The sequence below is a fragment of the Onychostoma macrolepis genome, chromosome 08 (genome assembly GCF_012432095.1).
Source record: "Onychostoma macrolepis isolate SWU-2019 chromosome 08, ASM1243209v1, whole genome shotgun sequence".
Lineage (NCBI taxonomy): Eukaryota > Metazoa > Chordata > Actinopteri > Cypriniformes > Cyprinidae > Onychostoma > Onychostoma macrolepis.
In genome coordinates, this window is record NC_081162.1 from 19,945,769 (window position 1) to 20,017,179 (window position 71,411).

Sequence of the window (71,411 nt, forward strand, 5' to 3'; positions counted from 1 at the left end):
AAACACCTCTGCTTGACGAACGCCTGCCTTTGAACTCCACAGCAGCCCAGAGTCACCTTGGAGTGACGTATCTGAAGTCTAAAGGGCCAAAGTAGAATAATTTTACATATTTCAAACCATACTTTGAAGGTGCTATGTGGGCATAAAGTGTATGATGCAATAAAAAAACTGAAAAATTTAACTTTTCCTGCCATTTATAGACCCAAAATGTCAAGAAATCTCATGAAATCACTTGGCAAGAGCAGTTGTTTTTTGCTGTGTTCATGTATTGAAACAAGAAGTGGTGATACTTTGCAATAAAGTTCAATCAGTTAAAATTAGTTAATGCATTTATAAACTCTAAAAAATGCTGGGTTAAATACAACCCAGCGCTGGGTAAAATATGGACGAACCCAGCGGTTGGGTTACTGCCCAGAAGGTTGGGTTAAACATTTAACCCAACTGTTGGTTGAAAACTGTTGGGTTGTATTTAACCCCGCATTTTTTAGAGTGTAGGTTTATGTTAGTCCATAACTATACTATTGTTAATTGTTAATCCATGTTTGTTCATGATACAGAAAGTAATGTTAATTTATAAAACTTGGGTAACACTTTAGAATACTGTTCCATCATTAATGAATAACTACACAAAAACACATGAGTAATGCAATATTATCACTCCAGTAACTACTAGTAACTAATAAGCAACTCTGATTAATGAATTAGTAAGTAATAGTGCTTAGTTAAATGTGGTAGTTCACTATTAGCTAATCAGTAACTATTTTTTTTTCATACCTCACCAAGAACTACTGTATACAGGTTGATAATTAATATGAATAATACATAATGTATTATTAATTCTAAAGTAAATGTCATGGTAACCCACTAGTAATGACTCAAGTATAACCAAATTCTTCAGCAGGAATTACTAATTATTTGGATCAGTATTCTAAAGTGAGGATCATGATAACTCCCTAGTAATGACTGAAATGATTGTAAGCTTTTGAGGTTTTTGTAAAGTATTGAATAGTAATTATTCAGGTGTTACTACATCCTTAGTCACTACATAATTAGTCATTTTTTGGATCAGTATTCTAAAGTGAAGATCGTGAAAACTCCCTAGTAATTACTGAAGTCATTGTAAACTTTTGAGGTTTTTGTAAGGTCCTGGTTAGTAATTCATTTAGCTAGATTTGGTAACACTTAAATCATTACTAGTGGGTTACCGTGATCTTCACTTTAGAATACTGATCCAAATAATTAGTAGTTTCTTCAGAAGGATGTAGTAACACTTGAGTCATTACTATCCAAAACCTTACATATATCTCAAAAGCTCACAATGACATCAGTCAATATGAGGAAGTTATGACGATTTTCACTTTAGAATACTGATCCAAGTAATTAGTAGTTCCTTTAGAAGGATTTGGTAATACTTGAGTCATTACTAGTGGGTTATGATCTTCATTTTAGAATTAATTATTCATTATGCATAATTCACATTAATTATGAACCTGTATATAGTAGTTCTTAGGAGTTCTCAGGATATATGAAAAAAAAATTGTAGTTATTGGTTAGCTAAAAGTGAACTACCAGTTTCAACTTAGCGCTATTACTTAATAAATCGTTAATCAGAGTTTCTTGTTAGTTAATAGTAGTTACTACAATGTTAATAGTGCATTAGTCACTTGTTCCTGTATAGTTATTCATTAACGATGGAACAGTATTCTAAAGTGGGTAACACTTTAGAATAGGGAACACTTATTAACTATTAACTATGACTTTTCCCTCAATAAACTCCTAATTTGCTGCTTATTAATAGTTAGTAAGGTAGTTGTTAAGTTTAGGTATTGGGTAGGATTAGGGATGTAGAATAAGGTCATGCAGAATAAGGCATTAATATGTGCTTAATTACTACTAATAAATGGCTAATATTCTATTAATATGCATGCTAATTAGCAACTAGTTAAGAGACCCCAAAATAAAGTGTTACCCTAAAGTGTTACCAAAACTTGAAATGTAAAAAAAAAAAAAAAAGTTGCTCATTGATAGTTCGTGATACCTAAAGCATTAACTAATATTAACCAACTGAACCAATAGTAAAGCGTTTCCCAGGAATTTTGGACAGGACGTACCAATAGATTGTGCCATTTCATAGTCAATAGGCATTATATGTTACAGCAATGAACTACAATTTGCTACTTATAGGAGGAGTGACATTCTCATTTTAAAGAGTGTCACGAATCTGGTCTGCACTTCCGTTCATTCACCACCAGAGGTCACTCGCTCACCACATTGACTTTCACACCACACATCACAATGGACTACGTTTCCCATCAGCCATCTCACCAATCACACGCACACAGCTGTAAACAATCACACTCTCTACTTAAGCCATGGACTTTCTCTCCATCGTGGCCGAGTATTGTATGCATTATCGCTGCCCTACAGAGCCTGTTTTCCCTAGTCTTGCCTTGCCTTGCCTTGCCTTTGTCGGATTGTGTTTTCCCCTGCCTGGACTATTGCTCACGTTTTTGGATTACCTCTCCTGTCTAGCCCCTTTGGATACTGTTAACCGATCGTCGACCCACGCTTGTCTCTGTTTACTCTTTGTCTCGCCCATGTTATACCTGTTTGCCACTGTTTGACCCTGCCTGTTGTGACCACGTCTCTTATCAATAAAAGTCTGCAGATGGATCCGCACGTCTCACGTCTCGTCAGCCCCGTAACAGAGAGCATTTGATTGGACAACAAACTGTGCAGTGCAGGACAAGTCATCAATATTTCTGGTCCATTTTCCTGGACAAGAAAAACTGTACATTTTAAATGCGTATACTACCTTTCCTAAAGTATACTGTAACAAAAGTTTCTATTTAAAAGAAATGTTGGTCTTTTGAATATTCTACAATACAACTGTTTTCCACACTGCTAATAATAAGAAATGTTTCTTGGGCACCAAATCAGCATATTAGCATGATCTCTGTAAGATCATGAGACACTGAAGACTGGAGTAATAATTGCTGAAAACTCATCAAAAGTAGTTATATTTTAAAATATATTAAACTTGCAAATATTTTTTTTTTAATTATAATTATATTTCACAATATCACTGTTTTTACTGCAATTTTATCAGGTAAACGTAGCTTTTGTAGAATTCTTTCTGTTAAAGGTGCCATAGAATGGAAAACTGAATTTACCTTGGCATAGTTGAATAATAACAGTCGGGATCACTAATATTTACGCCCCCAACATTTGCATATACCCGCCCATGTTCTAGGCCAGCCGCCAGCCGAACAATCAGTTCTGCAGGTATTGTGAAGAAACAAGCTAGGACAACAGCGAAATTGGCAGATCATGGAAATAAATGTTATGTTCCAGGCTGTGCAGGGGATGTGAAGTGCAGGGATGGGTTTGTGTGTATTCAGAAAGGCACGGAAAGCAAATAAGGCTTTCTAATAAAATAACGCCAGCCACTAAAGGGACATGGTTAGCTCCCTGCTAGCAGTAGCCTGTTACATTGCACTGCAGTACATAAGATTTCACTTACCACATAAACAGAGTAAGGAGAGATGACTAAGGATGATGGCAAATGATTTACAGATCCTGAGCACCACTGACAAGCATCTGATCTTGTAAAATGTGTGGTAAGTACTGCTGCTCCATAGTATAAACAGAGTATGTGCGATTGCGAATCTCGAAAGCGAAAGTGAAAGTAAAAAGCAATCGTGCATTTGAAAGAAGTTTCAGTGCCTCGCATATTAATATCGGCTTCCTGATGCCCGCATTTTATATACAGTATAATTACCCGACGATATAACTGCGAGAGAAAGTATTGAAATATATATATTTTCCTCCCTGTGTTTCCTGCCTGCTGTGAACTACTGAAATGAGCTGCACTGTGAAACAACCAATCAGAGCAGACCTCAACATTATTATTCATGACCCTTCCAAATAAGACAATAACAGACCATTTCATTCTAGGGAAAAATCCTAGGGTTGTAAATGCACATGTAAAACTGTTTCTGGAGAATTTTTGCCCTTACCTAAGCCACATACCTTCTATAGATATCAGAAAATAATTTCAAATATTGTATCAATGCATTCTATGGCACCTTTAAAGGTTAATTTAGTCAACTTTTAGGAGTGTGCTAACATATAAATGTCTTCAATGCTAATAAATATGGAATAAAAGCCACAGGGAGTAATGTGTGAAATTTACCTTGAACTGGCCCACTCACGATTTGTGGGACGTGGAACATGTCCGATTACAGTAAGCACACACGCAGATAGCAGTCAATTAAATGAGTGAGATTCCCTTCCGCTTGCTCTCCTGGAGACATAATTGCTATCTAACAGCCTAGACCTTGGCACTCAGCTCTACCAGAGAGGGTTTAATGGTGTTATTCAAGAAGAGAGCTGACATTCCTTCACACCTGGATTTTAAATTATCAAGAAGATGGCCATGCCGCTCAAAGACAAGGAAAAATGACTGCATTTTTGTTTGCTCAAGTACACATACCTCAAGACATATTTAACATCGTGAAATATATAGAATGTATCTTTTAAGAGTAAGTCTGAGAGTTTTAAATGCTGAGAATGCGATGTTGTAAAGTGCATAGCAAGCCTAATAGCCGTGAAGATTCACAGTGAATGCCCAGCTAACAGGAACCATTCTCAGAAACGTTCTGTCAAGGTTCTCTCAAAGTTATAAATGAACATTATTCTGGTAATATTAACAGAACATTTGTTCAAAGTTATCTGGTCATTATGTTGTCAAAATGTATTCTTTATACATCTGTATACATTTTTTTTTCTTAAATGTTTTCGTTGGATGTTCATCTAACATTTTTAAATGCTACTACTTGTTTCAGTATTTTTAGAGAACATTCTCATAATGTTTGCAAAATTGAATGTAATGTTCCCTTAACATTTGCATAAGAAAAAAAAACATTTAAAAAATTAGATGTGTTAGAATTAACTAAACATTAGCTAAACATTCTCAAAACACATTTATGTTAGCTGGGTTAACTGTGAAGGATGTGTTCCAGTTTTGGCTGAGCTGGGCATACTTGGAGCATGAATTTAAAAAATATTAATATGAATATCAAGTCATCTCATTTTTTTGCCACAGGGAGAGATTATTCCCCTTAGTCTGGCATTAAATGCATCAAAATCTCAACCGAATTCATCCCCTGTGGCATTCTACAGGATTCTAGAACACTCTAGAACAGGGTTCCTCAAATCTTGCCCTGGAGGGCCAATGCGCTGCAGTTTAGCTCCAACCCTGATAAAACATACCAACCTGTGATTTTCTAATGATTCTGAAGACAATGATTAGCATGCTCAGGTGTGTTTGATTAGGGTTAGAGCTAGGGTTAAGCTCTGCAGGAAAGTGGATCTCGTGGGCCAGATTTGAGGATCCCTGCTCTAGAAGACCGAGTTCTAGAGCTTGTATCCGGGCGAGCGGGGTTGTTCCAGCTGGCAGAACGAGGGCTGCTCACCCACTCCCCAGATGCCTGTCCCGCCCCCTCTGGAGGCGGCCTGCACTGCACCAGGAATTAACCACAGCCAGGGGCAGCTGGGCGTCTAGAGGACAAGCTTTCAAAGCTTCTCACCATCAAAGAGGGAGCTAATTCATTCAAAACCACAGTGTGAAGAAGAGAAGAGAGAGAGGAATTGAGTTTGCATGGCAGGTTCAATTTTACTGGCATTTTCAAAAGCTGAATCCTAATGACTGGAAGTGGGAATTGTTTAAGTAGCATGGACACTTAGCCAGAGGAAAAAGTGGTATGTCGTAGTAAAGATATTAGCAATCACCCTTAAAACAACATTTTTGAAATATTTCTAACAAAATAGTGTAGTTACGGATGTTTTTAGCTGCTACCGTAAAATCATAATAAATTAAAATGGAATCTCCTTTAAGCCTGGAATACAGTACATGACTTTTGTCACTTTTCTGGAAAATGCTGAAAGTTGCTGAAAGTTTCCTGAGTCAACACTATAGTTGCTGAAAACCAGAGCCAGTCTGCAGATTTTGGACAGTTGAAGATTACAGTTTTCAGAGAAAATTCCATAGTGTAAGATGGCCACAGACTCCAATTACTTTTTTTTAGCTACAGACTATGATTCCATCCAGTCAGAGGATATTTTGAGCTTATTTTAAAAGGCATATGCATGTTTCTCTGTGTGTTTGCTGTATTCAGAATGACCTGAGAGTCTGGCAGAGTGTGATTTTCAGTCATATAGCGAATGATGCCCAGTGTTTGAAAATCTGCTTTGATTTTAAAAATTGTACAGTGCTTTCCAGCCTTTAAACTGTTAAAGTAGCCTTTAGAATTATTCTTTATTTTTACTTTTTTAATGACGGTGGCTAATACCAGTTTACCATATCTTAATAGTAGCAGCAAGTGCAGTACTTATAGTATGTTGGTAGAAATGACATATTCAGCTCTCAAAATGCAATAAATAAATCACTAAATATCATTATTATTATTGTTGTTGTTGTTATTTTAAATAACTTATTTTGTCACATGCTGGCCAGGGATACTCACATAAAATAGATGATGCTGGGAATGGAATTCCAATTTTACACGAAACAAGCATTCCACATTTCAAGCTCCACATGGTTGTCACGTGACCTCACAATATTACATGATTGTCTTTTATCCTCCTTAAAATCAAATAGCCAATCTCTGTTTTTAATTCACATTACTGTAACATTTCTTACCTTTTGGCAGACTAATCAAATATTCAAAGTTAAAAAAGAGATTGCAGTTGAGCACAGTGCATTATGGGATACAATGTTCCATGTAGTGTCATACACTACACATTGCAAATCCATCTGGGTATTCTATGTGTAAAAAATGTTGCACATTTTACATTTTATAATACACAAATAGTGCAGAAATAGTAAGAGAAGCATGTTAGTATGCTACTCTGAACAAAGCCAGAATTCCTTCTTGTGCCTAAAGGGCACTGATGTTTAAATTATGAAAATGAAAGTCGCAGAATGCATGAGGCTGTGTACAAAAACACTCTTTTCATGGAGTGTGCGCTAACTGATTGAGCTTCACAGCCTCATAAAATCCATGCCTGTTATAGTCAGCGGGGCGAGCGCAGGAAATACGGCTCTCCATTCAATCTGTCTTTCTCTCTCCCTCCCCCTCCGAAAGACCGCCATGCCACAGCCTCATGACATCCCTCAAACCTGCTTGAAAGGGGCTGCCCTGACAGGTTGCTGTGGAGAGGCCTGTCACAGCAAGGCTGGCTCTCAAAAACTCCAGATCATCGTCTCCCATGGGGAAAATCTTTCTCTCACTAACACACACACATACACACCTGTCAGGATCTCTTAACTGGTGTCTGGCTAACCTTGGGCAGCTGAAAAGGCTGAACAGCACTTTTTTTCTCTCTCTCTCTTTCTCTAGTAAGCCCTCTCTCATCCCTCCCTGCGGACCATCAATAATGCAGTGTGAATCCCTCCCTTATATGATTTATCAGGAGCAGGAGGGGATGAAGCTGCCCTTTCTGTATGTGAACATCTGCAGACATCAATATCCGACAGGGGGGGCCCAGGTCAGACCCCAGCCGCGCTCCTGTGCCACGTCCCACTGAGCACGCAGGGAATACCTCAATGTACAGCCACGGCGTGCATTTCAAGCATCCGTTAGTCTGAGAGAGCAGGAGAGGAAATATATGAAGAGAAGGCAGACAGTCACGGGCCTAATCATCAGTGTGAAAGCTCTTAAGAAATGAACTTGTCACTGGGGTATCACTAATTCAAAGGTCTGGTGTGAGATCACATTAAATTAACAAGGGAGTAACGTCAACAGCATTTAATATTAAAAAAAGTGAAATATTTAGAAAGAGAAGAAATTACCTCAGTATTTCAATATAGTGCAAAAAAGACTTCTTGATGAGTTTTTAATTAGGCTTGTGTGATTTGTGTGTTCGAATAAAAATGGTAAAAATCCTTAAAACAAAATGCATTTACTTGAGAAGGAATTCTGCACAGGATACATAGATTTGTTTTTGTATCTTGATCATCAAATCAGGTTATATTTAAAAAGTGCTTGAAGGAAATATTTTAATTGGGAAAAGTTACAAAAATACTTAAGAAGTGTACAGTGATTTATCATCATGGACTGATGTACTGCAGAATAATATTGTCTTAATCATCCCTTTTGATGTAAAATGCATCTATAAAAGTAGAGAAGCAAAATGCACCAGATATAAACTGGCAAAGGACAGCAATTTTTTCTTGTTAAATAAATATTTCTGTTTAAAGCAAGAAAATGATTTGCAAATAACTTGCCAACTTATTTAATTCAGGATATATTCTCTGAAAATCGACAGTACACCCCAAAATGGAAACTCTGTCATCATTTATTCACCCTAACTAAACCTGTCTGGCCTTTTTCTGTAGAACACAAAAGAAGATATTGGTGGGGTTTTGTTTATACTAGTCGATAAAGTCAATGGGGTCCAATATTTTTAGACCCCAACATTCTTCAAAATATCTTATTTTGTGTTCAGCAGAAAAAAAGGACAACATACATGTGTGGAATAGCATGATTTTTAATGCTTTTTTAAAATTAATTATGGGTTTAAGTATGTTCACAAATTTTTAAAATATATATAAAATAATAATAATTACTTTTACTTTCTCTACCCTAATAATGATTAAAAAGTCAACATTAAAAAAAAAGAAGTGCTTTGGGACTGACTCCCTCAAATGCTGGCTAAAGGAATGAATGATATCAATAGTACCACAAATTTACAAAAGCACATATTGACACACCACAGATGCAAAATCCATAATGGATCCCAATGTGATAGAACAAATCATCACAGCCAGCTAACACATTCAACACTATGATGAGATTCTCATCGTGACCTTCTCATTGATGGAGTTCCTTTAAGATTAGCTTATCAAGGCATCAGTGTCTGGGGGTCGTTAAGATCGTCCTGCACCATTGACTCTGACAGCAGCTAAATGCTACAGTGAGTATTTATGGGACACCCCCACGGTCTGCTGCAACCAGCCAATCAGACACGGCCACTACATTCATTGCAACACGGAGGTCAATGAAGGCAAGGAGAACTTCTACAACTACAATAGAAAGCAACAGTGACATTGAAACTTCAGATTAAGCCATGCAGTGACTGATGCTTGAACCACAGGTCAGATATTTCCCATTGCCTCCAGTCGCTCAGAGTTCTCCTTTATTCTGTATCACAGAGAGTGATCAAGAGAATCTAAGTGTCTGCCCCAAGTGAACAATTTAATAGGGAAAAAGAACCAGATACAGTATAAAGATAGATAAATAAATAAATTTCAAAGTCAAACACGTTTCACAGGATCAATGTGTAGACTGGGTTGGCATGTCCTCCGGGTGCCAGACTCAAAAGCTCGCTTGCTTTACTTCAAAGAAGTAAGACATTTGAATTTCTAATCCAGACTCTATCAGCAGGCCTGAGGCTCAGCGACTGGCAAGAACCTGCGTATACAGGAAAACTAGGACAGTATCCGGGCAGCATGAGATGGATTCACACCTAAAGCCCAATTAATAATTTTCATCATGACTTCAGGAGCCAAGCAGAAAACGGAGAGTCTGCGCAAGGATAACTGAGCGTTTGTGACTCAGCCGGAAAGTTTGTAATACTGCTGAACACATTTTGCTGTAAGGCCACATAGATTTCGCAGATGATTCAGTCACATCTGCCGCAAGATAAAGCGATATGCTGTGAAACAGTTAGAGAGGGATCTGTTTAAATGAGCAGGTGCGATGCAAAAAAAGCTCAGTTGCACTGCAGGACGTCCTGCATTAGGATATACACCTGTTCAGGTGACATTTAGCTCAGGAAATGTCAAACATAACTGTGTGCGCTTCTTAATTTCATGTATTATGCATCGCTTTAAAATGTGTGATTTGTGAGGAGTGTTGAGAGTCAATGTGGGGAATTTCTAAAATTTCATAAAACTTCAAATTTATCTCCATCTCTTTCAATGCAAAAATATCGCCTATTCATTACCGTTTAGAAGTTTAGGGTCGCTATTAAGAAATTAATATTTTTATTCAGCAAGGATACATTAAATCAAAGACATTTGTGTCACGTTATAATGTTAAAAGATTTCTATTCCAAATAAACACTGTGGTTTTGAACATTCTATTTATCAAAGAATCCTGAAAAAAAAAAAAAGGATAATGTTTTCCACAAAAACTTTTAATCAGCACAGCTGTTTTCAACATTGATAATAATAAGAAAAGTTTCTTGCACACCAAATCAGCATATTAAAATGGTTTCTGAAGGATCATGTGACACTGAAGACTGGAGTAATGGCTGTTGAAAATTCAGCTTTGCCATCACATGAATCAATTACATTTTAAAATATTTCTAGAAAACAGCAATAATATTTCACAATATTACTGCCTTTACTATATTTTAAATATAGTATATGTATAATCTATTATATTATGAATGCAGCCTAGGTAGCATAAGAGACTAAAAAGAAACCTATCGACCCCAGAATTTTTCATGGTAATGTAAGAATGAAAAACTATACAATGCGTAAAAGTGAACAAAGTAAACAATATGAAAAAGTAAAATTCTATCTACCTATCTCTGAGCTCCAAACTCTTGTATTGATTGACAGTAGAGGCCATTGTCACTCATATGAGGCTGTACACCTGTGGAGCTCCAACTCTTAAATGAATTCCTTCCTGTTCCCCATAGAGCAAGACACTTCACCCCTGAATATACCAGTCCCTGCCTGCTATCAATCAATAGAGCTGGAGCTGTCAATACTACAGTACGAAACTTCAGCTCAGTGACACGCAGTGACATTTTGCTGTTGGTAGGAGTGAAATCAGCCACGTTGGTGAGGAGGAAAACGTAGAATTTACCGACTTTAATTTATCAAGCAACAGTCTCAGTCCTCCTAATTATGCCCTATGCTGTGACAAAACTATTTCCATTTTATTTATTTTTAAAAGATGAATCTCATTCACAATTTTTGCTTTCTTTAGTCATGTATTTAAAGAAAGATAGTCGCTTCATGTACATAGTACGCTATACAAAACATCTGTAGCGGTACTTCAGAGCCATCTAGTGGTCAAATAATGTAACGACAACAAACAGCTGGAAACTCGCACGAAACCGCCATAGGGATAATCCACTTTTATTCTAACGACCAAAACAATTGTACACTCGTTTAATTGTATTTCATGTGAATGACCACCAATATTTAGCCTTTTTATGAAAGAGAATACACATTGGTGAAAGAAAAAGACTGGTTTAAATGGTTCGGATCAGCTCAAATGTGCCCACAATCCTTCTAAAACAGTCCAACAGACCAGTAAACCAGACTAAGTTTTTATTTACTTTTTTTTTTTCTTGCGGAGGACGCTCAGGAAGTTGGTAAGTATCTGGTGGATGGTCCTCGTGTGTTTGGTGCACAAAAGGGCCTCAAGTCATTCATTCATTTGTATTTATATTCAACATTGCACAGAATTAGGTAAAGTATGGGCAAGCATAACATTGTAATCAAAAGCTTTACTCAAGCGTTGCTTACCATGCAAAAAAAAAAGTATCTTCACTATATAATTGTTGCATTAGAGCAACTTTTCTCAAGTTCAGATTTCCATCTTTCACTTTCTTCCTGTATCAAAACAGGAGGAGGATCTGAAACTCGGCTTTGCTGACAGCACAACTTAAAGCTGTTGAGTGTCTTTGAACAGTTCAAAGTGATTTATAATAGAAAGAAACACACTACTGACAAGTCTCACACAGGTTATGTGAGCAACAAAACAAACGTTTTCTCAAGTTTCTTTTAAAGTCAAAACATTTATATGCAGATCTTGTTCTTGATTTTTAAATACTGAAGTTTTAACAAAACTTTTTCAATGGTTTTATTGACCTTGTACAGCGAAACCTTCCTAAGAAACATGCCTTAAATTAATCTGAGAATAGTTCAATCCCCTATTACATAATTAGCCATTATATTTACACAAGGATTACAAGCTAGTAACCTTATTACCTTAACTGTTGGTACAATATTAATAAAAATGTATAGGTAACACTTGACCATAAGTTCCAAGTTGTTAACATTAATGCAATTGTATGGACAAATAATGAATAATACTTTTACAGCATTTATTAACTTAGATTAATTTTTTATATATACACTAATTCAGGTTTACTAAATTAACAATTACTATATTTATAAATTAACATTAAGCTAAATACAAAATACTGTAGAAATGCCATCAATTATTTCATGACACCTGATACATACATTAGGTTAACCAACTGAACCTTATTGTGAAGTGTTAGCAGTTTATAATTTCTCAGTTTGACAGTTCGGTATTGAGCAGTACACAGTGGCGGGATAGTATGTTGTGTGTGCAGTGCTGAGACTCATGGGGATGAAGTTTAATAATCTTTGTGACAACCTCAGTTATACCAAACTGGTATACTCACAATTGCAGAGTGAGTACACAAAGATAACTTACAAAAACCCAAGATGTATTCTTCAAAACCGCTTAACACAGTCACTAGTTTTAACTCTGAATGAAGTTCGTAAATACTTCCTGATTCAGGAAAGGCACAAAACATTTCCAGCCTGAGTGATTAGTTGTTCCACTGCATGTCCATTGAAAAGAAATATCATTCATTTCTTCACATAGCATCAATAAAATAGGAGAAGATTGTGACATCACTTCCTGTCAGCCTAGTAGCTGTTCACGGTTTCTTAAGTCTTAGGAGAAGTGTATCCCAGCGGAGTTGAATGCATGAAGAAGCCTACCATAAAATACGGATGCAGAAAAGATACTTAACGAAAAAACAAACAATAAAAAAAGTATTTTTTATGAAGCAAAGTGCATCATACTTACACCATGAAATCATCTATATCCATGGAGCGTGCCCTCTTGTCGCTAAACTTCGACTCTTGAAGGATGCTTTCAATTTTCTGAGCAATGTTGAAATCATGTTGTATTTCCTGCAATACAATTTGGAAATGTATTTTAATGCAAGGATTTCTGCAGGCTTTAAGAGGGTAAATGCAAGACGTTTTCCAAAACCTTTTTTAAACCAATTAAAGAAAATTTAAGGAATAAATGAAAGGGAACACAGATTTAAGGCTGTATTTGTACTTTAAACAAGACAAAAATACTAAGGAAGACCATTTTTTGCAATGTACGCAACTTCAAATGCCATGACTATGAATTTAGGACTTGCTGCCTTAATTTGTGGAAGGGTGAATTAAGACTTCTTAAGACCCTCAAAAGCTATAAATATAAGGGTGTCTCAAGTCAAGTATATTTAAAGTGTCGTTGTGAAGCAGACTCACTATGCTGTGCACGGAGCAATGGATTCTATAGTTCTTCTCCAATAACTGTTCAACTGCAGCAGACCTGCATTAAAAAAAAAAAAAAGTCAGTTCCATATCATGACTGGCCAGCTTCTTAAATTCATTACTATTGATCGCTCAGCAAAACACCATTTAGGGACGTCTTACTTGAAGGCAGCACTGAGTGTTTTGTTCTTTCGGACAAATGCAATTCTGACAAGACCATCCCATTCCTATAAATGTGGAAAAACAAGATTATGTTATTTCCAATTACTGCAAAGTCAATATACACACTTCAATTAAGGACAATTACCTGGAAGTTGATAGGTGGTGGAGGATTTTTGGGCTCTATCCTCACCACGCTGGACTCTACTTTTGGAGGTGGTCTGAAATTGTTCTTTCCCACCTTCATAAGCATAACATTTTAGTGTATGATTTCACATATGAATTATAATGAGAATGCATTAAATGAATCTGAACAGGCACCAACCTTCATGAGGTGGTCCACACGGGCTAGGAGCTGTGTGTTGATGGACAGCCTGCAGTACAGCTTGTCTCCTGGTTTAGCCACCAACCGCATGGCAAATTCCCTCTGGAACATCAGCACAGCACACCTACACACAAAATAAACACAAAACTCAACTCAAACTGTTCTAACTTTTCATTATTATTTTCCATTGTAATGCTTTGGGTTTTATAATGGTTTTGTAAAGTCGTAGACAGTATAATGGGGAGAAAATGAGCTACCCATACAAATGTGAATGGAAGAAATCATAATGCTCAATATTATGGCAGTATCTTTCAGTTTAAAGTGTGAAACAGTAGTTTGTTTACTCCGTTCTACATCCACGTTTATAGGACCAGCCTGAAAAACAAGTTCTTACCTAAAAAACGGCCTGTGAAGTAACAGCTTGAACACGAAAGGTGACGATATCTAGAGAAAAAAAATCTCAGTGTGAATACCAGTGATTTGCTAACACTTTACAATAAGGTTTCATTTGTTAACTACATTAACATGACAAATACTTCTAAAGTTTATCTCAGTTAGTTACTGTTAATTTCAACATTTACAGATAAGGCACATTATTAAAATCAAATCTGTTAATATTATCTATTGGACCTGAGCTTATAGGAACAAAAAATGAACGGTTGTTTCAATAACTAATGCTAAAAAAAAAAAACTTCGACAAGTACTAAAACAAATGTGTTGCTGAATGTTAGTTAATGCATTAACTAATAGGACCCCGACGTGAAGTGTTACCAGTAACTCTGAAGACAGATCTACAGCATAAGGAGAAAAAAAATCTCTGAACCAATACCTGATATGGCAAGTTAGCCACACAGACATCAAAAAAGGGGAGCTCCGTCTTGAGGACGTCTCCTATGAGGATCTGAAGCTTGTTTTGCATTGGACTGTATTGAAAACAGATTTTTCAATCAAACTGATTTTTAAATTCAATCTTGACAACAGTGACAATGAATGTGTATGAAAAACACTCACGTGCACTGGACTCTTTTTTGAAGTTCAGCAACAAGCCTGGTGTCCAACTCACAGGCAACCACCTTTAAATTATAGTAAATAAAGACATTGTTTTGCTTTGAGGGGTAAATAATAATAAATATAAATCCATGAATCGCTACTTAAAATCCAGCAATAAACATTTAATGTAACTTATTTACTTTCTTGGCTTTCTCCAGAAGTTTGACAGTCATGTTACCAGTTCCAGGACCAACTTCCAGAACCACATCTGTTGGTCGTAATGCTGCCTGCAAAGACATTATGATTATGTTCCAGTGTATTAACACATACAGTCACTTTCTTTTGAAGAAAAATTACTTGGCAGAAATATAAAATTAAAATTTTGACAGAAAGAGTCAAAATCCACACTAACGTTACCGACCTTCTCTATGATGCCGTTGACAACCAATGGATTTTTTAAAATATGCTGACCGATACCAGTATTGAACATAATTCCTGAAAAAGATCAATAAACATTGAATGTTTAAATGTCATTAATAATGTCACAATACAAACACAAACATTATGGTCCGAAAAAAGGCTTCATTTTCTTAGTCATAAAGCATACACAGTACAAAACATGAACTTAACCTACCTTGACTCTTCACCTCCTGGTGTTGTCGAGATTTCTTCTCAGCTTTAACCTTCGGCATTTTGATAAGTAATGTTTGAAATTCCAAACTGTGAAATTTACAGTACAAATGTGCGTATACGTTTACTGTATCATAAACACGTGCAGCAACCGCTGGCTTTAGTTCCTTTGGTTTCTCTCAGCTGATCGGATGGAAATCAGTCGACAGCCTCAAGCTCCCTCTAGCGCCGTGGAGGACGCATGGCGGAACCGGAAGTGACCTTTAAGCGCTGTTTTGCGGGTTCTTTTTCGCGGCAATCCGAACGTGATGCAAAGACTGTTGAGGAATATGACAGCTGATTTTTTGATGTTTATATAATAGGTAATCTTTCACATTACTATATAATCTGCGTTAAAGATAAGTTTTTTATTTCGCGCTTTATCTTCCGCTGAATAAAATTGTATTTAAAAAGTAAAACATGTTGTTAAGTTCTTGTGTTTAGCGCTAGTTCGGCGTTTTATTTAGCCGGACTCTAATATTTCTCTCTGGTAAGTTACAATTGCGAATCTGTTTTTCGGAACATGTATGCATCTTCTTGCTTCTGTTCTTAAGTTACAGATTCTTCATATTTGAACATCGGAGGACACAATAACAATGGCATCAGCCACTGCAGAGGACATCAAATCTGAACTGGACACCTTCAGCATCGCCTTCAACGATGACACTGTGGATAAAAGTAAATGTCAAGCTTCTTATTTGTTGTTTTAATTTTTGTTAATTTAGTATTATAAATACTAATTTAGTGAAATTATGTAATACACACGCACGCAGGGCTGCCAACTTTTGAGTTTAGGCTGTACCCCTGTAAGAAAATTTTGTACATTTTAAAATTAAATTCAGCTATCTGATGCATATTGAGAGTTCAAAATTAAGAGCTCCAATACAGGTTCAGTGTGCAAACTAAACAGAGAAAAAAACTGGTGAATTTACTTGTTCTTTAGGTTTAAAGGGGACTCAGTTCTCTTTTTAGTTGTGATATAGTGTCTCAGTCTAGTTCTAGTTGTTTGGAAACCAAACAAATTTGAATATAATAGTAAGAATTTTATATTATTATTCCTATGACAGTAATATTGGAAAACAATTCTGTAAAACAAATGAAAATGAGTATTTCTCAGGTATGTTATTTTACCTTATTCTACAGTAGGGAAATTACTATACTTTTGTTTTCATTTCTACACTTTTGCAAGCAGGGCCTAAAACTTTTTGCCACATCTGCCCCTTTAATCATGATACAGACAAAATTTTCTGGTGATTTGAGGAAATTTACCTGCCATAAATATTTTTTACCATTTATGCTATCATTTTGTAATACAAAAAATATATAAATAAAATACCTGTCAGCAGAGCTTTGTCTGACATCTGGACATTATGTCATACTGTGTTTTTATCATAAAATGATGTAAAATAACTGTTGCAGTGCTGCAAAACTATTAACTTTTTACCACAACAAGAATAGCAATGTACAGTGAAAGAATTGCAAGATCTAGTTATTAGCTACCTTTATAAATAATTGCAACCGCATTTAAAAATATTTTGACACGAAAATTCTAATATTTCTCTATTAATCTATTAGTCTGCATAGCTTGAACATTTGTTCTGAGAAATTATATTTTTCTCCCATTCCAAAATGAATCCTTCATTCATGAGGGATTTATATGTCACTCCCGAAACTTTGCTGCTTGTACAGGGTATGGCCGTTAGTCAATATCATATTATTACAGTTTTAACTGAAGGTGCTTTTGACTGCATGAGAAAATGGATGTGTAGCGTGAGAAAAGTGTCAATTGCGTAAGTCTCATGCTGAATGCATGAGAGTTAGCAGCCCTGAAATATATAAAACATTACACTCTTACAATGGTCATATGCTGTAATAATTGTCTCTTGTAGTGTTGGAGCTGTGTTTGTGTCACAGGCAGAAGGGGGAAGAGATCGTATGTGAGTGGTTTGCTTTCAGCTCCAGTAGAAACCAGCTGCCTCTCACTCTTGATAATCTGGACCAGTTTGAACATGAAGTTAGTATAAGTGTGCAAAACATGATAACTGCAACACAGATACTCTAAGATCTCCATTTTTTATTTATCTTAATGAATAAAAAACCCTATGTTTCCCTGCGTAATTTGTGTACTGTTTATGTACTCCTTACAGATACTGAACAAGAGGAAAAAGCCTAAAGGCTCATCAAAGGGAAGCCAGTTTAACAAGACAAGAGACATAAACTCTATCCAGGAACTGTATCCTTATCGCTCAAACCATCACTGGGTTGAATTTGATGCAGTTGTTGTGTATTTTGTTCACTATAAATGCTCAAAGTAATTTTCTTGACAGAGTCACACAGAATCCGAGCAGAAGAGGAAGAGGAGAGCTTGCTAGATTCCTATTCAACACCTGCCAAAGTAAGAAAAATTGGAGACAGATTAATATGGAACACTTGATGGAAATGTACGGTAGATGGACAGATAAAAAATCTTGTATAGCTCAGCTCTTAAAAGTAAACCGAGCTGTTTATTTGATATGCTCAAATGCTGTCATTTTCAGTATATTGAAATTTTCTTTCTTGGAAACTGGATTGGTAAGAAAGCACAAATGTAAATGTATTCCTATCTCTATGTGACTGCAGGGCTCTCAGAAGCGACCGCTGACCACCCCAGAACATCCTCAGTCCAAGAGAAGTGTGGCCCGACTCACCAGTCCCAGTCTATTGCTGTCACCTGCCAGCTTCTCTCCAAGGTAATAAAATCATCAAACATTTATTCAGATTTGAATATATGAGGTATTTATGAGTAAACAGAACCATTAACAAAATCACCAATGCAACCATAACCTGAGCTACCAATAATTACCTTAAAGACAGTGTGGAATAATAAGCAGGATAACCGGAATCTTAAGTCTTTCAACTTCCAGATAATGTAATTAATTTGATCTATAAAAATAGAGTTGTGTTATATGTTTGTGTAGTGCAACCCCTTCTCAAAAATATGGCATGCGTGGTGGGCGAGGAGAGGTGGTTTCGTCGTTTGGAGTGGTGCAGGGTCCTCGCTGGACGGGCAAAGGACAGAGCGCTGTGAGGGTTGAGATGCTAGAAGGAGGAGAGAATTCACTCATCAGCAGCTACAAATACATGTTCCAGAGACTGAGAGACGTGCGGGACGGTGAGGCCATGTTCTTGTTCTTGTCCAAATGTGCATTGTCATGTTGGATGTGGATTCTTCCACAATTCCTGTAACAGTTCTGCCTGCATGGCGGGATGTAGTCATGTAGATTTGTGTTTGTGTTGCATGAAACATACCTATTGTCTTTTTTGATATTTATATTTGTTCTCTATGTTGTCTATAGTTTTGACCGAAAAGATTGAAGAACTCGGAGAGGAATTGCGAAGCCATTTTAACATAGAGGAATTCTCTCCAGTTTCATTACCTGTTCAGGTACAAGAACAGACATTATCATGGACAAAAGAGGCTAAATAATTATATTTTTTGATGTGATAAAAAGTCTGCAGAAGTTAATTCTGCAGTCTGTGGGTATCCATTTTAACTAGATGTGATCTCATTTTTCTCTCTCTCTCTTGTAGGATAACATCACAGTGTTGGGGCAAGTGTGTTGTGACAGTAACGGCAAGCTCAATGCCCAATCTGTGCTGCTGGAGGCGGGACAGGAACAGGGGGGCAGACAGGTGCCTGTGAATCTGTCTGAGCTCAAAGAGTTCTCACTTTTTCCTGGACAGGTGAGATACACACCTACTATATGATGTATATTTTTTCTTTTTATTTTATGTTTGTATTTATCTTATTACTAAGTAATATTTTTATATTACATATAATTTTCAGGAACCAGAATTATTAGTAATTCACTTAAAATTCTGATTATTTTTCATTTGAGAAACATTATGTATCAGGGGATGTATTTTTCCCCCATTTTTAATTATGCAATGTGTTTGGCGTATATTATTATCTATATTAGCAACATTCTATTATTCTCTTCTGTAGGTTGTTGTGATGGAAGGTATGAATCCCTCTGGGGAGAAGTTTGTTGCTACCAAACTATATGAGGTATCTCTCGCAATTGGCACTTTTTAAATTAAATCTGTTTGGGTTAAGTTAGAATTTGTTAAATTGTGAGTTATGATATTTATTCTGTGATTTGTTTCCCCACCAGGGTATTCCCCTGCCTTTTTGCTGTCCTTCCGAAGTGAAACAAGAAATGGATGAGGGTAAGATTGGTGAAAATGTATTAAGAACTTGCCTGTTGAGAGCAATGCTTGTATTAAACCCTTCATAACACAATTTTTCAGTGTCTGAGCCTGTGATGGTCATGATGGCTTGTGGACCGTACACCCCCTCTGAAAGTCTGACCTATGACCCTCTGATTGACCTCATTACTATCATCAATAAAGATCGTCCTAATGTGTGCATTCTGGTAGGTATATTTATCTCTTTATCTAAAGGGTTACTCCACCCCAAAATGAAACTTTTGTCATTAATCACTTACCCCTGTGTCGTTCCAAACCTGTAAAAGCTTTGTTTGTCTTCGTAACACAATTTAAGATATTTTGGATGAAATCCGGGAGGCTTGTGACTGTCCCACTGACTGCCAAACAATTAACACTGTCAAGGTCCAGAAAAGTATTAAAAAAAAAACATCGTCAGAATACTCCATCTGCCATCAGTGGTTCAACCGTAACACACAGAACAGTGTATGCTGCTTGCGTCCAGCGGATATTCTCCAAAATGGCGCTACGCTGACAAAGAGCAGACGAATTGTTGAATAAAGTCGTTATTTTTTTCTTTGCGTACAAAAAGTATTCTCGTAGCTTCATAACGTTAAGGTTGAACCACTGATGGCAGATGGAGTATTCTGACAATGTTATTTATACTTTTCTGGGCCTTGACAGTGTTAATTGCTTGACAGTCAATGGGACAATCACAAGCCTCCTGGATTTCATCCAAAATATCTTAAATTGTGTTACGAAGACAAACAAAGCTTTTACAGGTTTGGAACGACACAGGGGTAAGTGATTAATGACAAAAGTTTCATTTTGGGGTGGAGTAACCCTTTAAGAGTGTGACTGCTTTTCATTTTAATACAGTTTATTTAAATCTGAAATTTTTGACTAGTAATTAACTATTTATTTGTCTTATAGTTTGGGCCTTTTGTTGATTCCAAACATGACCAGATTGAGGTAAACCAGGTTTGGTGTGTTTTTGAAATTCCTGTAACATTTTTCATCATGGCCACAAATCTAACCACTTGATGTTCAACCATTTCAACAGAAAAACCAGGTAACAGAAACATTCGAAAGCATCTTCAAGAGATGTGTGGACAGCATAGTAGAAGGAACCAAAGGGTGTGTATATAATTTTTCCTTTGCGTCTTTAGGAAGTGCTCACAATGCACAACTGTGAGTTTTCATTGCATGCATTCTTTTATTATAGGTCTGGATGCAGGTTAGTGTTTGTGCCATCTCAGAGGGATGTCCATCATCATTACATTTATCCTCAGCCACCCTTTAACCTGACCAACCTCAGCAAAGATGATTCAGCGGTGAGATGATTAGCTAAATGCTTTGAATGTAATTGGCCGTCCTATTTATTAAGTGCTGGTGATTAATATTTTATCTTTGTGTGATTCAGGGCAAACTTAATTAGAAAGACATGGTTTATTTAATATCTCTTAATGCTCAAACTGAATAATTAAACCGTTTCTGTCTACTCTTGTTGTTCAATATACATTTTCCACCCCTAGCGAGTGACCTTAGCTTCTGACCCCTGCACTCTCCTCATTGGTAATGTGACATTTGGCCTGACCTCTACAGACATTCTGTTTCATATGGGAGCTGAAGAGATCAGCAGGTAATACTACTGAACCAGCTAGTAATTATTTCATGAAAACATATGAATTTGCATTATTTCGTTAATGTTCAGTGGAATGAGTGAGCAAAAGCACTGATTTACGGTATAATTACGGTATTTGCAGTGGCACGGGCACAGAACGTTTCTCACGGATCATGAAACACATGTTGACCCAGAGAAGGTTAGTAGAGCATATTCATTTCTCATCTTTAAAATGAAATTGCCTCATGTTTGATTAGTAGTAAAATGTTGTTTGGCTGTGCTCTCGTCTTCTGTTCCTGAGATTTTATTTAATTGTTCGTTTAGCTACTATCCTCTCTATCCTCCTGCGGAGGAAGTCAACATGGATTATGACAAGTTTCAGCAATTCGGCCAAATGAACCTCGCGCCTGATATTCTTATCGTTCCTTCTGAACTTCGGTATTTCATCAAGGTAAATAACTCATATTTGTAGATACCATGTCAAATAAAAGGTTATTTCAATTCTGACTGGAAAACTAATTTTGCATTTTTTCTCAGGATGTGATTGGCTGTGTGTGTGTTAATCCTGGTCGTCTCACTAAAGGACAGGTGGGCGGGACTTACGGAAGGTTACTCATTCAGCCAAACCCTGTGCTGGTGGAGGGGAAGAGAGTGAGCCCATGTATAGCAGGACAGGTGGTGAAAATATGATACGTTATCTTTCCTACTGCTAGAACTTTATTAAATCATGTCTGTATTTTTTTATGTCTGTATTAAAACTTTTCACTTAAAGTGACTGGAAAATAAAATACTTCATTTTTACTCCATTTTTTTTTGTCTAGTTACCATGTCATCAAAATCAAAACTTTTCTTGTTATTGTGAAAGATTCTTCAGTGCATGTTATTCCTGAAAACAAGCTCTTTTTCTTCCTCTTTTCTGTATCATTGACGTTACTTAGACAACAGGCTAATGGATAATGTTCATCAAAAGCCAAATAGCCATTTAGGCATTCAGTTCTGGCTTGATTCTGAGTGGAATTGGCCATTTTAATTGTTGAACAACCTGTTTATTTCAAATGCATGGCATTACAGAAGCAAAACTGGTAATGAATGTGGTTATATATAAACCTTTATTAAAGGATCAGTCTGAATTTATTTTAAAAAGTAAATTCATTGGTAAATGCAGTTCATTTATCTCACATTCAGAATGCTACTAAAACATTCTCAAATGAGCTGTTATAAAAAGCTTAAATACACATTACACTGAACATGGTAACAGTGAGCACATTTACAGGTAAAGTATATACATTAATTGGAGAACTGTGTTCAAACAGGTCTTTAGTTTGGAATGTTTTCTAGTCCCATTGCAATGTCCCTTAATTTAGGATCATCCCTCCAGTTGACTTTACTGGCCAGTATGATTCCCTGAAAGCAAGATTTTTATGACAAATAGGTTCAAAATGCAGTGTTTCTAAATAAATAGACAGCAAGGTAAATTAAATTAGAATAAGCACACAAGCAAACATTGAGAAGCCACATACCCGCAACACATTTTGTAAAATGGTGGTGACCTTCTGGTATTTCTGTAGGACCGCTTCTGCTCTTTCCTTTGCTCTCTGCTGAACTTCTCCTTGGTTCTCCTTCACCTCTTTCAACTCGTTTATCTCCTGCATTTTCTTCTTAATTTTTCCTTTTAGGTCTAGGAAAACATGAATGAGATTATTTTCTAATAAACTGTGAAATCACAGCAAAAAATGCTTCATTAAAATAGTAAGTACCAAGTCTTTCCTTTTGGATATCTGTGATCTGGTCCTGAAGCTCTCGTGTTTCCTGGAAAAAAAAGATCAGCAATTAAGTATTATATGGCCATCAAATTGTTTAGAAATTGAATTATTCATAAAATGATCATGTTCTTTCTAAAACATAAAGCAGAGCAGGGAATGTCCCACCTTTAAAATTTTCATGGTCTTTTCACAGAGCTCAGTGTTCTGACAGGTCAGTTCTTTCAGTGCCCTGTATGATGAAAGATATGATTACAGTTGGGACAACTGGATATCAGACAACATACATCAGACTTGTTTAAATTAGGATTCACTCACTCAGCATCTGCATCATTCTGAATCATCTTTTCAGTGATGACGTTCCAAATCTGCATTCTACACAAAAACAAAGAATCACTTTGGACACATGGACACAGCTGGACATTGGATTACAAATAGAAAAAAAATGATGTTTGTTACCACAGAATCTTTACCTGTTCAATACCAGCGTTTTGTTGAAATATGAGAGTCTTGCCTGCTCTATTTCACTTTCATACTTGGATCTACACATTTTTTAAAATATGAATGTCAGGTTATTTTATAACATACAATATATGTAAAAACATACATATTCATACATTCAAACACACTTACAGGTCTGCATCAGCTTCACATGACTCTTTATGTTTTCCTTAGAAACAAACACTACAATTAGCATTAGGTTAATTATTAGTAGTCAATATTTACATAAGTGTTGTTTATTCACGTATAAATTTAAGCTTACCCATGCTGACTTTAACATTCATTTCAAAACACTGATTTTCCATTATTTCTTTCATTCTTGAGGAGAGAAAAAACAGTACATACAAGAAAAAGACTGAGTATAATTATACTTATCTATTACATATTGTGTAAATAGTGCTCTACATATTGGTGCAAGAAGATAAAGATCACACAAATGAAATAATGGAAAATCACTTTAATAAACGTGTGGGTGTCACCCCATCAGAAGCCGAAGCTGTATCAGGCACACTGTTCTTCATTTCAGCTGGATCAATATCTGAAGAGAGTTCATCTTGATTACTGAGACTCATCTTTGTATATCTGTGAAGAAACAAAAACACCACAAATCCTATTCAAATTTCTGTTGAAGATTTTAGAGACCCTAGATATACAGTACTCAACATTTGGAGTGGATCAAAACCTTTCATCAAAGTTGTCCTAAAACCAAAATGCGTTCTTGTCTTAGGACAACTTTGAAGAACTTTTTTGATCAACTTCAAATGTTGACTACTGTAAAGCGTATACTGATTTTATTTCAGATTTATGATATGAAATATATAACTGATAACAACAGGGTCAAAGCATCAATAGAGCTATGAATATGTCCAATGTTCTCGCACCGTATAAACAATGAATTCCTAAGACTTCCCAGTTGTTTACAATAGATATGATTAAAAAACAAAACAAAACAAAAAAACTACCCCAACCAAGTAACGTTAAGCGTATTTAAACAACTTTCCGTTTCACTTACCGTTGCTTCTCGTTCTTTCTGTTGCTGTTTTTGTTTACTAATATGACTTTGTTTATTGCAAGCCTCCAAGCCGCGCAACTTCCAACCGGTCTGAAACTGCCGCCAGGAAGTCTTGGTGTCACGTGACTGTCACGTGACCACGGTGATCCACGAAACCCCGCCCACTTGCATCAATCTAAGCATGAGCAGAAATAAAGGGCTGGCTGTCACAGGCCACTATCAGCACAGTGTTTAGTATGTTTCGGAGGTCAACATGGGAAAATAAGGTTATAATACAATACTAGATAGCGTCTTGTTGGTAAGGCTGTATGTTTATTGTGCTTATTATGACGCGTGGCTTTATAGATTTTAAATGTAGCGTTATTTTAAAGGCAGAACCACTTGTGATGAATGTTAGCAGGATGTGATATTGTATAATAAATTAATTTTGCGTTTTGCTGCAGTTATATATTATTGATGTGTGATATCAAAACTCATTAATTAGATAAATTCGCATGTATGTGTGCATGAATTGACAGCCCGTTTCAAGTTCATTCCATTTGATTCAGTAATATGACCGCTTCTCTGCTCTAGACTCGCACTTTCAGTAAAGATACCGATTGTAGTTAATTCTAGATAAATAATGCTACGTTGAAGCATTAATTGTCCTTTATGATATTCCTTACATGGCCTCGTCTGGTTGCCAAGTCTAAAAGCAGAAGCGATCAAAACGTTTTTAGGTCGAGTCTTTTCAGTGAATCAGTTGAGTCGGTTTGTAGATTCGGTCTGAAGAATTCGAGTTAATTGTTGAACCAGTTCTTTTAAACGAACTGTTCAAAAGAACCGATTCGCGGAAATGACTCAGATTTTCCACCGCTACTTGTTTGCAGCGTTTGTCCTTTAAGTTATAATACAACCGCGCCCTCTTCAGGTTGCAGTTCGTGGTGTTGTCTGCGTGTCTGAACCGGAAGCAGCGATCGGATGTCGTCATGGGAAGCAAAGTGAGTGGCAAGATGGCAGCTGCCAGTCGGGTCGTGCAGGTAAACACTCGCTTCTGCTTGTACACTGAGTGTTTTGCTGTGACAGTTAGTTCATATGGGTGCAGTGTTGAAACGATGATCACTGATATGCTTAGAGCTCTTGAGTGTTTTTATTTCACTAAAACGCACCGATTTCCCTGGTTTCACAGTTGCCCTTGTGAGCAAACCAAGTATCTTCTCTGTATATTTCTTACCTGTAAACCACAATGCCATCTCAAGAGCACATTAAGCATTGAGTAGAGTAAATACAATAAAATGTAGTCTCTAAATATTCAGAATATGCCTAAGTTTTTATGGTTGTTCAGTCTTTTAAGTGAGGCATAGGACTTGGTTTCAATTCACCTTTCCCAAATTTAAAGCCTTAAAACATCTTCAATCAGAGCAGAAGGTCTTAAATTCCTAATCATGGCTTTAAATGATGAATATATTGCAAAAATGTCTTTGAGTATTTAGTCGGGGTTTCTCAAACGAAACTCCACATCTTTAAATCAAGATACACTTAGGCTACTTAGAAAATCGTTTTTACTTTAAGTTGTTGTTTTTTTGGAGCTCACTAGCAGATATTTGTTCTTTATTTTGATCAAATTCACTGAAAACAAGACGTTGGGGAAAGGGCTTAAAAAGATCTTAAACAACTCTTAAATAAAGGTTCAAAAGTCTTAAATGTATCTTCCTCAAGAAACCTTGTAGACAAGTCACTTGTGCACAACTGTCTTGTTTTACTGTTCTCATTAGATTTATTCATTTGCAGGTTGTGCGACCTCATGCACCTTTAATTAAATTTCCAGATCGGAAGGGCGTCCCTAGGCCAAACGGTCAGTAACAAGCCCATATGTTGCTGTCATTGAATTTAGCTTATCCATTATTTTTATTTGTTTAATACATTAGAGGTTTTAGTCTCCAAAATGCAAAATAATAGAAAGTACAGTAAAATGAAGACAACAAAAAATAATTTTTTTAATCATGGTAGCAAACACTAAAGCTGGCTCACCACTGCTTTGTTGGTAACATTTTCCATGTGCTCTATTTCCAGTACAAGAGGCAATGAAGGTGCTTGCAGCCAGTCTCCCACAGATCTCCCCATCCGCACCTCCACCTACAGCATCAATATCACCTCCACCCAGACCACCGGGACCTGTCAGCCGACTGCCTGGCACCCCTGACAACATTGATGTAGTTAGAGATCTCCCTCAGAAATACCGCAGAAGAACCCTTGCGTTAGATGAAATGGACTACATCCAGGTTAGTGTTCACTTTCATTTGAAATGACAGTAAAGAACATTTTAGGTTTTTAATGAAATACTCTGTAAACCTGTTCTGACGCTAAAGAGACAAAATTATGAATGCTAACAATAGTAAACAAAAATGAACATGGACAAACCACTGATATTTTTTGTTTTGTTTTTTATTTTTCTTCTTTCAGCGTGGTGGGCCAGAGTGACTGTTGTCTGGTCCGGTTCATTCAATCAGATTCTACCTGTCAAGATCAGTTGCCTGACCTTTTTTTTTTTTTTTCCTTTCAGTATAAGGAGGAGTTCATAATGTCATACAGCAAACCAAACTAATTAAATTAGTTTTATTGTACATGCACATTATTTGACCGCTGTAAAGCCTGTTTGGTTGTTTAATTATTTAGGTGCTCTGTATTTACATTAAAATGCAGAGATCTTTGCCGCCTTATTCTTCAGTCCATCTGTTATTTAATGCGTTTTACTTGCTACACTAGCCAGCACCTCTACTGACCATCATGAGCAGAGTTTATGAATTTCCTCTGGATTAAGAGAAAAGCACTGATCTGAGTGCCAGCATATTCTGCACGTCTAAACAAAATGGATCACTATGAGTATTGTGAAACCAAACAATTAAAATATTTACTAATTTTTGAAAGCTTGTGTTGCCAGTTTTTCCTTTTTTTTTTTTTTTTTCTTCTTGCTTTTAGCCATAACCATTTGTCTTTTACTTAATACTGGAGTGGAATGTCATGTTATTTTCAGTCAAATTACCACACATTTGTTTCCAGAGCTTTTATTTCTGGAGCTTTTTACACCAAGTAATAAAGTACAACAAAAATACAAAATAATGAAAAACCAAACAAAAAGCAATACAATTATATGTACATATTTTATAAACAATAGAGATATCTGAATAATTCTGTAATTAATTATGATTGTCTGTATATATGGATATACATTTATAGGATTTGTTGGTTTTATTCACAAATTTTTACCACTGTCCTCCCCTCCGCTGTTGAATGCAAAAACCTCTATTTAATAATTCTTTTAAAATTCTAAATTAAATATATAAAACACACACACACCCAAATCCACTGAGGACAATTTACCAAACTTCTCTCAATATTTTTAAGCTGTAAAATGTTTAATTCTATAGGTCAAAACAACCTGTACATTCTGTTATTTTAGTTTGTCTTTAAATTGAAACAATCTGCAAATATTTGGGGATAAATGTACTTCAGCAACTCTGAAATTCACTGCGTCATTTATAAAAAGTACTAATACATAATAGTAGGAGCACAGACACTTAAAAGTATGAAAATAAAAACTTTTTATATGAGCACCAAGTACTACATTTGTTTTATGTTGAGCATGATAAAGTTCTCTGCTGGATGTACAGATACTGAAAACATTCTGAACAAAAAACTGACAGAGATAAACTCTTTGTAGTGCTTTCTAACCCCTGTCAAGGAATAATGGCATCTACGGATCCATTTTGATCATTGTCTGTATTCGCAGCTACTAACATGTACTTCTCTATGTATTAATGTAGATGCACAAGATTTTCAACTCAACTTATAATTGCAACTGCAGTGCATTCAATAGAAAATAGACTCTTCACATTACTAATAGCAGCCGTTAAGTATCAGGAGTAAGAATCACGGTCAACAAATTAAACTCCTCAGTCTACTGAGCAAAGAGATGAACAAATGAGTTTAAATGGGCGTGTCCACAAATTATTTCCATTTCTACCATTTTCCAAAAAAAAAAGAAAATGCTGTGGTATATTTTTTTGGCAAATGACCACCATCAGCACGCATCTTTTTGACGTCTCTTACTGCAGTAAACAAAAAAAATGAAAATAAGCTATGAATATTGTAAGACTTAGAAGTACAACAATCTATACATATCTACATATTATTGCCATAAGACCGTTTTTTCAGCATTCTGCATTACCCTAATCAAAGTCAGGGCTTTTAGTATACAAATTATTCTATGGTAAATTGTTTTAAAATGCAAATAGCAGGAAGGACTCCAGCTCAGAGGCAGTATCGGTTTTGATACAGTGCGGCAAGCTGACTGCTTTTTGGCAATTAATATTAATCAGCTTGAAATATGTCAAAAGGATCAACAAGAGTCCAATCTGCTTCATGCATACAATATACAAAAATGGTAAAGAACTTAAGACAGTAAGCTTAACATAAAGAGAGGTAAAGAGTGATTAACAATTAGCTCAATTAACATTCAGGTGTTTTCACTACCCCAGGCAGCTACAAAATATACATAATGCATAGCTGAAAATAAAAATAACACTGGTTTAATCGGTACTAAAGCGCCTGCAGTTTAGAACACCAGCAGAAGTTACTGATGATTTGTAAAAAAAATTAAATAAAAAATAACTTGCGAAAGTAATGAGTAGCATTTAAATAGCTTCATAAGCTCAAAGGGGAATCATAAACATCACTTCTCACAGTCTAATATTTATACACAACTAATGATAATACTGTCAAGTGCAGATGACTGCCCTATAGAGCCAAACTGTCTAATATAATGATATTGAAGCTTACATTATTATTTGAGTGCCAAATCTTGGGCAAAAAGAAAACTAGGGGACTGGAAAATCTACATTTTTTTACAGTGCGCAGTTGAGAAAGATTTAATCTGTGTTCATTTCAGTCATGCTAAAATATAAAAGGGGGTTAAAAATAGGAGAAAAAGCATCAAACCCCCCCAAAAAACGAGTTATTAAATGTTCGGATTACCACAATAAACACCAACCAATAACGAGATCCAAAACCTCATTTGGATAATAAAAAACATGGATATCTCAAGGATTCCTTAAAAAAAAAAATTGAGGCCAAAACATCTTAGCAACTAGAAGTGCTCCTTGTTTAAACAAAAATCTTTTGCTCCAAAGAAATCACTATTTTCAATTACAAAGCCAGTTTCCTGATATACAAAATGCTACATTTCCCAAGGCTTAGTCTATCTTGGGTGGTGTAAACACTGAAAAAAGTACCAAGTTTTGAAACATACACACATACATGAAAAATCCTAAAACATCATCAAAGAAAAATGCAGTTTCGGTGGCAGCGACGACTTTGTGAGACAGTAAAACTTAAAGATGCAGGTGTCGGGATGAGTACAGTAAGAGACCACGGCTCTCTGCTCCAGCATTTAGGTTTAACTGTATATCACCGAAAACAAAAAGGATATTAAATATCTGAAGGACCAGAAAAATAAATGGCTATTTAAACTCTTGAGAAATCAAGATTTCTTAGCTCTGTACAATAAAGACATCACTGATGTCATATTACAAAAACAAAAAAAATTAAAATAACGACCAAAAGTATATTCATATATATATATATAGATTTTTTTTTTTTAATTTAAAAAAGAACTAATAGTCAGTGAGCGGATAAATGCGTGTCTGGATGGCAGAGGGGAGTCAGTCGGACTGAAGTGCAGTGTGTTGGTGGTGTCGTGAATGAGAGCCGAGAAAACCGTTAGTTTCGCTGCTCCCTATGCTGCTGAAGTCTGTGACCGACACCGCCATTGTAGCGCCTGTAATGCGATGTGCGCGTCTGCCCTCAAAGTCCAGGTTAGTAACAGACACGTCATTGATGAAGGACTCCGAAAGGCCCATCTTGAGCCTCTTGGAGGGCCGTTCGCAGTCTTTGGTGCTGCACATGCTGATCTGGCCCAGGTCTGAGCGGTAGAAGCCCGAATCCAGCATGTTGAGGCAGCCGCTGTCTCCGTTTGTAGCGTAGCTGAGCTGATCATCATGGTTCAGGGCTCCTCGGTGTAAACTCTCCAGAGGGGGGAAGTACGGGGAGTCTAAACAGCTTATGTCTCCTGGACCATTGCACACAGTTGCTACGCTGTTACTAATGGCTGCAAGAACAAAAAGGGGGAAAGAAAGCAATTTTGCCATATGTTTGAGGAAAAACAGGGATGTATGATAAAGAAAATCTTGCTGATATTCATTAAAAGTGTTTTGGTAAATGAATCTTTACATTTTTAGTGAAATGAAGATTAAATTTAGTTAATTAAATGAAGAGCCCACCCTCCCGAAAATGAACATTTGTTGAAAATGTACTCACCCTCAGGCCATGTAGATGAGTGTTTCTTCATCAAAATTTAGCATCACATCTTTTGCTTTCCAATGGATGCCGTCAGAATGAAAGTCCAAACGGCTAATAAAAACATTACGCTAATCCAACACTTCTTCCGGCTAACTCCAGTCCTCTCACATCAAAATCCACCAACGTATTTGATTGTTTTACACTGTTTTCACTTGTAAAGGGAGCTTGATCTATGCTGGAGAAAACACTATTATGGCTAGAGGATTCATCTGAAGTTAAAAACATGATGGATCAGTTTCTTACAAACACAGCTTTTCACTTCACAAGAAGTTAATTGATGGACTGGAGTCATGTGGATTATTGTGATGTTTTTATCAGCTGTTTGGACTCTCATTCTGACGGCACCCATTCACTGCAGAGAATTCATTGTTGAGTAAGTGATGTAATGCTAAATTTCTCCAAATCTGTTCTGATTAAGAAACAAATTCATCTACATCTTGGATGGCCTGAGGATGAGTACATTTTCAGCAAATTTTCATTTGCTGAAGGTTCAAAATAGGTTTTATCTTTATTAGAATTAGAATATACCATACTATAATTAGAATTATATAAGGTTCTATCTATATTCAAACTGAACACTTTTCATGTATAAGCAATTCATTAAAAGAACTGGGCTGCTTACGATGCTTTTAGGAAATGCTGCCCAGGTTCTGAAGAATCATTTCTTCATGAATCTAGACTACTGGGGCAGCTGAGCTCACCTGTGAGGTCACTGGCAGTGATGGAGTTGAGCAGTCCGAGCTGTTGCTCTGCCGATGCCTCCATCCGTCCCCCAGCTCCTGCTGAACACACCGATGACGAGCTGTCCACCGCCAGACCCTCCGCCTCATCCACCAGTCTGTCCATCAGGTCTCTGAAGAGGAAGACAACACAGTTGAGCCCAACACTTTAATTTACACACAGGCACAAGGGCCGGTAATTACACAACCCAGTACTTACGTCACACCCGGGTAACAACTGTACTTCTTTTTGCCAAATCGGTTCTGTTGAGCAAAGTAATCAAAACGTTCGGACTTTTTCCACATATAATAAAAAGCCACACATTCTGCTACAGTCCGGGTCTGAACCTGAAAAGAAAAAAAGAAAAGACAATGAGAATACAGACTTTCACAAGACAAAGAAGATAAAGGTGAAGTGTGTAACGTTACTTGCCTTGTGTTTCTGAATAAGATGGAAGTTTTTCTCATAAATCTGCAGCGCATGTTCAAAGTTTCTACATTCATCCTCTGACCACGGTGGGGATTCTTCTATCAGAACAACATAAAGAGGTGTGAACATTTATGCCATTACAGGTACAAAAGATTTCAAGCTGGTTATTGCTGAACAGCCTACCTTTCAAAGTCTTCACATTACTGCGGTATCGCGTCAGTGACTCACGGGTGTCGTAATTACATTTCAAAAGCTCAAACAAGGCCTAGAAAGGAGGTCAAAGAAAAAAATGCAATTAAAACCATAGCAGCAGCTCTCACACGGGCAAAAGATTTTTACATTAATTATATTGATTAATGAGAGTATTTGGAGAGCACAGACCTGTTCGTTATCTCGTATGTGTTCACATGTGTAATTTTCTGTACTGTCGTCTGTAGACTGTGACAGCGCTTCTCTGAGGTAGTCTTTCACTTTACACTCTGACAGTACGTCAGGACACCACAGCAGCTGATCTTCCTCCTCGTACACTTTAAACAACACATATTAAAAATGGTCATTTACAGTGATTGCAATCAGTTTAAAGTTAATTACAGATATTTTCAGTTTAAAGTCACACTCACCTTTTTCATCATCATTATAGTGGCTGAGCCCCACTGGAACTTCTGCTTGATACTGAGATCCGACCATTATTTCCTGTTTTTTAAAGTAAAAACAATTAATAATACACCTTAATAAGTCATTTCATTTTTTTTTTTTTTTTTTTAAATCCTTTTAATCAGCAAGGATGCATTAAATTGATCAAAAGTGACAGTAAAGACCTTCATAATGTACAAAAGATTTCTGAAGGAGGAAGTTCTTTAGCACCAAATCAGCATATTAGTATAATATCTGACGGGTCATGTGACACTGAAGACTGCTGGAAATTACATTTTAAAATAGTTATTTTATTAATATAATATTTAATAATATTACTGTTTTACTTAGTTTTGAGCAAGAAAATGCAACCTCGTTGAGCATAAGAGACTTCTTTCAAAAAAATAAAACTTATCAACCCAAGTTTTTGAACAGTAGTGTATTAGTGTATTATAAAAATCTACATGTAATAAGGGAATGTCAAAAATCAATGTAAGAATAACGAGACTAACCTTTCTAGAATCTTCACTACTTACACCGTCCTCCTCCCCTTCAGATTCTTTATCACCATCATATGTTGCGTTCGCTAGAAAAAGAAATGAAAAGTTCAATTCCTTAAATACATTTGCACATACCTTTAAAAAGTAGGAAAACATGCTTAAATGGGTTATATTACAGTTACTTTACATATTACATTACTTTTTCCCTGCAGTCTACCTATAAAGTTTAAGTTTACTGTGCAAAAAGATAAATGTAATTATTATGACCACTTTTCAGTTTCCATGTGGAAATGTTTCGAAATAAGTTTATAATAAATGAAAATGATTAAAACCTCCGATGTTCAGAAAGTAAACATGAATAGTTCAATATGTAAAATCACATAAACTGTACTAGTAAAAGAGTGTAACGAGTCTCCTCACATCTGAGTGTTCTAGGGAAGAAGTCTGTGGCCTCGTGGGAGGTAACAGAAGGGGTCAGGTCATCAGCAGAGGACTGGGTCTCCTCCTCATAATCTCCTGACAAGAGATCTTTCGCTATCTCCTCCTGCAACAGAACACCATTAGTGATTTTATCTTATAATTTTTGTTGACAACTTCCCCTGCCACTGAACCAAAATCATGTCAATTACCTTATCCAGGGTCATGTCAGGCAGATCATCAGCTAGTTCAACAGAGGAACTGTCCATGCTAGATCCCGCCCCCGTACTGACTGACTCCTCATAACGATACAGAGCCAACAACTCCTCGATTGGCATGTTCCCCTCCTATCCAAATTTAAAAAAAAAAGAAATGTGTCACAAAGCAGAAATGTTGCCCTTATTATCCAGAGGTTGTAACACGATGCATGCAGTTTTTAATGAGGAAATAGTGGGTTGTTATGAATGCACGTTACCCTCTCCAGGTCTGACAATTCTGCACTGAAATTCTTCTCTCCCTCCACAAGCTCTTCCTCCTCCAAAGTTCTCTCATCGTCATACTCATGAATTAACATCTCAGCTGTTGGATCAAAGTCATGATCCTCTGAGGACAATGAGCCAACTGGGGGGAAAAAAATTTTATTGACTGATTTTAGTTAATGGAACACGATAGAAAATTAAAAAAATATGCTAAACAACCAATAGTATTAAAAATTATCTAATCTCTTGTGTTAATTTTTTTTAAGTATTTTTCAGAACATTTTTGAGTAAATATTGTGTAAAATAAATGTTCACTTCATGCCAATATTTTGCACATTTTATTGTATATAATTACATTTTCGTATATCCTTATATGAATCAGTATTGTCTATTGAAAAAAATACAGTTTGGTCAACTATTATTTGTAATACTACTAAGATAATAATAATAATAGTAATAACAACAATAATGATACACTAAAAAAATAAATAAAATAAGGCCTACCAGGGCTCGAACTCCCAAAGGAAGCCTGTGCAGACAGATGTAAAGAAAAAAAATAAAAGAAAGAAAAAGGGGTGGAAAAATAGGTTATCATATTATGCAAAATACATTACAGTGCAATGATGAGAATTAGAAAACATATAAAACCGAATTAATATTCAATTTTACATCGTTTGCGTGCCAACCTTAAAAGTAAAACCCATGGCAGTAAATGTACATCAATGTAAATAGAAGCATGTGTCCCTTTTAAATACTGTCCTCATAAAAATTAATAACGCTTAACTACTTATTAATACATCAAAACTACATTAATGACACAAACCATACAGCTATCATCTCTATACGAATGCTGTCATGCTCTCTAAACACTGTAAAAACCCATCGACTCGCACCATAAACAAACCTTTCCTGCAAGTTAATAGCCAACATGCATGTTAACACAATATGTTAAAAACAGGACGAAGCCTAAAAAAATCAAATGCGTCATGAAAAAGACATTTGTATCGAGTAATGTATTTATTACAGGCGACGATTTCTCGTTTGTTTTTTTTCCTGTGAGCTAACGGGGATGAGATTCAGAGGCCTTTCCGATCCCGATAGATCACTCTTCATTTAAACCGGTTTACTATCGTCGGTTTCACACAATTATTACTATAATCCCCAGCGTATATATATCAGGATCTATTTTACGCATATATACAAACGAAAACCACCACTATCGCAGTAAATCGTTAAAGAGACTGATTTAAAATCGAATACTTTTTCCAGCTATCCAGCTTACCTCCGCCATATTGGTGTCTTTGGCCTCATAGGTTGGCTGTGATTCAGTACCCGGATGCACACAGGGGGCCAATGACAGACGAAGAACTTTTGGCACACTTTTCAAACAGGTTTACAGCAAACCGGGTTTTAGATTTTGACCTCACATTAGTCTGTATGGGTTATACTTGATTATTAGCTTTGAGATTTACATATGTGTATATTTACATACAAGTTTGTAATACACATTCGCATTTATGCAAACCCCCAGACTGCATCATAAATAATAGCCTAGGTAAGGATAAAATTAATTATATATAAGTTATGAAGAAAAATAACCATACTAGTAAAGATGCAAACAACTTAAACAGAAGTCATAATGCAAAATGCATAATGCAAAGCTCATCATAATGCTAAGCAAATTAGCATTACAATATGTTTATATGCAATAATAGTTACACATTAATGTATGGGCTACACCCAGCTAACAAATATGTTATGAGAACGTTTTGTTTTAATGTTAATGTTTCCATTAAATTACGAAAACCTTTCTGAATATTGTCTGAACGCTTAAAATGTCCAGGTTTCTAAATGTTTAAAAAAATATATGTATTCTTTTTTATTTATTTTTTTTTCTTGGTTATGCAAACGTTTTCATAACGTTTTTTTGTTTGTTTGTTTTGGAAACATTATGGGAACTTTTGAATGTTTTTCTCAAAGTTCTGAAACTAGTAACTTTAGTAACACTTTAAAAACATTAGACGGATGTCCGACTGAAACGTTTCAGTAAAAAAAAAAAAAAAGTTCAATAACTTTTTTTACTGAAACGTTTTGTGAATATTTTGAGCACAACTTTGAATGAATTAACAGGGCGTTTTGTTTCGCTGGGTGGAGCTCTATACAATACAAATGTTTCAAAGAAGCTTTGCAGTAATAAAGGGGAAAATAACAGTGTTGCAAAATACATAAATTATTAAACAAATTCAGTTTCAGATGTGAAGCTCTACGGAGGACAATAGTGTAATTTTTTTTTAGTTCAATAACAGTTTCAATGTTGCAGTTCATCAGTTATGTAACAAACATACAAATGGTTTTAAGGAATTATATGTATAGTTTCGTGTGTCGATTACAGTTTTTCTCAATTGCTAACACACTATAACTTATTCCTTTGGCCCAATTTTCCAAACCAACAGTTCTCAAAACAAAGACACGTTTCTCAAAACTTTTACAGTTTTTTTCAACTGCTTACACACAAAATCTTTACTTGTCACACAATTTCTGAAACCTCTCACTCAAAGTGCAAAACTACACACCAAATCTCCAAAACCATAAGCTATTTCTCAGCCTTTGACTCAGTTTTCAATTGCATAAAACACTTTTTTCAAAACACTAGACTCAATTCTCTACCTAAAACACAAAAATCTAACAGGAAGTGACTTGCTTTCCTTTTCCAAACACAATCAAAATGCTACACTTATTCACCAGGTCACACACTCCTCACGTGCAAACACTAATTGCTTAACTGATCACTAACCAATCACTACTTTACTGTAGTATAGGCCTATAAATAGGTCAAAGGTCAGAATACCTGTTTTGAACAATGAATGCCAACAATGGACAGAGAGCAAGAGGAGTAGGAGGAAAAGGAGTAGGACGAGGACGAGGGCAAAGGCAAAGGCAAAGGCAAAGAAGAGAAGGAACGAGAGCCATCTCTGATGAGATTAGGGCAACACTTGTTGATCATGTGATCAACCACGGTTTGACCATGAGAGAGGCCAACTTGAGTCGATTTACAGTGGCGTCCATAATTCGAACCTTCAGAAATGAGAACAGGTATGCAACTATCTAATGACTATATTAGCATTACAGTAATGTACAGTAAAATACGTATGACTGCATAGTATTGCATAAAAATTTGTAACTCTAAGCCATCCATTTACTGCACTGCATTGAATGAATGAGGTTGGTTATCATGCTGTACTACATTTTTTTTGTAAATTGTTAGTTTTCACCAGGCTGTTCTGGTCCAAAACTGGTTTGCCACCCATCCACAATTTGTAGTTTTGTACGTACCCCCATATTCACCTTTTCTAAATCCCATAGAGGAATTCTTCTCAGCCTGGCACTGGAAAGTGTATGATCGCCAACCCTATGCCCGCATGGCGCTTCTCCAGGCAATGGAAGACGCATGTGGGGACATAGAGGTTGCCTCTGTCCAAGGTTGGATACGCCATGCTAGGAGATACTTCCCTCGATGTTTGGCAAGAGAAAATGTATCTAGTGATGTGGACGCAGTATTGTGGCCAGACCCAGCCACAAGAGAAGATATGAAGCTCTTCCATTCATGTAGATATAATCCTATGAAAGACCAAAGAGCTTTAGATTTAGAACAACAGTGTTGACATGGTATATCCAAACATTTACTATTATGAAAGAAGTGTTTGCCATTTGATGCAAATGCTTCATTCTGACATGTGTTTATGGCATTTTGAATGCAGTGTAACATTTTGAAGGAGATGTGAGGCATTTTGCATTTTGTGTGTGCAGTTTTGGGTATTGTGTGTAGAGTTCTGAAAAAAGGTGACATCATTTTGAAAACGTGTGTAAGCAGTTGAAAAAAAACTGTAAACAAGTTGTGATTGCTTTGGTACATTCATGCAACTGATTGTTTGTGGTTTCCTACATTATCAGTTGCAAATGTCATGTTGCTCAATGTATTATATAGTTCTCTGTGCAAGTCAAACCACTAGTAAAAGTGTAACTGTGAATTCGATCCAGTCTCTTTCAATCAATATCACACATACAGTAGTATAAATTTGTACTTTTGAAATGGATATATGGCATACATAAGAAGTGCAGCCTTCTACATTTCAATACAGTAACTGTCATCCAAACTGTTGTCATAGTTTACATCAGGTAATACTAAAATTTAGCATTTTGTGTGTGCAGTTCTTGGATTTGTGTGTAAAGTTTTGAAAAAGAGAGGCAAAGTTTTGAAAATGTGTGTAAGCAGTTGAAAAAAAAACTGTAACACATTCCACCTGCTTTCACACATGCTCCAATTTGCTCAGTGTTTTCTGCAAAACTCTACACAATAACAGCATCATTTTGCAAAGGTTTAACCATGTTCTCATTTAGAAAACACAAATACACAATATAACTAGCCTACCTCAAGAATCACAAAATGAACACAAATAGCACTTATTTATCCATGTGTGAACTTTCAGTAGCAAAACTGATGACACGGCAGTCAGAATCTCAGGATGATATGAACAAGAGCACAGGTGGTTATGTGTTTTGGAAAATGAATCCTGGTAGTGGGAGACAAAGAGGAATAGGATGAGGTCAAAGGTCATTTGTTCCTGATGAAATGTAAAGCACTATAGTTGAGCATGTTCTTGTGCATGGAATGAGCATACTGTAATTACAGTTACAGTACATAGTAGCAGTACTTCAGATGAGAGAACTTTCACTATTCTTTGTACAGTAAATACTGTAGCACACACCCTCAAACTCGTAACTGTTGAATTGATTTGTAGCCAAGTACTTTTTACATGTATTTGTGCAGAACTGAGAGTCGACTGTCTAGGGGAGGCAGAGAAAGTCTTTTCTCAGAAGACTAAGAAACTGTTATAGTATAACAAATAAGGATATTACCAATACTGTAATGCAACTTGGCAGAGGATGCTGTATTTATTTATTTACAGTATTTATTTATTTATTGCTGTACAGAAACTGACAGGATATTCAAATGTGTGTTTACTGTATATTCAGTTGTTTGGTTTTTGTACTTTTCTCTTCTAGTGCTTCTCATCCACTGTAGGATAACTTTACAGTAGCGTAATGAAAGTAAACTTTTCTTAAAGTTTATTGGTAAATTTCACTGTATCTGCACAACAGTGTTTTGAATTGTGATCTCACTAGTGTTCTATAGTGTATTTGACAGCTTTGTGTGACATCTGAGGCCAAAGATTAGATTCTGACAAAAGATAATATGTTTTTGACTAAAATGTTTGACTTTGACCTGGAAGTTTGAAGTTTGCACAAGTTGGTGTGTAGTTTTGAGATTGTGTTCATAGTTGTGAGAAAATGGTGAATTGTGTGTTAGCAATCGAGAAAAACTGTGATTCAAGAAATACAATCATAATGGCCTTTAAATGATCACACATTACAGTTTTTCTCAGTCGCTTTGGTGCATTTCTCGAATCATCCTTAGTATTTGCAAAGAAGTATATGCATTTCTCAAAACAATTCATACAAACAGCACCCCACAATGGATTTCCTGCAAAAGCCTGTAACTTACTCAAAATCTTTAGTTCATCTCTCAAAAGTATGTATTTATGTCAATGAACATATCAGTGCCATCAAAATGAAAAGTCCTTGTGTCATTGTTCACAAACAAGATAGTCAAAATGCTTAGTCATGTTGTCAATATATAATCATGTTGTGCACTCTGTTACAGTTTTTCTCAGTCGTTTTGGTGCATTTTTCAGATCAGAAATGACATTTTCAAAACAAATTGTTCAACCTCCACATCATCTAGTCACTTGTGCACATCATATAAAAGCAGTTTCTCATACTTTTGAACAAGTTTCGATTGCTTTGGTACATTCTTGTAACTGATTACATTTGTGAAATAAGGGACACTATTGTGGACCATGTTGTCAATCATGGCCTTACAATGGCTGAAGGGTGCAGCTAAACTTTGGGAGATAGCCCAAACAGTCTCTTTCAATCAAAATCCCACATTCAGTAATGTGTAAATTTGTACTTTTGAAAGGATATATGGCATACATAAGAAGCAAAGCCTTCTGCATTCCAGTAACTGTCATCCAAACTGTTGCCATAGTTCACATCAGGTAATACTAACAGAGTGCACTCTTATATTGACAACATGACTAAGCATTTTGACTCTCTTGTTTGTGAACAATGACACAAGGCCTTTTCATTCTGATGGCACTGATATGTTCATTGACATAAATACTTACTTTTGAGAGATGAACTAAATGTTTTGAGTAAGTTACAGGCTTTTGCAGGAAATCCATTGTGTGGTGCTGTTTGCACAAATTGTTTTGAGAAATGCACATACTTCTTTGCAAATATTAAGGACGATTCGAGAAATGCACCAAAGCGACTGAGAAAAACTGTAGTATTACCTGATGTAAACTATGGAAACAGTTTGGATGACAGTTTCTGTATTGAAATGCAGAAGGCTGCGCTTCTTATGCATGCCATATATCCTTTCAAATGTACAAATTTACACATTACTGTATGTGGGATATTGATTGAAATAGACGGTTTCAAAATGTTTGAATAAATGAGGATATGGATGATCTCCCAATATTTAGCTGCACCCTTCAGCCATTGTAAGGCCATGATTGACAACATAGTCCACAACAGTGGCCCTTATTTCATCTGATACATGCCTCTGTTCTTGGCCTCTTCCTCTGTTTTGCCTCTGTACCCTTCCACCACGCATCCTTACTCCTCTTCTTCCTCTCGGCTGTTGACCCTGTTTGTTTTCTAGATGTTCATCCACTGTCAGAATTTGTAACTCTTGTGTTGTCCTCTGTCTATATGCTTTCCAATCGAAGGTTCATGGGATGCACCTTAGAGCTATTTCAGAGAACTGGTTCATAATTGGTTGATCTATATTCTCCTCATTAGTGAAAGTCTACAAAAAGTCTAATAGAAATGTGTAGAAAATATGCTTGACAGTTTATGACAACTAGATCAACCATTTTGCATTTAATGACTCATACGATGAACACTGGATGTTTTGAGGGGTAAGACTATAGCACAGAGAACTGTATAATACATTGAGCAACATGATATTAGCAACTGAAAATGTAGGAAACCGTAGACAAATGTACATAATCAGTTGCATGAATGTACCAAAGCAATCACAATTTGTTCAAAAGAATGAGAAACTGCTTTTATGATGTGCACAAGTGACTAGATGATGTGGAGGTTGAACAAGCAGTTTTGAGAATTTCATTTCTGATCTGAGAAATGCACTAAAGCGACTGAGAAAACCTGTAATAGATCTCTGATGACATCCAACAAGAATGAACATTCCACAATATATGATGCCAGTCCTCCAAATTCAATTATGCTCATGAATATGCTGTCCAGCAATGCTAGCAACCTCCAAGCAATTACTACATCCCTTTAAAACAAATTTCTTTCCAAGCATTCAACCACATAAGACTGTTTTGAACTTCCAGCCAAAGCTTTGTCAAGTTTGACTTTTTTTATTTAATTAAAACTTAAAGACCATTAAGTAACTGAAGAGAAAATAAACAATTTTATGTCAGTTAGTTGCCAAGGCATAAACAACAATAATTTACAGCAGTGAGCCTATATCATTATCTAGGTCTCACAGTTGCATTATTCCACAAGGTGGCAGTAGTAGCCCACACTCTGCAAACCAAGGCACTTATTTCATGTTTTCATGTTATATTTGATATGTTCTACCAGAAGAGAAGCAGTTATGCATTTATTTGTTTGACAGTTCACTCTTTTCCAGTTTCTTCAGCCACCTAAACTGTAGAATTCTGTTGACAACTAAAATATTTACAAACGTTTGTCATCTGTTTAAAAATGGCACAGCTTCTGTTTCTATACCTTTGTAGTACTGCTTTAAAATCACTGCCTTTATAATTCCTTTCTGCCAGGTTGTCTGTGATTACTCGGACCTCAGTTCACAGGAACTGACTTGATATGTTTGTCTGTTCTGCAATGACGTCAGTCCCAGACTGTAGTAGCACAAGGTCATGCATATTTAATACAGATTTACGGTTCGGTTGAGCATGACATTGACTGCTAAAATCACATTCCTATAATAGTGTGAATTAAAGCATTATTACATGTAAAGTAGTTTATACCTGCTCTTTAATGAAAGGATACTGGTAAATTTATTCAACTTGACTGATTTCTCTTTCAACCCAGTCATAATTATACTAATATAGTTTTTATCATTATTTTTTTATTCAGTCAAATTGAAATGCCGTAAGCTTTCAAATGTTTTCATTTTTTAAGTACATTTCTGAATATTATTTAAAACATTCACTGGAGCAATTTACATACAAATTATCCTTAAATACAGATTATAATCTTGAAATTTAAAATTAGTAAATCATCTGTACCAAAGTTTTTATGCCTGCCAAGTGTCCCATATATCTACATAAAACAACTGACAAGGACAGAAAAATTATACTCAAACCCCTTGCAGGGTATCTCAGCTTGAAATATAACAATGTGATTTTGCTTCAGACATGCTAAATATAGACCATGCCCTCCCTTATCCGTGAGAAACAGGAGGTCTTTATTTTAGCAACACGTTCCTCTCACCGGGTTTAGACACTAATTGCTAGTTTTTGTGCACATTTCCTCTCTCAGTATTTGTTTATATTGTGCACTGGCATATAAGCACCACTATCATTTTAAGCAGAAAATATAAAAGAACTTTACCCTGTTGAAAAGACCAACATAAATTTCATGGCGGTCTAGGCTACTTTGAGGGTTAATGGTGTTTTGGTACTGGTCTAGCTGGTGGACCAACATGGCCAAGTTGTCTTTCTTTGGTCAATCAATTTGGTTTTCTGTCTTTGACATTCTGCAGCCATTACTGAAATCTATAGTAAGGATTCTTTGATGAACAGAAGAAAAGCATTTATTTGAAATCTTATCTTTCAATTTAACATGCGTTGATTACTTAAAAATGTATGAGCATTTAAAGCACACCGAGCTGGGTGTTGGTTACATTTTACACCATTGTGCTGGACTCTGTTCCTTGTGGAAGCTAGGAAGTCCTGCTGCAATGTTTCACACTGACCTGAGCTTGAACCCCACCGTCTCAGGACACCTTGTCCTGCTTTTGATGACCCCTGGAGCAAGGAAATGCAGAAAGACCCCCGCCTCAGCTGAGGTTATCATCACACATGTCAAAGTGTCACATCTGTTCTGTCAGGCTCTCCGGTAAGGCTACACCAGCCCCTTTATATTTTAATGCTTTATAAAAAAAAATACAATGTGTTTGTCACAAAAGTTGTATACTAATGTATATACACACATCACTAATATACAGGTGCATCTCAATAAATTAGAATGTTGTGGAAAAGTTCATTTATTTCAGTAATTCAACTCAAATTGTGAAACTCGTGTATTAAATAAATTCAATGCACACAGACTGAAGTAGTTTAAGTCTTTGGTTCTTTTAATTGTGATGATTTTGGCTCACATTTAACAAAAACCCACCAATTCACTATCTCAACAAATTAGAATTCACGAGTTCACACTTACATATAATAAACTGAGTAAAGGTTATGCGTATTTGGCGTGCTGTCCAGGGAGAGGGGTCCGAGCTGAAGGCTGAAGGTGAGGAGTAGGGGTGGTGGAGGGATGCTGAAAGACTAGAGCTGATGGAGGTAAGACTGCTTTGATTATTTATAGGGTTCTCTCGAGCTGATTGGATAGATGGTGTGATTACTGATGATGAATTGGCTGTGTTAATTATCTGCGCGTGCTCCTCCCGAAATTTGTTAATAAATCACTACTTCATAAGACCAATAAAAAAAAAACATTTTTATTGAATTGTTGGCCTTCTGGAAAGTATGTTCATTTACTGTATATGTACTCAATACTTGGTAGGGGCTCCTTTTGCTTTAATTACTGCCTCAATTCGTGGCATGGAGGTGATCAGTTTGTGGCACTGCTGAGGTGGTATGGAAGCCCAGGTTTCTTTGACAGTGGCCTTCAGCTCATCTGCATTTTTTGGTCTCTTGTTTCTCATTTTCCTCTTGACAATACCCCATAGATTCTCTATGGGGTTCAGGTCTGGTGAGTTTGCTGGCCAGTCAAGCACACCAACACCATGGTCATTTAACCAACTTTTGGTGCTTTTGGCAGTGTGGGCAGGTGCCAAATCCTGCTGGAAAATGAAATCAGCATCTTTAAAAAGCTGGTCAGCAGAAGGAAGCATGAAGTGCTCCAAAATTTCTTGGTAAACAGGTGCAGTGACTTTGGTTTTCAAAAAACACAATGGACCAACACCAGCAGATGACATTGCACCCCAAATCATCACAGACTGTGGAAACTTAGCACTGGACTTCAAGCAACTTGGGCTATGAGCTTCTCCACCCTTCCTCCAGACTCTAGGACCTTGGTTTCCAAGTGAAATACAAAACTTGCTCTCATCTGAAAAGAGGACTTTGGACCACTGGGCAACAGTCCAGTTCTTCTTCTCCTTAGCCCAGGTAAGACGCCTCTGACGTTGTCTGTGGTTCAGGAGTAGCTTAACAAGAGGAATACGACAACTGTAGCCAAATTCCTTGACACGTCTGTGTGTGGTGGCTCTTGATGCCTTGACCCCAGCCTCAGTCCATTGCAGGTGTTTTGAGTTGATTAGCTGATTGGCATGTCACCATATTCTAATTTGTTGAGATAGTGAATTGGTGGGTTTTTGTTAAATGTGAGCCAAAATCATCACAATTAAAAGAACCAAAGACTTAAACTACTTTGTGTGCATTGAATTGATTTAATACACGAGTTTCACAATTTGAGTTGAATTACTGAAATAAATGAACTTTTCCACAACATTCTACATTCCACAAACATTAACTTACGTGAATGAAAAGCAATAATCAGCAATATGCGTTCTCAAAAAATAACTTTTTAATTTGAATTTTTCAATATCTGTTGACACAAATGACTTTATTCAAATGTTTTATTGATGCAACATGGCACAGAGTTGTTAAAAAATAAATGCGTAGTGACATTATTGCTTGATAACGTCAGGAGCCGATGAATCGGCTTTTTTAAACCGGTTCAATGAGCCGAACTGTTAGAAAGAACCGGTTCGCGGAAATGAATCGGACTTTGCATCACTAGTATATATATATATATATATATATATATATATATATATATATATATATATATATATATATATATATATATATATATATATATATATATATATATATATATATATATATATTTATATATATATTTATATTATATTATAGACATCATATTAGACACCATATTGAATTTAAACAACAGTGCAACCCATTGAATTCAATATTGCAATCAATAGTGCAACATTCAATCCAATATTGTATTATCCTGACTAAGTCTATTACGATTATTAGAACTTTATAGTTATATCGTTCTTGGTCTGAACGGCCTATAACTCATTCCACATTTGCTATAGCATGAATCATATCTCAGTCAGATTATTGAGCATATGTTCTATTACTATTCTAAGCAAACAAACTTAGATTTTCAGATGGCAATTGATAAAACGGAATAAATCCCATAGACTGCAAGATGAAGGCTATCAGATCTTTATGTACCAAAACAAACATCATAAATACATTGGGATCTTTTGACTTTGCCCAACAAGAGCTAGCATCTACATCATCCAGAAATCATGGTGGCAATGTAATCTAGTTCAATATGTTTTCAGTCATGCATATCCATTCCTGTGGTATAACATTAGCAGCAGATGAAAGGAAGTGAGGTTTCAATTGTACAATTTTACTGCACTTTCTAGTGACAAGATGACGCAACGATGATTTGTAGTCCTAACACTCAGCAGTCTGAGCTTAAAATAGGGTCTGCCTCACAGCGTGAAAACATCAACAGATTGTCACTTACTTCCTGTTTGACAGTTTCCCATCCCTTATCTTCCCAAAGCTGTCTAAATTCATTTTGTTGATAAATGCAGCAGTGGCCCAGATAGAGCTTTTGTGTGACCATTTTGCCCCTAGATAACGCTTACAAACAAAATAAGTCCCATGCAACCCCAAAAATATCTCAATAATAGATAGATAGATAGATAGATAGATAGATAGATAGATAGATAGATAGATAGATAGATAGATAGATAGATAGATAGATAGATAGATAGATAGATAGATAGATAGATAGATAGATAGATAGATAGAAACACTCTTTGGAAACACTTTATTTTGATAGTCCACTTTAGACATTCTACTAACAGTAAGTAACTTTGCAACTACAGGTCAACTAGCAGTTATTAGAGTATTAGTAGATTGTCTGCTTAATATCTTCTAACACTTTACTTTGAAGGGCCCACAGCATAGAACATACTGACTATAAGAATCTTTGCAACTTATTTGACTAACCCTAACCCTAACCTAACAGTCCACTCTGAGAGTTAGTGGACATGTAGTTGCAAATGAATGAGAATTAGTTGACATGTAAATTACTTATAGTTAGTAGAATGTCTAAAGTGGACTATCAAAATAAAGTGTAACCCTCTTTTTTGCTTTGCTTTTGCTATTTTGCATTGACGTCCTCTCTTTGGACTCCTTTGGACTTGTCACATGGGGGAACTTCCTCCAGGTTTCCGTTCCTCTGTTTCCAGGATCACTGAGGAAGGATGCCACACATATCCTCTGCAGATGCTTCCAGCTTCCTTTACTCCCTATAAGCCCAACTGAGAGTTGAGTGTGTGCATTTGTGCGCAAATACAGAATAAAAGCAACTCCCACTTCCTGTTATCAATGCACAAACAACTCCTACAACACAAATGCATCCTTATACATTTTCCAGAATCCAATTAGGCAAATGTAGCTATTCAACTGTAAAAGCCTATTAACCGTATGCCTTTCCATTTAGCATTACCTTTTTAAAAGGCATGTGGTAATTCATGTAATTCAGTGATGTAGAGCTATTCAGTCTTGATGTCAATTTGCAGCCCACCAAGAAGGATAATTCACCACGGCTTCCCCAGAATTACTAATGGGTTTTAGAATAGCATTTTGGTTTATTTATAAAATAATGTGTGCGGTTAATTTAGCATGATGAAAATTTTGTTCTCTTAGAAATTCTGCACATTTTTAAATGTTTTTGAATTATGCTCACCAAGACCGCATTTCTTTGGTCAAGATACAGATATAAGGTGAAATATTATTTTAAATGATTACAATTTTATAATATTTAATGCAACTATGTTCTATTTTAATATATTTTAAAATGTAATTTATTTCAGTGATGACAAAGCTGAATTTTCAGCAGTCCTCAGTGTAACATAATCCTTCAGAAATCAGTCTAATATGCTGATTTGGTGCTCAAAAATATGTCTTATTATTATCAATATTCTAAACAGCTGTGCTGTTATTATATTTTTGTGGAAACTGTGATCCCTTTTCCCCCACATTAACCATTCTTTGATTAACAGGAAGTTCAAATGAATAGCAATTATTCATAATAAAAAAACTCTTAAAAATATTATAAATCTCTTAAAACATTATAAACTTCACTTTTGATCAATTCAATGCAAAATCTACATCAGCTTTAAAATTCACTTTTATAGTATGACTGTAATTTATGTTAAAAGTGATTTTAACCAATTTAACTAATTAAAAAAAAAAAAAATACAACTAAAACATAGGAGGAAACCAATGGCTTGAAACTGTTAAATGAGTATAAGGACTGTAGGGTGAGCCTCCCATTAAAACCTGTCCTGGACCCTGTAAATTTGTAATGTAGCAAAAGTAGTTCAGACTTCGTGAAGAAGTTGAGGAAGAGTGAAGGACAGTTGAGGGTTACCAGGTTTCTCGTCTGATTCACGGGAACATCAGAGAGAATGTGGGCTGGTGAATCTCCCTGCTGTATCCATAGAGATCAGATCCCTCATAAAGCCCAAGTTTGCAATGCTGGCCTGCGGTCTCCTGTGTCCGCACTGCTTCTCTAAGCCAGGCCTTTATGAATCACTCCACTGCAAGCTATAGCTGGGAAATTCACATCTTGATGAACTGTGAGTATACTTGTGCTGCAGTGTAGGTGTAGGAATGCCTATTTGTACATGTTGTGCCAGTTTAAGTAATTTTAATGCTGTGAGAGTTAGAAATGTATCCCCAGATATCTGAATTAAGGCAAGGTTAATTCAAGGTAAGCCTGTTTAAAGAAATAGTTCACTCCAAATTTCTTTTGATAATTTGAAGAATGTGTCACTGAACAAAATTAGGCAGCAACAGATAGACAGAACAATATAATGATAGATAGAACAATAGAATGGTGGACGGACGGATGGATGGATAGAACGATAAAACAAAGTATGGATGAATAGACAAATCGATAAATAGATGGAACAGCAGACAGAACGATAGAACAAGACAGACAGACAGACAGACAGACAGATAGATAGAGATAGATAGATAGAGATAGATAGATAGACATAGATAGATAGATAGATAGATAGATAGATAGATAGATAGATAGATAGATAGATAGATAGATAGATAGATAGATAGATAGATAGATAGATAGATAGACAGACAGACATGCTTGGTGAATTTTATGTTTTGCCATGCTAAAACCATTTGAGGTTTAAATAAACACTGTTTGGAATGTTAATAATGTGTCTCTGTCTGTCATTGAAGTTATGTATTTATTGTAATGACCTTGAAAAGTGGATTCAGCATTGGGGGAAAATGAGGATATTTTTACTCAAGAATAATACATTTATAGCATATTGCTTATGTGTTTCAAAGACACTCATAATTCATTTGTAATGTACTTGTGATACAAAAAAAGTACACTTTAATATCACTAATCAAGCATGTAATTAGGCATATACTTAAAGTGTACTAACTATACTAAAGTTGTTCAAATTTAGCATATAAAAGTACACTAAATACACTTAAAGTTATACTTTACTATAATTTAATTACAACTAAAATAGACTTAGTACAAAAAATAGTTCCAAAATAGCACACTTCAAGTTAACTAATCATTAACACACTTGAAGTACACTGACAATTAGTCTGGCTGCATGTATACTTAACTTTTTTTTTATTTTTCACTAAGGCAGATATACAGATAGTCATTTTCTGAAGAATTACCTCTTTTAATTTAGTTTGAGATAAAATCTTCAAAACATTCAAAACATTTCTAAAGATCAGCCATCTGTGTTCCTGGTGTGACCTCACTTATGTGGGAATGTCCTGAGAAAGCACCATGCAGGAAAGTGTGACTGAAATGAAACTGTGCGCACACTGGATAGTCATCATCACTTTCCGAGCGCAAACGGGGAAGCCGTTAATGCACTGATGTCATCTCATCATGCGAGCTTGTTGTCTTGCATATATTTACTGGATTGTGTTGAAACGAGAAGACAACATGTCTAGCTGAGATGTTTATGACAAAAGTTCAATATCCGCTGAAGATTTCCAATTAACTGACTGAAGATCACAGCAAAGAGCGCAAAGATTCTCTTTCCTTTGATCAGCAGTTCTGCAGTTAAGCTGATGCCCAAAATGGGTAATAAAAAATGACTCTTACACTCATGCCACAATCTATGGCATCACAGGTATGTTCTTCCAGGCACAGCCGTGAATTACAATGACTCTTTTGACAAGCCAGTACATGGAATGTAACTTAACTTGATTAAGAGTAGTTTGCAATCCATCAGATGAGTTTACTGTAACCTCAAACAATGCATTGATACAGCTGAATTATAAGTAGCCTACCAGCAATGCAGACAGAAACTAGCATGAGTGTTTTTCATTCTTCAGATCATCGCGATTCCATTCATTTTCTATTTGACAGAGGTATTCGGTAAACTCTTTTTGTTCTGTCCGCTTCCGTTTCAGCTGAAATACCTAAAATTTAAGTTTGATGTGTTGTACAGCAGGAATGTACAGTAGATCTTGTTAAATCCAATTAGTGCATTTTATAATGCTACAAGTATATTGAGTGCAGAACATTGTATTTTGTAGACTTCTGTGCATGCCTGATTTTTTATATTACCTGATAAAAAACATTAAAAACCAAATTCATGCAGCTTTCATTCGGCTGTTGTGCAAAGTAGGAAGGCAAACTAGGATGTTACTGTTGTCTCAAGCGTTCAATGCGTTTCAATGTGAGGTCGAACAATAGGTGAGGTCACCCCTTCGAGGCAATGTTCTGAGTGTGCTGGGAAAAGAAGGGCAGGCCGTGGTGAGACCTCCTGACTATCCAGCATGACCGGTTGCTTCAGCAAACAATGATGTGAAATGGAAAAGGGGAAAACAGGATTCAGAGTTTGGGAACTCCCTTTGCCTGCAATTACAACACGTTTATCTGGGTTAGAGTCCTTTGGTGGGAAAAAACAATGACACCAGATCACAGCAGGCCATATTCAGTGTTTATCACAGGTTTATCATGGGTTTATCCCAGCAAAATACACACAGATTTTAAATATTTAAAAATGATTTGTGCGTATATATACAAAGTTCTGCTCACAAGTTTACATACCCCTTGCATAAGACAAGTCCACAAGACTTAAATGTAGCTGAATTTACAAAAATCAACCAGTTCTAATGTGTACACTGAATCTTAATTCTGTGTGTTGTTACGTGGATGATCAACGACTGTTTCTCGTTACTCAAGTCTATTGATTGTTCTGAGCAGTTAAACTGCTCCTATTCTTCAGACATTTCCTCCAGGCCCTGCACATTCTTTGGTTTTCTAGCATTTTCTGCATATTTGTACGCTTTCCAAAAATACAAAACTATTACCAAAGGAAAAAATCATTCACGGATGAAGGCAACACTAAAAGGAAGGAGTGTAAACTTTTGAACAGGATGATGATATGTAAATGTTTCTTATTTTTTTTCCATTTAGTACTGCCCTTCAGAAGCTATATAAGATATATATACAATTCCCAGAAGACAAAATAAATAAAATTTACCCCAATCTTTCAACTGAAAAGTTTACATCATGCACTTTGTAAAGAATGTTAATAAAGAATCTTTTTTAGACTTATGGTCTGAGATTTCAACAATATATGAAAACAATAAAACTCTCAAGTTTCCACTACATTAATCTTCAGGTTAAAGAGTGCTGAATGATGCATGACGATGTGTAGTTCACACGTCTTCCTCATTGGCACCTCCTTCTAACACTGGCACTTCTCTCTCACACACAAAGATCTATGTGCAATTCAGCTCTGAGTCAGCGGCACTGAGCTAAACTTTTCTCCCTGTCTGTCTTGGCCTGTGCACTATGATAAATACCAACCAAGCAAGTTATAGTTAAGGTTAATCTAACAAAAAATGTGAATGCAACATGCTAAATTTTCCCATAAAAAACCATTACAAAGAAAACACTTTATGTGACATACAGCTTATTAATAAAACATACTATGTACAGCAACATGACCCCAGAATATGAACGCAACATGAAAAATGTTCACGCTAAACGTTTTCCCATAGAAAACCATTAAAGGAAATGCATAACATGCATTTTTAAAGCATTGCATTCATATTCTGGGTTTGCATAATCAACAAGGTGTATACTGAATTTGATCTTTTAATATCACTATCTTACTATCCTACATTAAGCCACATTGAGCGTTTTAGAATATACCACTATTATGAATGAATGAGTGAATGAAGCATTTATATAGCACTTTATTGTGTATTGCTGTACATCCAAAGCGCTTTACAATTATGTAGGGGGGGTCTCTCCTCAACCACCACCAGTGTGCAGCATCCACTTGGATAATGCGACGGCAGCCACAGGACAACAGTGCCAGTGTGCTCACCACACACCAGCTACAGGTGGAGAGGAGAGAGAGTGATGGAGCCAATCAAGTAAATGGGGATTATTAGGAGGTCATGATTGACAAGGGCCAGAGGAGGGAATTTGGCCAAGACACCGGGGTTACACCCCTACACTATTATTATACCCCTATTATTAGTGATTTAAAAATTGTGGCAGGCAACGCATATGTTCACATATCTTTTTTTTTTTCTTGTTAGAGGTGATCTAAATATTCATGGCTTAAAAAAACAGATGGAAAATTGGCAGGCCTGTGCTGTAGTTCTACAGCGGATGTTTTGCCCTCCAGCACTCTGCGCCAGTCACATGACTAAAAAAAACTATGAATAAAATTAATGTGAACTTGAACTTAAAGCTGTTTAAATAGCAATAGGAAAAAACAGGAACCAGCTGCAGTAATGCATAAGGGGGGAAGACAATGTCACTGTTTAAAAAATCTGTCCGTCATCTGTCAACAAGACAAAAAGAAACATAAAACAGGCTCTTATGTAATATTTCAGCAAGGCTTTGTATGTATAAAAGCTTGTATCTATGAAGCCAGTAATTATCAAACTAGGAACAAATCACCACCATCAGCTGATCAGCATCAGCTGTCCTCGTACACTCTGAAAAATGCATGGCCAGTTAAAAAATGAAGTGTGCCATCATGGTCCTACAAAGACAATAATGTTAACCACAAACTAAAGCATCAAGTCATGCTGCTTTAACATCGATTACTAACCTCAGAACATTCTGTTCCCTCGACTCGTTGCTGGTACACGTACTTAAGACACAGTTCAGCTGGCTAGTTCTGAGGAACATTAAAGATACAGATAGTCTTGGTCTTGTATCTCTGGGCTCAGCTTTTCTTTTTTCTCCTTCTTGTGAAAACATCACATTTGTATTCATGTGAAGCATTCTTTGCAAGAACACAATATAAAGGAGTCATTTCATTGCAGGCCAGTGATTAATGGATCTGGATGAAAACTCCAAGCTGATGCTATAATTAAAGAAGCCGAAAGAGCAAATGGGTCACATCAGATTATTACGCATACTGTAATGTAGTTCAAATATATGTATGTATGTATGTATGTGTGTGTGTGTGTGTGTGTGTGTGTGTATGCATATATATATATATATATATATATATATATATATATATATTGTGACGAGTCGGTTGCCCTCCCCCTTTTCTTCATCACCACCCCGTCCCTTATTTGCCGCCCTTCACCAGGCTCCCGACGGGAGTGGGTGTGTAAGAGAGGAGGGGCGTAGAATCAACGAGGGCTGGCGGCGTGTGATGAGGCACAGCTGGACTGAATGAAGCCTCATCAACGCCGCTGTTAAATGCCAAGCGCGCCTCTCCTCGAGAGACCGGTCTCTTCCCCCGTGCATGCACGCTGGTGTCCTCGTGGGTCCAGGAAGGGTGCGTTGAGGGACGTCGCGCCACCAGAGATGTGAGCCGCAGGATCCAGAGTCAGGATGAAAGCCGCACCCGTATTATGGCCGACGGGCCAGGATGCCGGGCCGTTCAAGTCCCGGCAAAGGCCGAGGAAGAGCCGCCGCTCAGAAGAAGCCGCCGCCCCTCGTAACCGGACCAGAGCAGGAGCGCGTGCGGCCATCGGATGTCATATTCTTTCACCTGTAAATAATTATATGAATAATTTAAATTGCATTCAATAAACAGAACAAACACACACACGCACACGCTGGTCATATAATTAGAATATCATCAAAAAGTTGATTTATTTCACTAATTCCATTCAAAAAGTGAAACTTGTATATTATATTCATTCATTACACACAGACTGATATATTTCAAATGTTTATTTCTTTTAATTTTGATTATTAGAGCTTACAGCTCATGAAAGTCAAAAATCAATGTCTCAAAATATTAGAATATTTACATTTGAGTTTGAATAAATGACCATCCCTACAGTATAAATTCTGGGTATCTCTTGTTCTTTGAAACCACAATAATGGGGAAGACTGCTGACTTGGCAATGATCCAGAAGACAAAGATTGACACCCTCCACAAAGAGGGTAAGTCACAGAAGGTCATTACTGAAAGGTGTGGCTGTTTACAGAGTGCTGTATCAAAGCATATTAAATGCAAAGTTGACTGGAAGGAAGAATTTGGGTAGGAAAAGGTGCACAAGCAACAGGGATGACCGCAAGCTTGAGAATACAGTCAAGCAAAGCCGATTCAAACACTTGGGAGAGCTTCACAAGGAGAGAACTGAAGCTGGAGTCACTGCATCAAGAGTCACCGCGCTCAGACATCTTCAGGAAAAGGGCTACCAAGCCACTTCTGAACCAGAGACAACATCAGAAGCATCTTACCTGGGCTGTGGATAAAAAGAACTGGACTGTTGCTCAGTGGTCCAAAGTCCTCTTTTCAGATGAAAGTAAATTTTACATTTCATTTGGAAATCAAGGTCCCAGAGTCTGGAGGAAGAGTGGAGAGGCACAGAATCCATGTTGCTTGAAGTCCAGTGTGAAGTTTCCACAGTCTGTGATGATTTGGGCTGCAATGTCATCTGCTGGTGTTGGTCCACTGTGTTTTCTGATGTCCACAGTCAACGCAGCCATCTACCAGGAAATTTTAGAGCACTTCATGCTTCCTTCTGTTGACAAGCTTTATGGAGATGCTGATTTCATTTTCCAGCAGGACTTGGCACCTGCCCACACTGCCAAAGGTACCAAAAGCTGGTTCAATGACCATAGTGTCACTGTGCTTGATTGACCAGCAAACTCACCTGACCTGAACCCCATAGAGAATCTATGGGGTATTGTCAAGAGGAAGATGAGAGACACCAGACCCAACAATGCAGAAGAGGTCCCCCTCAGCTAGGGGTGGGCGATATGGCAAAAATATCACAATTTCTTTTTTTAGAAATATCACGATTCACAATATTATCACAATTCTTTGTCATGTTGGATTTTCTATTTTGCAAGCTGTTTGAGCAGTACAGCCAGACTAATTTCCCTATTATAAAGACAAAGCCTTTCAAGGTAACAAAATATTAAAAAGTATGGTGGATATTTAGGCCAAAGTGGGTGAAGATAAAAATCGTTGTCATTATTTTATCTTTGTTATTAAAAAATGAGAGCAAAGATACACATTACAAATACACATAATACACAAATAAAATAAACTGTTTTATTTTCAGGTAGGCTTTAGGTGTATTTAGCAGGAGCATTCAAGAAATTGAATGAACAAATATAAAAATAAAACACTATATAGATTGATTCCTATTAAAGCAACTGTATTAAATTTTTCAGTCAAGAGTAGTGAGTGATTTCTCTCTTTGTGTTTGGTGTTTTATTAACATTAAATGAATGATTCACCCCAAAATTAAAATAGACTAGTGTTTGATTTTTATACCTTCATTTACTCACTCAAAAGTTGTTTTAAACCTGAACGAGTTTCTTCTGCTGAAAATAAATGCTATTTTGAAGAATGTGGAAAACCAAACAGTTGCTGGTCTACAGTGACTTCCATAGTATTTTTTTTCCCCCTACTGTTGAAGTCAATGTGAACCAGCAACTGTTTGGTTACCCACATTCTTCAAAATATCTTCTTTTGTGTTCAGCACAAGAAAGAAATTAATACAGGTTTGGGACAACATGTGAGTGAGTAAATAATGGCAGAATTACAATTTTAGGGTGAACTATCCCTTTAATGACAGTCGGTAGCATGTTTAGTACTGTCCCTTTAAGACCTGCAGGCAGTGTTGCCAATTTGGGGATTTTGTCGCCAAATTTAGCTACTTTCTCATTGTTGCTGCGACTTGTACTGATTTTTTTGCGACAAGGAGCTATTTTAGCTATATTTAAATAAAAATAGCGATTTTTGGAGATTTTTAATTTTTTACTTGGCCACACCTTAGGCCCGTGACCTCTCACGTTTGCTCTCAATCATGCCAATAGGTGCGTTCGACTTTAAGCGGCGCTGCGCAGAATGGTCAGTGACATCAAAGTACCGCGAGAGCGATTTGAATGCATAGGATCCGTCTGCTCTCTTATCGCTCTCGCGGTACTTTGATGTCATACACTGACCATTCTGCGCAGCGCCGCTTAAAGTGGAACGCGCCTAATGAGTCTGCGCAGTGAACACACATCAGTACATCTGCCATTCAGACATGATGACACGCACCACCATTTCATTATAAGCATCAAGATGGTGGAGAAAAAATATGATTACATCAGTGCATGAACATCTTGTTTTAACCACAGACACAAAAGTTATGCCACAATTCATGCACAATCATGTCAGCCAGATACTGAGAGACACAGTGCATCATCGTGTCATGTGTGCTGTGATGCAGTATTTTGCACTTACTTTGTAGTAATAGAAAAGAAAAAAGAAAAGAAAGTGACCCATACTTGGAATTTGTGATTCAGAATTTACTGATTCAAATGCGTCCAGTAGAGTTACAAGTAGACCTAAGCATTTCCTAATTTCACTTCAGATTTTTTTTGTTATAGGCCTACTTCATCTTTTGTTATTTTTTATACTGTCATCATTTGTAAAGTAGATATATATTTACTTTCCTTTACCTTTACCAAATTTACCTGTATTTACTTTCTTTTCATATTTGGCGACTTTTTTTGAAAAATGGAGACTTTTGAGGGTGGTTCTAGAGATTTTCTGAGGGAGGGGTTTGGCAACACTGCCTGCAGGTAGAGGTCTGCGCGGGACTATTTTTTAAGTCCCGCTCCCGCCCGCTCCCGCGAGGTTATATCCCGCACCCACCCGCTCCCGCGATATATTCACTCTTTGTTCACCCGCTGTCCGCTTTGAATAATTTTCTTCCCGACCCGACCGTTCCCGCTAAATTTAGATCTCGTTTCCAGAATCACACATTTAAATTTCCTTTACTGAAAGAAAGACAGATAGGCTAACAAATAAAAGTGTAGTCTGCACAAAATTGTATTTGTTATTTTATTCGTCTTGTCAAGAGTCTTTTATTGACAGCAAAATGTTAAACGAATTTTGTGTCTTAAGACACGAAATTCGTTTAACATTTTGCTGCCAACACAGTAGGGAAAAAAAAGTGTCAGAGAAAATAAAAATGTACAAAAATTGTATTCCTTATTTTTAATCGTTTTGTCAGGATACAATTCGTTTAACCTTTACAACACAATAGGAACAAGTCTGGCAGAGGGAAACAAAATGTAGGTTGTACAAAAACGGCCTATTATAATTTTATTCGTCTTGTCAAAATACTAAATTCGTTTAACATCTTGCTGTAAACACAGTAGCCTAGGAAAAGTGTCGCGGAAGAAAATATAATATAATATAAACAGAAATATTAAAAGAAATATAAACAAAACTGAGTTGAGCGTTCTTCAAGGACAGCGCATCCACACTTTGCTCCATCTTTATTCTGCTCTGTCACTCATCGACAACCTGCCTGTTCTGTCTGCGGGCCATATATTCACTGGTAGGCTAGCCTGCTCTGAGCATCGTTATGCACATGCGCACAGACCTCGCAAATAAAACGAAGCACTGGTTCATGTGTGCAGTGCCTGCATAACAGTCCAGTGCAGGCTGTACAGGTGCTTGAATAAAGTGCAGATATGCTGTTCTGAAAAGATGTCGGGAATGGGATATTGTTAGACCGCCCGCTCCCGTTCAAACTGCACCAGAGTTACCGACCGCAACCGCGTTTTATTCGGGAATTTAATCCCGGGTCGCAAGAAATCTGATCGGGTCCCGCGGTTCCCGCGGGACAGCCGCGGGAATGCAGACCTCTACCTGCAGGCATCTAATATACAGGCATGCATGCGTTTCTCTCAGCTGTTTACCTTCATTTTAGACATAACCAACTGAGTCTATACATAAACCTTGTGTGTTTTGACAGTATTAGCACAAAACATAACTTAGTTCAGTAATCAGGCGCTGTTTGACGGGCTTTTTAGAGCACGCGCTTTGGGTGTATGTGCTCAGAAAAGGCGCTTGTCAGAACAGCACACTGAGTGAATCGTTTAACCAGGAAGTCTTTGAAGCAGATGCAGATAATGTACTTTTGTGACTGCGAATAAGTGCAGTGTCCCGTGAGAGTAACTCTACCGCTGAGTTAACACTGATGTGAATGTATGTGGCGTTGTACAGTAACGTTACATAGAGACGGCGGCGCCAGAACTGCAGCTGATAGAATGCGCGCGGAAGTACGATACTACGATATTTCTTCAAAAAAGCAAATCGTGGAGACATTTTTATAGTCCACGATCAAAAATCGTCATATTGAACACCCCTACCTTCGGCAGAAATCGCAGACGGGGCACCGGACCGCAAGGGCACTTTACCGTCAGACCTCAAAGGGGCAGGGGCTCGAGCTCGAGATCAAAGCGGAATTTTCAGCATCATTACTCCAGTCTTCTGTGTCACATGATACTTCAGAAATCATTCTAACATGCTGATTTATAATACATTTTGGAAACCGTTGTGCTGCTTCAAATTTTCTTTTTTTTCTTTTTTTTGGGACCTGTGATATTTTTTTATATATTTTTTTTTGGATTCTCTGATTAATGAAAAGTTAAAAAGAACAGCATTTATTTAAAAAAGACAATGCTATACAATGCTATTCAAAAGTTTGGGGTCAGTACATTTTTTCTTTCTTTAATTAATAGACATTAATAGTTTTATTCAGGAGGGATGTGTTAAATAAATAAAAAGTCATAGTAAAGACTTATATTGTTAGAAAAGATTTCTATTTTGAACAAATGCTGCTCTTTTTAACTTTGTATTCATCAAAGAATCAAAGAAAAAAGTATCAAATGTTCCAAAAAACAATATGAAGCAGTTTCAACACTCATAATAAATCAGCATATTAGAATGATTTCTGAAGGATCATGTGACACTGAAAACTGGAGTAATGATGCGGAAAATTCAGCGCTGTGTCACAGAAATAAATTCTATTTTAAAGAATATTAAAATAGGAAACCAATATTAGAAATTGCAATAAGATTTCACAATATTACTGTTTTTTCTGTATTTTTGATCGAATAAATACATCCTTGATGAGCAGAAGAGACTCCCTTAAAAAACATTAAAAATCGTACTGATCTCAAACTTTTGAGCAGCAGTATATATATATTATACCATGGTCTGTCAGAACACTCGATTCTGATTGGCTGGCAGGTATGCATTAAAACCATTTAATGTACAGGTAATTGTGTCGGGTGGTTCTTGGCCTCCACATTGTCCATTAAAATAGTTTAATTCACAGTTAGCCGTGCATCATCCCTTACATGTAATTTTGAAAATGAGCATTACAGTTTTTTTCAATTGCTAACAAGCGTTTACCAATACTTAAAGTGCTTTTTCTAAACTCTTAACACAGCAACACACCAACATCACACAGTTAGCCAATTAGTTCATTTTCTGGCCAAAACCACATTTTGTTAAATAAATACAAACTCTACATTTCAAAATGCTGAATACCTTTTTCTACATATACTAACTCTATCAAAACACAGCAAACCTGATTTAGTCATTCGGTCAAAACATTAGCAGTAGTTTCTATCCAACAGAAACATATAGTCAATCATGGCACAGTGACTGTCAAAATATTAACAGTTGATGGCTTTACAAAAACAGAATCCATTGCGGCGCCCCTGTCTGCATCCACAAAACCAATTCAAAGAGATCTTTTTTACTCTATGTTGTTGATGTAATGAAAAGAGCTTCAACACCTGACTATTCCTCCGAACGGAGACTGGAATCAGCTATTTCTAAATATTTCAGTGATCTGCTACTTAAAAATGCTTATCAGTTGTTACAATATTTTATATAGAGATATTTTTCAATACTTTTGAGCTGCTGTTGTAGCAGAAGTAGAAGCTTTATACTATATTTACAGTTTTTTTCAATTGCTAACAAGCATTGTTCAATGCTGAAACCATATTTTCAAAACTGTTCATACAGTCTGCATTACCAACACAAATCTTGGCCAAACAGTTGATCGCACCTCCAAAACTCACTCAGACCAACAAAACACTTCATATAGGTCTCAAAATAAGCTTGTTTCATCATAAAACTGGGAACAATTCTCATTCAAAAAACATACATTTCATTCATAACGCACTGATTTTAAAAATACTAAAAACAGGGATCATTACATAATCAATGAACTGTTATCTTTGAAGTTTGAATGATTTGTCACATAAGTATTTCATTATTGGATAAGAATAACATCTTTTCATTTTACTAACTGTATTACAGCACAAATAATTTAAAAAAATTTAAATTGCTAACAAGCATTGTTCAATACTGAAACCACATTTTCAAAACTGTTCACACATCCAGCGATACAAAAGTCTATGTAGACCAAACTGTGAATCATTTTTCATTGCTTTCAGACACAATGCATGCAATTTTTCAAAATCCACAAACACTTTTGTAATACATACTCCACAACTTGGCAAAACACTATACATTTTCAGCACATTTTTCAAATGCTAACAAACTGCTTTCAAAACTGATAAAAGCACATTCAAATCAGAACAATGGCAAACTCTGTCCATTTCTGCAGGAAGTACACTAAAATATAAAATCTTAGCAGAATATTTATTATGAAATTGAATAATAATTATTCCAAACATGTTATGTAATGCTCCCTGTTGTTAGTATTTTTTTAGATCAGTGTGTTATGAATGAAATGTATATTTTCTGAATGAGAATTGTTCCTAGTGTTATGATGAAACAAGCTTATTTTGAGACATATGTGAAGTGTTTTGTTGGTCTGAGTGAGTTTTGGAGGTGCGATCAACTGTTTGGCCAAGATTCATGTTGGTAACGCAGACTGTATGAACAGTTTTGAAAATGTGGCTTCAGTATTGAACAATGCTTGTTAGCAATTGTAAATGAGACTAAAAAGATCCATGATTTTGGGTAAGCTTGTATGAAAAGAAAATGTAAGCATTTTAGCAACATGGTAATTGACTGCATATTGTGTGAAAACAACACAAATTGTGCTAATGATATGGTCACAACAAACGGATGTTGTGCTAATTGTGTTTAGAGTTTTAGCAATTTTAGCAAGGATCTTAGCAATTGAAAAAAACTGTAATAAATCTGAAAGAAAGTCACATACTTCCTATGTTGTTCATTAGTCTTGTACCAAATAACCACTTCCGTAATCTTCACTTTCCTCACCTGGTCCTTGATATGTAAATATTTCCCAATAGCTTTACTGCTTATCCACATAATGGCTTACATGTGATTAATTAAAGCCTAGGAATCTGTGCTGTTCAAAGGAGTCCTCATTAATATGGAACATACTTGGAGAAGTTGAAGTGCAGAGGCCCTAATGTCTTCTTCATCTCAAATTGACAGACACACAAACAAACCTCTCCATATTTAACATGATTCTTCCTGCCTCTTATATAACGGACTGCAGCCAGGTTACAGTCATTGTGTCCTTACGTAAGGTGGGAAGGAAGGGAGAGACGATTGGAAGGGACTGCAAGACCAACCCTTCACCCTTTTCTTTCAAGTTTGATTATTAATTTAATGAGGGCAAAGGCAAAGAAAAAGACAAAGAACATAATTGCTATGAGTGCAGGAAAAATGTGTTCAATTTGGAGTAACTCTTGGAGACTCTTTTATTGTAGATCTGTTTGTCTGAAGTATCATTAGTAGTAGTTTTGTTCTTGTTCTTCATGAAAGTACATTTGGTTCTTATTTTGACCATGCAAAAAGAATTGATATGAAACTAATTAGATATGATGATACAGTTCACTCAGGAAAAAAAGAAAGAAAGTCGTTCCAAATCTGTTTGACTTTGTCTTTCCTGGAACACAAAAGTTTAACCCAACATTATGGCTAGTTTTACTTAACTCAACTATTGTTTAAAACTTACTATATGACTGGCTTAAAATGAACCCAAAATAGGTCAATTAAAAATCAGACATATAATTACTATAGGCATCAGCAATAATCAAAAGGTGAAAATGTATTAATGTTTTTATTTCAATATTTCATACTGACATTATTTCATTTCCAACCTATTTTGCATTCATTTTAAGTAAAAAACCCAGCACATTTAACCCAACCACTGGGTCAAAACAACCCAATCGCTGAGTTTGTCCATATTTCACCTAGCGCTGGGTTATTTTTAACCCAGCATTTTTAATAGTTAAAAAAATTCCTTCACCCTCCCTGCCTTCATCTATTCACATTGTACTTTTGTCTCTGAACCTCATCACCATCACTAGTGGCAGCTGTTCACCGTTGTCTCTTGGTAACATCTCAGCATGAGTAGATTCCTTACTGTTTTATCTATGTTTTTTGTCACTTTAGATTTTCAAAGCAATCTTTACACACAGAAGGGCACTTCTGTTTTCTGCTAATGATGTACTGCAGAAATGGGCTATAGGAATAATGTATTAACAGAATATGGTGCTATAATACTTCACAATGCTGTACACAATATATGAAAATAAAATTATTATGGCATAATATATTAAAAAACCTTTATTTCACATGGATCTAGACAAATGTTTAAAAAAATCTTGTCTGTAGCGAAGTCATTAAATGTGCCATGTAAACTTTGCCTAAATTTTGAAGACAAGCTGCAATGAGAAATGCATTGTACTACAATTTAGCATTACATGCAGCATGGAAATGATACTGTGTGTCAACAACTGTGGATCGCTTTCAGATTGCATTCAAACTGCGACCTAGACCAACATTTCAAGCAGATCTGATGTAGTATAAAACACTTTCACATCAACCAAACATGAACTCTGATGACAAATGGACTGGGGTCAGCGTGAAAGCATCATGATTTACATCAATTTGCATACCGAGCTGTGATTGGTCTCGTCTTGCGCATTTTCAACCATTTATAGCTGCCTTTACGCTGCACTGTGATCATGTTTTGATTCTTACGTGCAGTAGACAGCAAAGACGTGTGCTGAGTGTCATGACAACGCTCTGATGCAAACTCATCTACGCAGAACCACAGCCTAAAACCTAAACTTCTAATTAACTTTCATGCTATTCTGTTGCTGCCTTGAAGAACTGGTATTTCCTTCAGAAAATGCAAATCCCCTACCCCTCTCTTTCAATTCTAAGCCTGAGTGTGGCAGACCAACAAATGGAGTGGAGAGATTTCAGTAACAGTTACCAAATGTCTAAGGAACAAACAGTCCAGTCCTCATTCTCTCTACTTCCTGTATGACAGTTTAGTTCCTTTCATGTCTTGTTTAGAGTGAGAATACTAAGAGCATAACACCTGCGAGCGTTACATCAATACAACCTATTTTCTGACACTAGAGTAAGACAGAAGTGGCTGAAAATTTATTCTAATTATGTCTCTATGTTCCCTCTGTGACTTTCTCAGTCGCTTAAAATTGCTGGTTGCCGTGGAGCCTGCCGTCATTGTGATGTGGTGGATGACTGCAGGAAGAGGACACTGAATCTATATTAGCGAGGATGACGAACCAAAAAATAATATCTGTGTAAAAAAATGCTCAGAGATCTGAGCTCCTCACGCGATCGCATTAGTATTCTGCTCGTTCAGTCACCGTCTGATCCTCAGACCTCTACGTAAATCTCCTGTTCTCTCATTCCTCCTCCTCATCTAGCTTTTCTGCGTGGACCAGAGCTGTGCATCCGGTTTTATGGAGCTAGAAAAATGAAAAATTGATTTTTAGAACTTACAGTGCGAATTCATCTTCAACACATATATATACATATACATACATGCATATAATATATATATATATATATATACACACACACACATACATACAGCTAATTACACTAGACATTGTGAATTTAAATAGACAAAATGTATTTTGTATTTTTAGACATAAAATGTCTAAAATATATATAAATATGTATGTATATATAGTATATATATATATATATATATATATATATATATATATACATATACACACACACACACAACACACACAGTATATATATATATATATATATATATATAAATAATTCTATTGAAATTCACAAAATTCAAAACTAAGAAAAAATTATAAATAATAAAACACACACATACACAAAATGTATATATGACAAATGTCTAAACTTCATATTTATAAAATTCCAATCTCTTTGTTATTTTCTAGCTCCATAATGTTTGGGCCAGGTGGTTTTGTTCACGTCTGAATAATTAACAGGCTCTTTGGTATTCTGGGTGAGACATGAATCAAGAAACAGGCTTCATTATGATGAAAATGCTTCCCTGCTTTCGTCTGGTGGCTGGGCCGACAGTTCTACCTGAGACTGAGTCCAAACAATGCCAAGTCCAGCGGGACTGCTGGTTCTGACAACACACAGACACACAATGGCAGAGCAATAAATTGAACGTGTTTATTCTTGTTGAACCAGTATGCACAAACACAATCTCCCTATGCTCTCCTAGCAACACAATTATACGTCTTCCCAGAATCCTCTGCTGAACTGCACCATTTAGTTTTATGTTTAAAACCCCATGCACTCAAAAGGGTTGCGTCATGTTGTGAACTTCAAAAGCAAGCCGACTTTGCATAATTCTCATACACATTATTCCACGTACTATGTTTTGGCATGAGGAGCCATTTTTTGCTTATCAGTCTCATAAAAAAGAACGATTAGACAATGTGTACGTCTTTGTGAAAGACACAGGGAGGGATAAAGGCCAGAGCGAGAGAAAAAGCGAGAGAGAGTGATCGTGAGTTCTATTGTAGCCCAGGAAAGCAGAACAGCACAGTGTGCTTTTGAGTGGATGCGGGTTGCTCTGATGAGTCACGAGAAGAGGGAGAGAGAAAGCACCACCCCCAGTCGACTCTCTTCCTGTTAGACGCACAGAAGGAAAATATCCTGGCCAGCCCACACAAACAGGAAAATCGGAAGTTGACTGATAATGACAGCGTGAGTGGAGCAGCATATACACCTGAATCAACAGACAATAACAAGAAGAGTCCTTTTATCCACAGATTGCTGCTAGAACGATCATGTGTGCTTAATTGAATTGTTTGCTGCTGTGAATATCACATGTATTCAATAACACAGGATAACCATAATATCCTCAATTAATGAAGCCCATGTAGGGATTATGGATGCCTGTTTTCACCTCAGAATAGCAAAGAAGAGAGAGAAAAAAAAATGAAATAAAGTCACATTGTGGGATATGAGTTTATGAGACTGCTATGAGACATGAGTCACAACCACAAGATATGAAGTCAGTAAAAGAATTAAGGCCTGTTCACACCAAGAACGATAACTATATTGACGTCCAAACTCATGGATGATAACGTTTTATTATATGTAGTTCCCTAGTAAAAAAAGTAATATACTTAAAATACATTTATTTCATTCTTCAAAATCTTATCAACATATTTACAGACATTTCGCTCGAGACTTACTGATATAAAAATGATAATTAAACTTTATTTGGAGTATTACTTGTGCACAATGCACATTTCTTAATATTAAGCATAAAATGTGTTTTAATGTCACTATTGATGAGGATTATATAATCTTTAAATAATATCAGTCTTTCAATGCAAGATATTTAAAGTGTACCTAAAGTATACTTGCAATAGTTCCACTTTTGCACAATCAAATATACTTCAGTATATCTTTAGTTGAACTTCAGAACTACTTCCATACAATTAAAGTGCATTAAGTACAAAATTAGCTGTTAGCAGACTTTAAGTATACCAGTTTAGTATACTAAAGGTACAATTGCAGGGTATTTGTATTAAGTACATAAGTATATAAATGCATTTGTAGTATACTGTAAGGTCCACAAATTTGGTCCAAGGACGGTATCCAATCGTGGGTGAAGGTTTCCTGCGCGTTCGGCCTTTTCAGCGCAAAATTGTTCAGTCTAGGTTAACTTCAAATCTGACTCCATTTTAATATCTAATCTGACTCCATTTTAATATCTAATCTGACTCCATTTTATTATAACATCGAATTTAGGTTGAAATGCAAATTGGTTGTTTGTCTATTTCTAATTAGTATTCTTCTGATATTTGATTATTCTGGTGACTCTTTACTTTATATTTACTCGTTCATTCAGGTGCTCATGTCTCTAACAAGGATACAACATATTCTACTAGAGTCAATAATTACAGAGTAAAACAGAATAAGATCAAATGTAACAATTTATTATCAGTCAGGTAAATATGTATTATGTCAATTACATAGCCAATTCAGAGATATCAGATCATATCAATACAAAACATCGAATTCTCAAAGATAAATCTACGAGTAAAAGATGCATACCTGACTTTATAGAAATACATAGTGTGAAGTATAGAGACACCACACTACGGGCTTCTGGCTACAGATCGCCCGATCCTTTTGCAACACTTCCTTAAGTACCCCAGAACAAGACCAACATCCCCGAGATGGAGACAGGAGCTAACGATTGGAATTTGCATTGACGAGTTAACACCTTTTGGGACAAAAGGTAATTTTGCATGGAAACCACTTGAAACTGACCTGCCCTCGACAGTATGCAAAATCTCTCTAAACTCTTAGGATCTGTATTACCTTTTAGTTTACTTCTTATAAGAATAAGACCATTGTACCAGTTGCCCTGAGACAATTCAAATGATACCAAACATGACTGTTAATATCACTTGCATTAATGTAGAACATTATATTCCACTATTGACCATTCTGAGTGAGTTGAGTGAAGGATGGGTGAGGGAAGGAAGGGGTTGAAAATGCACTGATGCATATGTGAGAGGCGTTTTCCTGCATTTTCTCTCAGTGGGATGTGGAGACAGATGTCTGTATGTTAATACACCGTGTTGGTGTTGTCCATCTCAGAAGTTCAAAGTGTCTGAGGTTCTGTAATTCTTACAGTTTCCTCCCTTTGACCACGTGGGTCAATTCCATATGATTCCCAAAGAGGTCACTTGTCAGACACTTGTGGTCCTTGTGATGTAGTATTTGCAGTTGTAGAGGCCTTTAGAAAGGCCTTTGTGTACACCAGTCTCAGCAGGTGCATGTAGCTTGAATTCAGCAGGTGGATGAATGGGTTCAGGTTTTCATATGTCTGGTTGAGGACAACCCGTGTGCATAGTTCATTGAATCAATCCAGGCCTTTTACTGCTTGACGAGTCGTTCCATCATGGAGAAACTTCTGTCTCTAGTGACACCTTCCTAGGACTTTCTTGCCTCTTTTGTTGAATCTTGTCACCTCAATTGTACAGATTGCTGGGCAGACTCCAACAGGTGAAGGGTTCTCGCTGGTTACACACTGCTTTGTGTGAGACATTTAAACAGCATCTTAATGACTTCACGATTGAACAATGATGAACTTTATGTCATTGAAAATGAGAAGAAAGCTGTGAGATTTGGTACAAGAACTTATAACAAAGCAAAAAACATACGGTAGGTTCATGTCAACAAGTGCAAATGGTACGTTGGGTCTCAGGTGTCTTTTGAGGTCTCATTTCATAAGGTGGTCCCATTTTAAAATAGCCAATTCCTCACTACCACTCTGATGGATTTTAATGGTAGTGGAATTAAAGAATGCTTGGTCTGAGTGGCTCAAATGAAAAGTAGCAAAAAGTCAGTGTAACTTACATATTTATAAAGTTGGTATGCATCATTAAAACATGACAATAATAATAATATTAAATATTCAATCCCAATTACAAAGGTATAGACATATATAGTTCTCCAATGCAAGTCACCTAAGATTTCAAGGTAGTGATCTAAAGTGTGCTTAGGTTTTATACAAGAATGGAGATCCTGGATCCCTTGTAATAGTGTGTGTGTGTGTGTGTGTGTGTGTGTGTGTTTGTGTGTGTGTGTCATGCAAGCTAAGTCACATTCGATGCCATAGTCAAATTGTACATTTTGTAGCTGATCAACAGAAGTGTCCGCACTCCATGTTTAATCATTTTGATAATGTTTCTGTTATTAGTGATCTGTTGGGAAACCAGCGGGCCCTCTGGTTTGCCAAGACATCCCAATAACCTTTTGAATTTTCATGGCAGATTTGCCTTGTTCATAATTTAACATCATCGATTTGTGACGGTAATCATGCATATGTATATTAGGTGCTTCCCATGAGATGACGGTTGTAAATAGCAATTATTATGTGTCTTTCTTTAGATTGTCATCATGGGATTAGCTCTACTGTCCTATGTGTGTGAAGCTATGTTGTTCTGTTAGTGTGAAGATGGACAATAGGTCTTTAGTGGAGTACCATATTTGAAATCTAAGCCATCACTGTCTTCTGTGATGCGTAGTGTTCAGACTGGTTAGTATAGATGAGGTGATGATGCAAATGTGTGTGCTCTGTGCTCATGTCTGGGAGATGGGTGGAGTCTAATCTCTAACAATCTGTGTTGCAAAATTTAGTTCGGTGCTAATCCGGAAGGCCATGTAGAGATTTGTGTGGTAATGTACTATTGTGAAGTGTGAATGGCCTCTTGAAGAGTCGTTGCACCCATCTCTCGCAATTTCAGGTTATATTCTGACAATTCCGCTGTCCTGGTTTGATGTAGCTGGAATCAGGTGCTTTCCTGGTATCTCACTTTCAAGGAATTGCAGTGGTCAACCTGAGACAGAAACAAATACTGAGAGAACCCAGTTAATTTTGAGTATTTTTCACCTCCCTTTCATTATTTTTTCTAGTAAATTTAGAAAATCAGTTGGTGTTTAACTGTGGAATATTAATGCTAATCAGTCCTTCTGATCAGATTAATTTTTGGTTGGTGTTACCCAGCGAAGAATGAATTGGTTTGCTATCGCTTGTGCCACACTATTAAAATGAAGACACATCTCCTCCCTCTTGGCACTGGGTAGCATATCAATCTGCAACAAGATCTAAGTTGTCACAAATTGCATTCACGTGTTAATTCATTTGAATATGAAAAAGGTGTTGAGGAGTTTGAGCAGGTTCAGAGCTGATGCAATGCACAGTCATTGTTTTACGTTTCCAAGGCCTATTTATTTCATTTGGTCTTGCTGGTCATTTTCATTGTTAAGACAATTGTGAAAACATTCTGTGGCCATATAGCAATTCTATGCTCCTGTACCTGGTTTAACTGCAGCTATGGAAAATAGCAGAGTGTACCACTCAGGAGACAAACAAATTTAACATAGATAGACACACATGCAACTTAAAATTGCTATGTAATTCCAGTATAACAGTTATTCCAATTTCACAGAAGACACACGGTCTAGTATGCATGTAGCATCTACAACCTTAAACCTAAGTGTTTTTCGCACACTTACAGTAAAGCAGTCATGTGTTTTTAAAGAATAAACTCAACTAGTCTATGTGTACATGTAGTAGCACAAACATCTATGATGTGTGTTATATGCACATTGTGTTTAGCACAATTACAAATTTGAAAATAAAACAGGATCATTGAAATTGGGATATTTACATATTAAACTCATCGCTATTAAGCTGCTAACCCACTAGCAAGTGAAGTCAGTATCTGGAAGCCTTGTGTGAGCAATGCAGTTAACTCACTAAGAGTTTTACCTGAGGATGACTTGTTACATGTAAACAATTGATCTTTGCCTTTAGAAAGTGATTTCCTATGTTTCAGAAAATAAGGTGGAGGTCTACTCCTTCCCAGTGCCCAACATTTTTCTTCTGTATGGCCTATTTTGTGACAGGAACTACAAAACCTGCTGTCTTTGCCATAGGGTTGTCTGCTGTGTTCTCCTGAAGTTTGAGGTTTTTCATGACTCCCTAATGCTTCTCTTACACCATGCATTCTGGTACATGACTCTGTGCCATTATTGTGCTGCATCACCTTAAGAACTGAAACTGGCACGCTATCTTGAGCAGTGGCACATGCTTTCCCTGAACTAAGAGTTCTAGAGTCATCACAGCAAGTCACCTCTTCCAAGAAGTGGACATGCTTTTCAGCCCCATTTCTGTTAGAATAATTTGTGCTTTTCTCTTCTGTTAACCCCTGTGCAGATGCAATATTGAGGGCCTTTGATTTCCATCTGTTTTCTATCCTCGAACCCCAATCTACTATCGTTCTGAACGTGTTTTCGGACGGATCTACTCCGTTTGACAATGCATTTTGGACTGGAGTGCCAGCATTGTTCTTTATGAGTTGTAATAACGGTTCGTGATCACGGCTTGCAGTTTCTAGACCGGAATGTTCTTTGTATGTCACCCACAGACGTTCAGCGTATGTTTCAAACGGTTCATTGCTTCCCTGTTTAATTTCTAGTATCCTGCTCCAATCCGCGGTCGTTGGTCCCTCATATCTAGCAATGCTTGTTTTAATCGTTCATAGATACTTTCGTCGGTTTCATTATTATTTCGTTTGATTATGTCACCGGATTTCATCTCTGGGCTTAGTTTCGATCTTAGTTCTTCAGGGATCGTAAGGAGTGCTATTTGCCACACATCTCTAGTTTCTAGTTTAAACACTGTAGCCTGTAACATCAGTGTTTCCCAGTAGGGTTGGAATGGCCCTCTTTTGGGCATCATTCCCACGATTTGTTTGTGTTTTGTACACTCTTCGCATGTTAATGGACGGCTAATTGTGGTTATTTCATCGTTAGCGTTAGTCATGGTTTTAGTACAGCGACTCTGATTGATTTGGGTGGTCTTTCGCTGGGTTTTGCTCTTGCTTTGATCGGACTTCGCTGATTTCGTTCTTCATGTCTCTGAACGGGAGCTCGGTTACGAGTTTCTCTCCGTGTCCGACTCCCTAACGCAGCAACATCATCATCATCATCGCTATCACTGTTTTCCTCAGAATCAAAAGTTTCATCCAGTGCTGCTTTCTTTACTGCAGCCACCGGGAAGCCTGCATTATCACAGCAGTCTTCAAGGGCTGATATATAATTATTGCCGGCTTTGAGTTTCTTTTGGAGCGCATCTATTTTTCTTGCCATGTTTTCACTTTTTCTTGCCCAACCTTGTCTTTCGTATATAAACGCCTCGACCTGTGCTCTAAGCTTTTGTAATTCATCCGAGCGTGCTTTCTCGATTTCTTTGATACTCTCTATCATGCGTTCATTTTCGGCTAATGTTTCTAGGTCGTTTTTCCTAAGCAAGTAGACGATGGCAGCTGTTGTTTTTTTATATTTTGATTTAGATGCCAATTTTTCTCCTTCGGCCAAAAACCAAGATATGATTTCGTTGTTTTTCCACTTAAGGTTTAATCCTTTATCGTTTAAACGAAGGAGGGTGTCTTTTATTTGTAAGGCTTGAATTTCCATGATCTCCTGATCTACACTGGCGCTGTACTGTCCCTGAAAAGTCATGTTTCCCAGCTAGTTTTCTTCCCACGGTTCTACGGTCTCCGGTCTAACAATGGGTATGTCGACCCGTTCTAAAATGTCTATATGTGAGATGCAAAAAGCTTTCCCTGACTCTTCTAAAAATAAAAGGAACGAACTTACCACAGCAGTTGTAGACAGGGAAGAAGGAGCTCAAGCCTCATATCCTCGGTGTGAATGAAACCA

At 36.6% G+C, this 71,411-nt stretch overlaps 5 protein-coding genes across 8 annotated transcripts; 2 read left to right on the forward strand and 3 right to left on the reverse strand.

Annotated features, from left to right (window-relative positions):
• Nucleotides 1-10,865: 10,865 nt before the first annotated feature.
• On the reverse strand, nt 10,866-15,640 carry dimt1l (DIM1 dimethyladenosine transferase 1-like (S. cerevisiae)). Its single transcript, XM_058784405.1, has 12 exons — nt 15,445-15,640; nt 15,232-15,305; nt 15,011-15,097; nt 14,832-14,893; nt 14,650-14,743; nt 14,215-14,264; nt 13,821-13,944; nt 13,644-13,736; nt 13,499-13,563; nt 13,331-13,394; nt 12,873-12,979; nt 10,866-12,780 (listed from the first exon to the last, which is right to left on the reverse strand). The coding sequence occupies exons 1-12, from the start codon at nt 15,500-15,502 to the stop codon at nt 12,738-12,740; spliced, it is 921 nt and encodes a 306-aa protein (XP_058640388.1). The 5' UTR covers nt 15,503-15,640; the 3' UTR covers nt 10,866-12,737.
• Nucleotides 15,641-15,669: 29 nt separating this feature from the next.
• pola2 (polymerase (DNA directed), alpha 2) lies at nt 15,670-22,110 on the forward strand. Its single transcript, XM_058784400.1, has 19 exons — nt 15,670-15,802; nt 16,034-16,157; nt 17,369-17,493; nt 17,627-17,712; nt 17,817-17,874; nt 18,099-18,208; nt 18,437-18,630; nt 18,815-18,903; nt 19,050-19,202; nt 19,465-19,527; nt 19,634-19,688; nt 19,770-19,894; nt 20,619-20,657; nt 20,749-20,822; nt 20,911-21,019; nt 21,221-21,327; nt 21,452-21,508; nt 21,634-21,760; nt 21,847-22,110. Exons 2-19 carry the CDS (start codon nt 16,076-16,078, stop codon nt 21,997-21,999), a joined length of 1,806 nt encoding a protein of 601 aa, XP_058640383.1. The 5' UTR covers nt 15,670-15,802; nt 16,034-16,075; the 3' UTR covers nt 22,000-22,110.
• A 130-nt stretch (nt 22,111-22,240) lies between these two features.
• cenph (centromere protein H) lies at nt 22,241-24,726 on the reverse strand. Its single transcript, XM_058784406.1, has 10 exons — nt 24,583-24,726; nt 24,027-24,152; nt 23,833-23,888; nt 23,703-23,739; nt 23,543-23,611; nt 23,388-23,444; nt 23,238-23,301; nt 23,067-23,118; nt 22,830-22,987; nt 22,241-22,713 (listed from the first exon to the last, which is right to left on the reverse strand). The coding sequence occupies exons 2-10, from the start codon at nt 24,140-24,142 to the stop codon at nt 22,627-22,629; spliced, it is 696 nt and encodes a 231-aa protein (XP_058640389.1). The 5' UTR covers nt 24,143-24,152; nt 24,583-24,726; the 3' UTR covers nt 22,241-22,626.
• A 14-nt stretch (nt 24,727-24,740) lies between these two features.
• mrps36 (mitochondrial ribosomal protein S36) lies at nt 24,741-27,491 on the forward strand. Of its 2 annotated transcripts, none has more exons than XM_058784408.1 (5): nt 24,741-24,880; nt 25,452-25,601; nt 26,353-26,416; nt 26,635-26,843; nt 27,025-27,491. In XM_058784408.1, the coding sequence occupies exons 2-5, from the start codon at nt 25,551-25,553 to the stop codon at nt 27,040-27,042; spliced, it is 342 nt and encodes a 113-aa protein (XP_058640391.1). In that variant the 5' UTR covers nt 24,741-24,880; nt 25,452-25,550; the 3' UTR covers nt 27,043-27,491. The 2 variants fall into 2 exon arrangements, with proteins under 2 accessions (XP_058640391.1, XP_058640390.1); XM_058784407.1 differs by having other exon boundaries at nt 24,743-24,880; nt 25,493-25,601.
• A 118-nt stretch (nt 27,492-27,609) lies between these two features.
• On the reverse strand, nt 27,610-35,539 carry mier3b (mesoderm induction early response 1, family member 3 b). Of its 3 annotated transcripts, none has more exons than XM_058784403.1 (13): nt 35,439-35,539; nt 34,661-34,685; nt 34,153-34,298; nt 33,890-34,024; nt 33,681-33,804; nt 33,273-33,346; nt 32,748-32,820; nt 32,509-32,654; nt 32,311-32,392; nt 32,131-32,225; nt 31,918-32,045; nt 31,680-31,831; nt 27,610-30,727 (listed from the first exon to the last, which is right to left on the reverse strand). In XM_058784403.1, exons 1-13 carry the CDS (start codon nt 35,445-35,447, stop codon nt 30,282-30,284), a joined length of 1,635 nt encoding a protein of 544 aa, XP_058640386.1. In that variant the 5' UTR covers nt 35,448-35,539; the 3' UTR covers nt 27,610-30,281. The 3 variants fall into 3 exon arrangements, with proteins under 3 accessions (XP_058640386.1, XP_058640387.1, XP_058640385.1); XM_058784404.1 differs by lacking the exon at nt 35,439-35,539 and adding an exon at nt 35,181-35,425; XM_058784402.1 differs by lacking the exon at nt 35,439-35,539 and adding an exon at nt 34,843-34,875.
• Nucleotides 35,540-71,411: the final 35,872 nt, after the last annotated feature.

Coding starts and splice junctions, on each gene's coding strand:
- dimt1l (XM_058784405.1), bottom strand. CDS start 15,502: ATGCCGAAGGTTAAAGCTGAGAAGAAATCTCGACAACACCAGGAGGTG. Junction 14,894..15,010: donor TTCTGGAGAAAGCCAAGAAA/GTAAATAAGTTA, acceptor TATAATTTAAAG/GTGGTTGCCTGTGAGTTGGA. Junction 12,980..13,330: donor ATTGCTCCGTGCACAGCATA/GTGAGTCTGCTT, acceptor ATTGTATTGCAG/GAAATACAACATGATTTCAA.
- pola2 (XM_058784400.1), top strand. CDS start 16,076: ATGGCATCAGCCACTGCAGAGGACATCAAATCTGAACTGGACACCTTC. Junction 17,875..18,098: donor CCTATTCAACACCTGCCAAA/GTAAGAAAAATT, acceptor ATGTGACTGCAG/GGCTCTCAGAAGCGACCGCT. Junction 21,761..21,846: donor AACTTCGGTATTTCATCAAG/GTAAATAACTCA, acceptor ATTTTTTCTCAG/GATGTGATTGGCTGTGTGTG.
- cenph (XM_058784406.1), bottom strand. CDS start 24,142: ATGAGTCTCAGTAATCAAGATGAACTCTCTTCAGATATTGATCCAGCT. Junction 23,612..23,702: donor TGTGAAGCTGATGCAGACCT/GTAAGTGTGTTT, acceptor AAAAATGTGTAG/ATCCAAGTATGAAAGTGAAA. Junction 23,302..23,387: donor CAGAATGATGCAGATGCTGA/GTGAGTGAATCC, acceptor TTCATCATACAG/GGCACTGAAAGAACTGACCT.
- mrps36 (XM_058784408.1), top strand. CDS start 25,551: ATGGGAAGCAAAGTGAGTGGCAAGATGGCAGCTGCCAGTCGGGTCGTG. Junction 25,602..26,352: donor CTGCCAGTCGGGTCGTGCAG/GTAAACACTCGC, acceptor ATTCATTTGCAG/GTTGTGCGACCTCATGCACC. Junction 26,417..26,634: donor GGGCGTCCCTAGGCCAAACG/GTCAGTAACAAG, acceptor CTCTATTTCCAG/TACAAGAGGCAATGAAGGTG.
- mier3b (XM_058784402.1), bottom strand. Junction 34,299..34,660: donor CTTTGGGAGTTCGAGCCCTG/GTAGGCCTTATT, acceptor TTTTCCCCCCAG/TTGGCTCATTGTCCTCAGAG. Junction 34,025..34,152: donor AATTGTCAGACCTGGAGAGG/GTAACGTGCATT, acceptor AAATTTGGATAG/GAGGGGAACATGCCAATCGA.